At 43.6% G+C, this 72,089-nt stretch overlaps 1 long non-coding RNA gene across 1 annotated transcript; it reads left to right on the top strand.

Moving 5' to 3' along the window:
* The first annotated feature begins 29,882 nt into the window (after positions 1-29,882).
* On the top strand, positions 29,883-55,138 carry LOC120991717. The gene is made up of 4 exons (XR_005776778.1): positions 29,883-29,893; positions 31,865-31,869; positions 37,435-37,440; positions 54,924-55,138. It is a non-coding gene; the product is annotated as an uncharacterized LOC120991717 (long non-coding RNA).
* The last annotated feature ends 16,951 nt before the right edge of the window (positions 55,139-72,089 follow it).

The raw sequence follows: 72,089 nt of genomic DNA, 5'->3' as shown, positions 1-72,089 counted from the left end.
TGAAAGTGTTATGCTGACAGGCGGTAGAGGAGGAAGCAGAATATGAGGCAACAGTAGGCAACGAGAAATGTCCTGCAATCCCCGGTGGCAGTATTACATGCACCAAACTGCTATCCGCCTCAGTCCCAGCCGCCACTGCATTTACCCAGTGTGCTGTTTGGGAGATATAACGTCCCTGCCCGTGCTTTCTAGTCCGCGTATCGGTAGTTATGTGGACCTTGCCACAGATGGCGTTGTCAGTGCACACCTGATTTTGTCTGCTACTTCTTGGTTGTGCAGGGCAGGGATGGCTCGCCTGGAAAAGTAGTGGCAGCTGGGAACCACATACTGTGGGACAGCCACCACCATAAGGTTTTTAAATTTCTCTGTCTCCACCAGATGGAATTACAGCATTTCAAAAGCCAGGCATTCAGGGCCAGGGATCACAGGTGGGTAGGGGGGTACTTCCTCTTTCTCTCCAGTGTTTGGGAGATGGATAGCTGAACGCTTTCATTGGATAGTGTGGAGATTGTGGTGGAGGTGGTGGTGTCGCTGCCACATCCTCTGTTTGCGGGGTGGCAGGTGCCACTGTCACTCCAGAGGGAGAGGAAGAGGCTGAGACCGCAGCAGAAGAGTGAGCAAGAGGAGCCTGATATCTTTTGTGGTTTTTCAGGTGTGTACATTGCAGCTCGTGCTTTGCATTTGGTCATGCAGTTGGTCCTCAGGGTTAGAACATTTATGCCTCCCTTCAGGCTCTGATTGCACAGCGTGCAAACCACTCACGTCTTGTCGTCAGCAGATTCCCTTACGTCCTACCAGCAGCACAGATGGGGTTAACTGCCCCTGTGGACTGGTAGGACCGGCGGAATTTTAATGAGCCCAAAGAACCAATAAACGATCTTCAGCTCCCTGAAAGGGAGGAGATCATCCCCCAGCCCACCGTGTTTTTTTTCTGTCCTCTGGACAGGTGGACTGGCGGTGTCGCTCCCCCTCTGGGAGCTGAAGGTGCTAGGGGCTCTATTTTTTTTAGATCTAAAGTTTGCCCTCCATGGCCTCTCATTGCCTTTATTATAAGGCTGTCGGCGTTTCTATCTGGGGTTACCGTCGGGGGTGAGGGGGTGTCCCCTCCCCTCTTCTTTGAACCAGCTGTGGTATCCCGTCCTCCCTCGCCGCATGTGAGCGGCGCTATGGCCGTCGGGTGCCGCCTGGGGGTACTGTCGGGGAGGGGGGGTGTCCCTCCCCTCTTCTTCCACTCGAGTGCTGCGGTATCCGTCCTTCTCTCGCCGCATGTGGCGGCGCTATGGCGCCGCCATCTCCGGAAGTGACGTGCACTAGGTAGCGCTACGTCACTTCCGGTTTTTCCATAGCAATGCCGTGAGGGTTTAAACCTCACTACTTTTATTAAAACTTTCTCCATGTCACCCTGGGATCCAGGATTAGGTGGGGCAGACATTCAGGGCTTGCTGATCCTTGTTTAGGCTCTGTTATCCCTCTGGCTAGTTTACGATTGAGGCCCCGCCCAGGGGGCGGGGCTTCCTCCTCCTAAGCGCCCAGAGCCTGTCAGTCAGTGCTCTGGTTGCGTCGCTTTCACAAGCTAGCTCCAGAGTTCCCTGTGCCTTGAGATATTTAGTATTGCTTGGCTTGGGATTGTGGTTTCCTCTTTTACAGCTCTATTTTCTGCTAGTGCTGGTGGGCCCCCATAAGGTCTTGTTTCACCACTTCACCACCTCCAGGTAAAATTGTAGGTGTTATGACCTGTGTTCTTTCTAATTACAGACTATGGCTTCCCCTAAGGATCCGGATCAGCGTAAAGCTGGGGCCAAGAGGAAGCATCTGGCGTGTTACGAATGTAACACCCCCTTAGACGACAGCTGTCCGTACTCTAGATGTGAGAGTTGTCGCACGGCATCCACGGAACCCACGATGCAAGAAATGTTTCAGTGGACGAAGACATACGTGGATGACTCCATTAAGGGAGTGGTGCAGCTGCTGAATGAGAGGCTACCAGGACCCTCTCAGACTCCCATGGAGGTGGTCGCACCGGTCGAAAGACCTACCCCCTGTTCTCCGGGGTCTTCTTCTTCTGAGGAAGAAGAATCTACTTCTTGCTTTTTCCCTCCAGAAAAGACGCAGAAGTTACTCAAGTCCATCAGGTCGAGGGACCATGATGTTGACATGGGGGAGTCCTCCGATCCCGCCGGACGGACACAGCGTGTCTTTAGAGCGGATGAGACCCTTCTCTCCGTGATGCGCACGGAATGGAGAAAGCCTGAGAAAGGTCCAGTTCTCACTAGAAAATTCAAACTGATGTACCCGATGGCTAAACCCTTGGTGGAATCGTGGGGTTCCGTTCCCAAGGTGGACATGGCTATTGCCAAGTTGTCCCGGCGCACTCTAGTTCCTGCAGACGATGGGTCTAGTCTGCAGGACCCTCTAGACCGGAGGGCAGAGTGCACCCTTAGGAGGAGTTACGTGGCGGCTGCTGCCTCCGCATCAACTTCTATTGCGGCCACGGCGGTAGCCACCTATTTACGCTCTAAGCTTAACCGAATCCAGACGGACGTTGATCAGAGCGTATCAAGGGATGATATCCTGGCAGCCTTCAAGTCGGCCAGTCTGGCCATGGACTTTCTGGTCGATTCTACCCAGATGCAGCTGAAGCTGGCCGCCAAAACTATGGCCCTAGTTTCGGCTGCCTGCAGACCACTCTGGTTGAAACCTTGGATCGCTGATAACGCGTCCAAGTTCAATCTTTGTGGGCTCCCCTTCGAACCGGATAGGCTATTCGGGTCCGAATTGGACAAGATAATGGAGGGGCTCTCCGATAAAAAGGGGAAGAGCCTCCCCCAGCAGCCCTTTCGGGGACGCCCCAGGCAGGAGAAGAAAGGCGGAGGTCATCCAGGGCAGCAGTCTAGGCGCAGAGATTGGGGGGGACCATCTCGTAAATATTCGAGACTCTCCCGTAAACCCACCAGGGAGGCAAAACCCTCCTGACTATGGGCCTCTTAGAGGCTCGTGGATAAGCCCTACTGCCCCTGCAGTATCTCCCCTAGATTTTCCCGTACCCCTCCCCCAGATTCCCATGGGGGGTCGTCTTACCCATTTCAAAGACCTCTTGGAGCCGGTTGATTGCAGACCCCTGGGTCCAGGACATAGTTTCCCTCGCCACACGAAACTTGGGTCTGCCAAACAAGTGGTCCTAGAAGCTTACATTCAGGACTATATTTCCAAGGGAGCCCTAGAGGAGGTTGCCCGGCAGGGGAGAGGGCCTAGGGATTTATTCACCCAGTGTTCCTGGTTCCCAAAAAGACGGTGAGATCTCCGGATGATCATCGACTTGAGATTCTCAATCGATTTATAAGGAAAAACAAGGTTTCGCATGGAAACCATAAGGTCAGTCAGCCATATCCTCAACCCTGGGACGTTATGGCTACCTCTGGTCCTCAAGGATGCGTATCTTCCACATTCCGATCCATTCCGTGTCCCGGAAAACCTCCTCAGGATAGCGGTCCAGATTTCAGGGGTTCGCAGGCACTTTCAGTTCACCGTGCTTCCCTCGGAATCTCTTCTGCCCCCCTTATCTTCACCATGGTGGTGTGTCGGTGGTGGCAGCTTTGAGACCTTCAAGGACGGCTGACTATTATCCTTATCTGGACGATTGGCTTTTCAATAGCCTCTTCAGTTCCGATCCCTTAACCCCACCATCTTCAGGTCGCAATCTCTTTTCTCTTCCGCCTAGGCTGGACTATCAACTGTGAGCCCATTGACTTCAATCCATTACTTAGGATTCGTGGTCGACTCTGTGGAGATGTCCCTCCGGTTGACTCATGAAAGGAGAGCGTGGATTCAGGACCTAGCCAAAGGTCCTTTATGTCCCTCGTCGAGTCTCTATCCGGACTCTCATGAAGATGCTGGGGCTCATGTCAGCGGCTGCGGATGCAGTCCCTTGGGCGCTATGGCACCTCCGTCCTCTTCAGTCGGAGGTCTTACACCTATGGAACGGCAGCCCTGCGGGGCTAGATTCCCTGTGCTCCCTGTCCGGTCAAACCCGGAATTCCCTCAGATGGTGGTCTCAGCTACCACCAGGGAAGTCTATGACCCAACCAGCTTGGGTCTTATTGACTACAGACGCGTCCCTTGTTGGCTGGGGCGCTCCTACCTGGACTGGATCCCCAATACAGGGATCTTGGTCTCCTCTGGAGCGGCGTCTTTCTTCCAATCTTCGCGAGATGCGAGCTATCCGGCTAGCCCTCCTTCACTTTGCCCCTCAGGTCCGGGGCAAAGCAGTGAAAGTCCAGTCAGACAATATGACTGCAGTTCTCTATATAAACAAACAGGTTGGCACAAGATCATTGCCCCTTCTGTCAGAGATCGGGGGTGATTCTTCGGTGGGCAGAGACGAACCTTTCCCATCTATCTGCCGTCATATTCGAGGCTCCCTCAATATGATAGCGGACCGCTTAAGTCGAGGATTACCGGACCATGGAGTGGTCTCTGCATCCGGAGATCTTCAGGCAGCTTGTTCACAGATGGGGTATGCCAGAAGTGGATCTCATGGCAACCAGGTTCAACGCCAAGGTGCTGAGGTTCTGTTCCCTTACAGGGAGACAACCCCTGGCGATAGATGCTCTGTCAATACCGGTGGAGGTTCAGGCTGGCTTACACTTCCACTCCTTTTTTCCATGATACCGAGGGTATTGATGAAAATCCGTCAGGATCAGGCCTCGGTAAAAGCCATTTTAACGTTTTGGCCCATTAGATCCTGTTTACCCAGCTCATTCAGATGAGTCGGGGACAATACTGGAGACTCCCCCCGGAGCAGACCCTGGTGTCGTGGGTCACCCACCTCTGCCCAGATCTGCACAGGTTCAACCTGACAGCCTGGATGAGGTTGATCAGTCCCTTCCAACATAGAAGGGCTTTCCGAAGTCGGTCCCTGAGAACTTTGTCGCATTCCCGAGCAGAGTCTACAAAGAAGGCCTACTCCCAGGATCATGAGAATCTTCGTGGCATGGTGTGATTCCAGACAGGTGGCGTACGCAGATCCGCCCCTTCCTGCGATACTTCAATTTCTTCAAGATGGATTAGATAGAGGCCTATCTCCAGCTACCTTGAAGTACAGGTTTATGCCATCTCGGCCTGTCTCAACAGGCCAAATTCTCGGGACCCACCTCATTAAACGCTTCCTGAAGGGAGCTGAAAGACTAAAGCATACTATACTGAAACCTATCCCCAGTGGGATCTTTCAGTAGTGCTCAGGGGGCTAGCAATCTCCCCCCTTCGAGCCCTTGGAGGAGGTAAATTTCAATTTTTTTACTTTAAAGATGGTCTTTCTTCTGGCTATAGCTTCAGCCAAAAGAATTTCTGAATTGCAGGCTTTCTCTGCAATCCACCCGTACATTATTTTCCTACAGGATAGAGTACTCCTGAAGTTTTTACCCTACTTCAGGCCTAAGGTGCCTACTTTCCAGAACATCAATCAGGTAATCTCTTTACCAGTTTTGTTTACAGCCTCCTCCTCTGTACTCCAGCTAGAGACCCGCTGGATATTTCAAGATGCCTCCATATCTATGTGGATAGATCTGGAGAGTTCAGAAAAGATGAGAATCTTCTTATCCTGTTTTGCCGGTAAGTCTAAAGGCCATAAAGCGTCCTAAGCTACCATTAGTCGCTGGATTAAGGAGGCCATTATGGAAGCTTTCGTCTCCCAATCCTTAGATCCTCCTGAGATTTGTGAGAGCCCATTCTACTAGGGCGGTCTCCTACCTCGGTTGCGGAGAGAAGACTCCTCCCCTTAGAGTTGATCTGTAAGGCGGCCTCCTGGAGCTCTGAGTCAACCTTCATCTACCCATTATAGGATAGATGCTAGGATGGCAGAGTTTTCGGCTTTTGGGCAGAATGTTCTTAGTTTCTGCCAGGCATGAGGACCCTTCCTAGGGGATTCTTCTTGCTATCTCCCCATCTGTGCTGCTGGTAGGACGTAAGTGAATCGTTAATTTTCTACGTAATTTGTTTTCCCTTAGTCCTAACAGCAGCACACAAATATCCCACCCTAAATACATTATGCTTGTTAAAAACACGGTGGGTTGGGGAGGGTGATCTCCTCCCTTTCAAGGAGCTGAAGATCGTTTATTGGTTCTTTGGGCTCATTAAAATTCTGCCGTCCTACCAGTCCACAAGGGCAGGTTAACCCCATTCTGTGCTGCTGTTAGGATTAAGGAAAACAAATTTTCGTTAGAAATAAACGATTTCTCTGTGATAAATGCAGCAAAGGCCCCAGATTGTAGGGTATTGCAAAAAAATTGTGTTTTTTTAAACACAGAATATAACCGCAGTATTTAAAGTTTGTATTTGACTGTCACAAAATTCAGCAAAGGACCCAAAATGTATTATCTTGCAAAAAATGGGTGTTTTTTTAACCCAGTATATAATTGCAGTATTTAAAGCTTGTATTTCACTGTGAAAAATGCAGCAAAGGCCTCAGATGTAGGGTCTTGCAAAAATGGGTTGTTTTTTTTTAAACCCAGAATATAATTGCAGTATTTAAAGCTTGTATTTCTCTGTGACAAATGCAGCAAAGGCCCCAGATGTAGGGTATTGCAAAAATTGGTGTTTTTTTAAACCCAGAATATAACAGCAGTATCTAACACTTGTATTATACTGCCATAAATGCAGCAAAGGCCGCAAATTTATTATCTTGCCCAAAATGGATGTTTTTTCAACCTAGTAAATAATTGCAGTATTTTAAAGTTTGTATTTCACTGTCAGAAATGAAGCCAAAGGTCCCAGATGTAGGGTCTTGCAAAAAATGGGTGTTTTTTTAAGCCCAGAATATAATTGCAGTATTTAAATCTTGTATTTGACTGTCACAAATGCACATATGCTGTGCTGGTGCACTGAACTTGCACAAAATGGCCGCCAACGCCCACCTTACTAACAGACAGATGAAAGTTATTTTTCTGTGTCACTGGGCTCAGGGCAGGGTAAATAAATGGTGCACTGCACAACAAAACAAAGTCGCTGTAGATCGTTGAGTTAACAAGCACTTCTGATAACAGATTCTTTCCTATTCTCTCCCTCACAGCAGCATCTAATCCCTACACTATAAGAGCAAAATGATGTGTGGCGCTACGTGACTCCAGCTTATATAGAGGCTGGGTCACATGTTGCACTTGCCAATCACAGCTATGCATTAGTAGGCATGACTGTGATGGCTTCTAAGGGCACACGAGTTAAACGCTTTGCAGTCTTTCACAAAAGCGCCATTAATTCGCTGAACACCGAACTCGAACCCGAACTTTACAGTTCGGGTTCGCTCAACCCTATTAGGGAGCGCAATTTGCGGTCCCTAATGCACAGGCAACATCCGTGCAGCCGTCGGGACGGATCGAGACCCATTCAACTTGAACATGTTCTACGTCACCACAGGTCCTTTAGCCGGCAGCTCATGATTAAAGAAGTAAGGAGAGATCTGCAACTATGCGATCAAGAGGAGGAGATGAGTTTATTTTTTTTATTTTTTAACCCTCAATTGACCTTCTACTAAGCATTCTGTATGAACCACCTCAGCCCCCTTAGCTTAAACACCCTTAATGACCAGGCCACTTTTTACACTTCTGACCTACCCTACTTTCACCGTTTATTGCTCGGTCATGCAACTTACCACCCAAATGAATTTGACCTCCTTTTCTTCTCACTAATAGAGCTTTCATTTGGTGGTATTTAATTGCTGCTGACATTTTTACTTTTTTTGTTATTAATCGAAATTTAACGATTTTTTTTTTGCAAAAAAATTAAATTTTTCACTTTCAGTTGTAAAATTTTGCAAAAAAAAAACGACATCCAATATATAAATTTTCTCTAAATTTATTGTTCTACATGTCTTTGATAAAAAAAAATGTTTGGGTAAAAAAAAATGGTTTGGGTAAAAGTTATAGCGTTTACAAACTATGGTACAAAATGTGAATTTCCGCTTTTTGAAGCAGCTCTGACTTTCTGAGCACCTGTCATGTTTCCTGAGGTTCTACAATGCCCAGACAGTAGAAAACCCCCACAAATGACCCCCATTTTGGAAAGTAGATACCCTAAGGTATTCGCTGATGGCATAGTGAGTTCATAGAACTTTTTATTTTTTGTCACAAGTTAGCGGAAATGATGATTTATTTATTTTTTCTTACAAAGTCTCATATTCCACTAACTTGTGACAAAAATAAAAACTTCTATGAACTCACTATGCCCATCAGCGAATACCTTGGGGTGTCTTCTTTCCAAAATGGGGTCACTTGTGGGTAGTTATACTGCCCTGGCATTCTAGGGGCCCTAATGTGTGGTAAGTAGTTTGAAATGAAAGGTGCTCTTTGGAAAGGTGGGCCCCTTTGCCCACCTAGGCTGCAAAAAAGTGTCACACATGTGGTATCTCCGTACTCAGGAGAAGTTGGGCAATGTGTTTTGGGGTGTCATTTTACATATACCCATGCTGGGTGAGATAAATATCTTGGTCAAATGCCAACTTTGTATAAAAAAATGGGAAAAGTTAGCGGAAATTGATTTTTAATTTTTTTTCTCACAAAGTCTCCCTTTCCGCTAACTTGGGACACAAATTTCAATCTTTCATGGACTCAATATGCCCCTCAGCGAATACCTTGGGGTGTCTTCTTTCCGAAATGCGGTCACATGTGGGGTATTATACTACCCTGCATTCTAGGGGCCCTAAAGCGTGAGAAGAAGTCTGGAATATAAATGTTAAAAAATTTTACGCATTTGGATTCCATGAGGGGTATGGTGAGTTCATGTGAGATTTTATTTTTTGACACAAGTTAGTGGAATATGAGACTTTGTAAGAAAAAAAAAAAAATTCGGCTAACTTGGGCCAAAAAAATGTCTGAATGGAGCCTTACAGGGGGTGATCAATGACAGGGGGGTGATCAATGACAGGGGGGTGATCAGGGAGTCTATATGGGGTGATCACCCCCCTGTCATTGATCACCCCCCTATAGGCTCCATTCAGATGTCCGTATGTGTTTTGCGGATCCGATCCATGTATCCGTGGATCCGTAAAAAACATACGGACATCCGAATGCAGCCTTACAGGGGGGTGATCAATGACAGGGGGGTGATCAATGACAGGGGGGTGATCAGGGAGTCTATATGGGGTGATCACCCCCGTCATTGATCACTCCCCTGTAAGGCTCCATTCAGACGTCCGTATGTGTTTTTGCGGATCCGATCCATGTATCAGTGGATCCGTAAAAATCATACGGACGTCTGAATGGAGCCTTACAGGGGGATGATCAATGACAGGGGGGTGATCAATGACAGGGGGGTGATCAGGGAGTCTATATGGGGTGATCAGGGGTGATCAGGGGTGAATAAGGGGTTAATAAGTGACGGGGGGTGTAGTGTAGTGTGGTGCTTGGTGCTACCTATTACTGAGCTACCTGTGTCCTCTGGTGGTCGATCCAAACAAAAGGGACCACCAGAGGACCAGGTAGCAGGTATATTAGACGCTGTTATCAAAACAGCGTCTAATATACCTGTTAGGAGTTAAAAAAATCACATCTCCAGCCTGCCAGCGAACGATCGCCACTGGCAGGCTGGAGATCCACTCGCTTACCTTCCGATCCACACAGGCGCCCGCGTTCACAGGAAATCTCGCGTCTCGCGAGATGACGCATATATGCGTGACTCTGCGCAGGGCTGCCGCCTCCGGAACGCGATCCTGCGTTAGGTGGTCTGGAGGCGGTTAAAGAATGCTATTATTTTCCCTTATGGCCATGTTATAAGGGAAAATAATTCAGTGAATAGACTGTCATCTTAGCAACCATGCTTGCGGATGCTTGCGATTTTCACTCAGCCTCATTCACTTCTATGGGGCCTGCGTTGTGATAAACGCACAATATAGAGCATGATGCGATTTTCACGCAACACATAAGTTATGCGTGAAAATCACCGCTCATTTGCACAGCCCCATAGAAATGAATGGGTCCGGATTCAGTGTGGGTGCAATGCGTTCACCTCACGCATTGCACCCGCGCGGAAATCCCGCCTGTGTGAACTCAGCCTAACTGTTGCACCTGTGCTCCATGCCAGAGTTTACTTCCTGCTGGAGACCTGCACTGTTTGCATGGGTGTGTCTCTCCTCCCTTGTGAGACAGCACGTACACGCCCTCTATCTCACCAGCCTATGGCTGGATTGCTGGAAGTATTTAAAGGCGCTTCCTACCACAGGAAGATGCCTGAGCATCTCATGGTCCCTAGCTTGTCTAGTTCCAAGTGTGTTTTTTAAGTTCTGCTTTGCTGTGTACCGGACCCTACTTTTGGAATTAAACACGCTGAAAAAACAGTGATGATGAATAACGTATAAAATTGTCAAAATGTGAGACTTTTGCATTATTACTGAGCACCGTTTTTCTGGTATATTATATGGGACTGTGATAGATGCTGTCATTCTTCATCACTGATATCAAGTCGCCACCTCCTGATAGTATATAGAGAAGAGGAATCTGTGAGGGACCAATTCCCTAAAGATGGAAATTGTTGTTTCTTAAATGTGAAGGAAGTTTGGCTGCAGTGACGTCACTGTACTGGAGAACAAACCCTACTGAGATCTCCATCTGCTCTTAGATAATTGATATTGTACACTACAGTTTAAACCTTTCTTGACGCCTGCTGTAAATGTACGTCTAATGTCTGGTCTTTAAAGATGCTGCCCACATAGCTGTCAGGTGGCTGCTGTTTTGCACCGCATCTCAGATTTAGTGATTGCGATTCACCACGTGATCTGAGGGGTTAAAAGTCTGAGCTGTCTTTTCCCAAATGGACCAAGCGGCTCCCCCTCACCAAGAATGCGGAAGCCATTTGGTTTCTATGGCAGCCTTTGGCCTTCTGAAAGATCCGAGGCCTGTCAAAGTGCAGTTCCTATCAAACCCTGCCTGTATTTATACCATATGATGAACAGCATAACAGAAAAAAAAAATCTAAATAGCAGATTCACAATTTTTGGTTGCGTCACTTCCCCCCCCAAAAAAAAAAAAAAAAAAAAAAAAAAAAAGTGATCAAAATGTCATACTGTCCAAAATGATATCTATAAAAATGACATATCGCTTTGCAAAACAATAAGCCCTCACAAAGATAGACATAGATATTAAAAAGTTATGGGGGTCCGAATATGACGATGCAAGTTTTTATTTTTTTTAGTATTGCAACACAAGAAAAACTATAAAAATGTATCGCTGTGATCGTACTGACCCACAGAATGACGTTAATATGTCATTCTTATCACTTAGGGAATGCAATAAAAATGAAACCCATAAAACTCAGATTTGCGTTTTTTTTTTTCCAATTCCCCTTTTTGGATTTTTTTTTTTTCCAGCTTCCCACTACATTCTATGCAATATTAAATGGTGCCATTAGAAAATGCAGCTTTACCTGCATAAAACAAGCCCTCATAAGACTATGTGAAAAAGTCATAGGCTCTGAGAAAGCATGGAGTAAGAAAGGAAAGCGAAAAAATTTAAAAAATTGTCTGGTCAGGAAGAGGTTATGGCTAAGGATAAATTTGATTTGCCGCAAAGCCGAATTTCCTAGTGCTTTGCGGTAATGCATCGATTTGCGGTAACCTGAAATAGTGTAAAAAAACATAAACATAAAAATAATACTCACCTGCACTATTTGCTCACGACGGGCGGCCCCCCGCCATCTTGCTTGAAGATCTTGACCAAAATCCTGTGCGTAGTGACGTATGACGTTACCACTCCGGCCGGCGTGATGACGTCATCTCGGGCCACACAATATTTTAAGCCAGACCTTCAAGCAAAATGGCGGCTGCCGACGCATCATGAGCAAATTAATCAGATAAGTATATATATATATTTTTTGCACTCTTTTATGTATATCAGATGCAGCAATTATGTATGAACGCGGCATCTGAGCGGTACAATGACGGGGAGCAGTGAAATCGCAGCTCCATGTCATTGCACCCACTACTTACAAAGAAATGCGCTTCGTGATGAAGTAATTTGTCACAAAGGGGATTTTTTGGTAAAATTCGGTGAAGCAGTCAAAACAAATTTTACCAAACTTCGCTCATCTCTAGTTATGGATTTTTTTTTTAAGATTGGTTTTAGCATGTATTTCTGTTTGTAGTGTTAAAAATGTTGTGTATCCAGTGCTGCAGCAAGTATTAATCTTTTCTAAAGTCAGTCGAAGTACTGCATGTTGTGTTACTGCACGCTTACAGCAGCATGAATTGTACATTTGTTGAAGTGTGGGTTGCGGCACTGGTGTCTTATTGGATTACAATTATGCATTTTTATAACTTTAAAGAAAGAAATACATTAAACTGCAAAATTTCATCTGATTCAAGTAACGGTATGTTCAACCCTTCTGGAATTATGTTATTATAGTTCCAATAAGTCATAGGTTTAACACACTGGATGGAGAATTAACAGTGACACATATTGTGAAAGCATGTGTTTCTAAAAGCGTGAGGCATGTGCTGAACAGCAGGACAACTATGAGACCCAAAACATATGGTGAAAAATCTACTGTTGCCACATATGGGATTCTTAGAAACACTCATTACTGAATATTTGTGTATCTAATAGCTACTAGTTTCAAATATAGATGAACTGGCTGTTAGAGTAAAATAGGAAAAATAATGGAAATGGGCTAAAAGATGTTGTGGCTGTAAAAAAGAAGATATATTTCATATATGCAGTAGTAACAATAGTAATAATTTAAGACCGCTGTACGCAGATTCGCGTTCCGGAGGTGGCAGCGCTGCGCACAATCGCGCATATACGCGTCATCTCGCGAGACGCGAGATTTCGCTCAAAGCCGGCCCGCGCATGCGCATCGCGGGCCGGCAAAATTCAAAGAACAAGTTCGTCACCAGCCTGCCAGCAACGATCATTGGCTGGCAGGCTGGCGATTTTCAAAAAATCCAATCAAAAGTCATATAACAGATCATATTAGTAAATAAGGCTTGTCTGCTCCTGGCTTCTCTGCTCCTCTGCTGGTCCTTTTCGTCGGTTGGATCCAGCACAGGAGCAGACTGAACTGTGAGTACACCAAACACTACACCTTAGCCCCAGATCACCCCCCTGCACCCCAATTAACCCTTTGATCACCCCTTTGATCGTCCCTGTCAATCACTAGTGAAAGGAAAAAAAGTGATCAGTGTAAACTGTCACTTTTTTTTTTTCACTGGTATTGGCTGTTAGGTTTTAGGGATAGTTTAGGCCCCTTGGTTAGGTAGTTAGCGTCAGTTAGCGCCCACCCCACCGCACCGCAGTCACTTTTATTCGCTGAATAGCGTATCGCTAATCAGCATTTGTACTTTTATAGTATCTGTAAGTGATCAAAACTGATCACGGTCAGATCTATAATAGTATTAGTGTCACTTTAGTTCGCCCCTCCACCCAAAACGCAGCGTTTGCCCGATCAGGCCTGATCGGTCGCCCCACACGTGCGTTCACCCACGCCCGCCCCACCGCAGTGACAAAAAATATATATTTTTTGATCACTGCACATTCATTTTACACGCACTGCGGCGATAAAAAAATCAGTTTTGATATTTTTTATCAACCGCAGCGGCCTCCGGTACTTCGCTAGCCTCCCCTTTGTAAGACAGGCTTGCTTTTTTTCTTGGGTAGTCTCAGGGAATACCCCTAAATTTAGTAGTCCAAATGTCAAACAGGGGGTATTCTTCTGAAGAGGCCTACAGGATTCTGACCCAGTCGGATGAGGAGTGGGAACCCTCATCTGACGAATCTAGAGGGTCAGAATATGAACCTGTGGAAAGCAGTGGCTCTCTGACCCAAAGTTCGGACGAGGAGGTGGAGGTCCCTGGCAGCACCAGGCGTACCCGGCCCGTGTCGCTAGACCACAGGTTATGCAGGATCCGCTTCAAGAGCAGCAGAGTGGGGCTGTCGCTGCCGGATCACGTGGTGAGGCATACACCAGCAGCGCAGCCCTCCCTGGACCTAGTACCAGCACTGCCGTACAACATGGTGACGTGGCGAGCACCAGAAGGGCAGTTGAAGCTGGTACGGTGGCACGTGCACTAGTTACCCCGTCGCAGCCACCGCACAGACAGGCCCGTAGAGCCCCTAGAATCCCTGAGGTGCTGGCAAACCCTGATTGGCAGTCACCAACTTCAGCCGCACCTGTAGTTTCCCCTTTCACCGCCCAGTCTGGAGTTCGGGTTGAGACAGCTCAAATCGGTTCGGCCCTGGGATTTTTTGAGCTGTTCTTGACTGCGGAGCTCTTGGACTTAGTCGTGGCAGAGACAAACCGGTATGCCACACAATTTATATCCGCCAACCAGGGAAGCTTTTATGCCCAGCCTTTCCGGTGGAAACCAGTCCAAGTTTCCGAACTTAAAATTTTTTTGGGCCTTCTCCTCAACATGGGCCTGACAAAAAAGCATGAATTGCGGTCATATTGGTCCACGCACCCGATTCATCACATGCCCATGTTCTCTGCTGCTATGTCCAGGGCACGATTTGAGGCCATCCTCCGTTTCCTGCATTTTAGCGACAACACCACCTCCCGTCCCAGAGGCCACCCAGCTTTTGACCGGCTCCACAAAATTCGGCCCCTCATAGACCATTTCAACCAGAAATTTGCAGATTTGTATACCCCCGAGCAAAACATCTGCGTAGACGAGTCCCTAATACATTTTACCGGGCGCCTTGGCTTCAAACAGTACATCCCAAGCAAGCGTGCCCGGTATAGGGTCAAATTGTATAAGCTCTGTGAAAGGGCCACAGGCTATACCCACAAATTTCGGATCTATGAGGGAAAAGATCAGACCCTGGAGCCGGTCGGTTGCCCTGACTACCTGGGGAGCAGTGGGAAGACAGTCTGGGACTTGGTGTCACCCTTATTCGGCAAGGGGTACCATCTTTATGTGGACAATTTTTACACAAGTGTGGCCCTCTTTAGGCATTTGTTTCTAGAACGGATTTGCGCCTGTGGCACCGCGCGAACTAGTCGCGTGGGCTTCCCCCAACGGCTTGTAACCACCCGTCTTGCAAGGGGGGAGAGGGCTGCCTTGTGTAACGAAGAACTGCTCGCGGTGAAATGGAGAGACAAGCGTGACGTTTACATGCTCTCCTCCATTCACGCAGACACGACAATCCAAATTGAGCGAGCAACCTGTGTCATTGAAAAGCCCCTCTGTGTCCACGACTATAATGCGCTCATGGGAGGGGTGGACTTCAATGACCAGATGTTGTCTCCGTATTTAGTTTCCCGCAGAACCGGACGCTGGTATAAGAAGGTGTCTGTATATTTAATTCAATTGGTGCTGTACAATAGTTTTGTTCTCTACAGTAAGGCTGGGAGAACACGATCTTTCCTCAAATTCCAGGAAGAGATTATCGAGAACCTCCTTTACCCAGGAGGTTCCGTGGCCCCATCCACCAGTGTAGTTAATCGTCTACACGAGCGACATTTCCCCAGTGTCGTTCCTGGTACCTCAACCCAACCGTCACCCCGAAAAAGATGTCGTGTCTGTAGCAGGAGTGGAATAAGGCGTGACACCCGCTATTTCTGTCCTGACTGTCCTGACCACCCTGCCCTATGCTTTGGTGGTGTTTCCGGAAGTACCACACACAGGTACACCTAGCATAGGGATTGCATCTCACAGGACAGGCACACAGGGCTATTAGGGCCCTTTTACTCTCAGCTGCTGCAAACCTCTCCTTTCACCTGGGATAAAGTGCATAACGTACTTCGCCACATCTTTGGGCGATTTGCGCTTTGCACATTGTCCCATGGGGAAGGAGAGGTTTGTTCTATAAAGGTAAAAAAAACTAAACAAAAAAAAAATTACCGGTAAGTAAAAAAGTTAAAAAAGTTAAAAAAAGTTAATATGTTCTGTTCTAAAGTTAATAAAGTTATTGCTTTGCGGCCTGGTTTTTTCTTTTTTGTTTTGTTTTTTTACCTTCCAGGTAGACCAACCGATCGACCAGCTGCAGCACTGATGTGCATTCGGACAGAAGCATTGCGCTGCTGTCAGATTACACGCAAGTCGGTGTATGCGGCGCTGCAAGACGAGATTTCTCCTCTGCAGTAAAAGATATGTTTGCCGAGGCATATGAGCTGAGGAGGTGGCGGGGTTTCATATACTTTGGCAAACACTTTGTATATATAAAAAAAAAAATCCCGGCAATGATTTATTCATCCACATCGATTGATGTGAATGGAGAAATCTGGTTTGCCAGGGCATACGAGCTGAAGTGGGTATGGATGTTGGGCGGAGCTCCTATGTCCTGGCAGACGCCTTTCCCCTCCTTTTTCTTTTTTTGGCAGAGATTTTTTCATCCACATTGATCGATGCGAATGAAGAAATCTGTGCCGTTCATTTTTTTCTTTCAGCCCAGAGGCTGAACGGAAAAAAAAAATCTCATTACCCGTATGCTCAATATAAGGAGAATAGCAGAAACTCCTAATGCTGGGCATACATGTAATGATTGCGGAGACCCTCAAATGCCAGGGCAGTACAAACACCCCACAAATAACACCATTTTGGAAAGAAGACACCCCAAGGTATTTGCTGAGGGGCATATTGAGTCCATGAAAGATTGAAATTTTTGTCCCAAGTTAGCGGAAAGGGAGACTTTGTGAGAACAAAATCAAAAAAAATCAATTTCCGCTAACTTGTGCCAAATTTTTTTTTTTTCAATGAACTCGCCATGCCCCTCATTGAATACCTTGGGGTGTCTTCTTTCCAAAATGGGGTCACATGTGGGGTATTTATACTGCCCTGGCATTTTAGGGGCCCCAAAGCGTGAGAAGAAGTCTGGTATCCAAATGTCTAAAAATGCCCTCCTAAAAGGAATTTGGGCACCTTTGCCCACCTAGGCTGCAAAAAAGTGTCACACATCTGGTATCTCTGTATTCAGGAGAAGTTGAGGAATGTGTTTTGGGGTGTCTTTTTACATATACCCATGCTGGGTGAGATAAATATCTTGGTCAAATGCCAACTTTGTATAAAAAAAATGGGAAAAGTTGTATTTTGACAAGATATTTCTCTCACCCAGCATGGGTATATGTAAAATGACACCCCAAAACACATTCCCCACCTTCTCCTGAGTACGAAGATACCAGATGTGTGACACTTTTTTTGCAGCCTAGGTGGGCAAAGGGGCCAACATTCCAAAGAGCACCTTTCGGATTTCACAGGTCATTAACCTACTTACCACACATTAGGGCCCCTGGAAAATGCCAGGGCAGTATAACTACCCCACAAGTGACCCCATTTTGGAAAGAAGACACCCCAAGGTATTCCGTGAGGGGCATGGCGAGTTCCTAGAATTTTTTATTTTTTAGTTAGTGGAAAATGATGATTTTTTTTTTTTTTTTTTTTTTCATACAAAGTCTCATATTCCACTAACTTGTGACAAAAAATAAAAACTTCCATGAACTCACTATGCCCATCAGCGAATACCTTGGGGTCTCTTCTTTCCAAAATGGGGTTACTTGTGGGGTAGTTATACTGCCCTGGCATTCTAGGGGCCCAAATGTGTGGTAAGGAGTTTGAAATCAAATTCTGTAAAAAATGACCTGTGAAATCCGAAAGGTGCTCTTTAGAATATGGGCCCCTTTGCCCACCTAGGCTGCAAAAAAGTGTCACACATCTGGTATCTCCGTACTCAGGAGAAGGTGGGGAATGTGTTTTGGGGTGTCATTTTACATATACCCATGCTGGGTGAGAGAAATATCTTGGCAAAAGACAACTTTTCCCATTTTTTTATACAAAGTTGGCATTTGACCAAGATATTTATCTCACCCAGCATGGGTATATGTGAAAAGACACCCCAAAACACATTCCTCAACTTCTCCTGAATACAGAGATACCAGATGTGTGACACTTTTTTGCAGCCTAGGTGGGCAAAGGGGCCCATATTCCAAAGAGCACCTTTCGGATTTCACAGGTCATTTTTTACAGAATTTGATTTCAAACTCCTTACCACACATTTGGGCCCCTAGAATGCCAGGGCAGCATAACTACCCCACAAGTGACCCCATTTTAGAAAGAAGAGACCCCAAGGTATTCGCTGATGGGCATAGTGAGTTCATGGAAGTTTTTATTTTTTGTCACAAGTTAGTGGAATATGAGACTTTGTATGAAAAAAAAAAAAAAATCATAATTTTCCACTAACTTGTGACAAAAAATAAAAAATTTGAGGGACTCGCCATGCCCCTCACGAAATACCTTGGGGTGTCTTCTTTCCAAAATGGGGTCACTTGTGGGGTAGTTATACTGCCCTGGCATTCTAGGGGCCCAAATGTGTGGTAAGGAGTTTGAAATCAAATTCTGTAAAAAATGACCTGTGAAATCCGAAAGGTGCTCTTTGGAATATGGGCCCCTTTGCCCACCTAGGCTGCAAAAAAGTGTCACACATCTGGTATCTCCGTACTCAGGAGAAGGTGGGGAATGTGTTTTGGGGTGTCATTTTACATATACCCATGCTGGGTGAGAGAAATATCTTGGCAAAAGACAACTTTTCCCATTTTTTTATACAAAGTTGGCATTTGACCAAGATATTTATCTCACCCAGCATGGGTATATGTGAAAAGACACCCCAAAACACATTCCTCAACTTCTCCTGAATACAGAGATACCAGATGTGTGACACTTTTTTGCAGCCTAGGTGGGCAAAGGGGCCCATATTCCAAAGAGCACCTTTCGGATTTCACAGGTCATTTTTTACAGAATTTGATTTCAAACTCCTTACCACACATTTGGGCCCCTAGAATGCCAGGGCAGTATAACTACCCCACAAGTGACCCCATTTTAGAAAGAAGAGACCCCAAGGTATTCGCTGATGGGCATAGTGAGTTCATGGAAGTTTTTATTTTTTGTCACAAGTTAGTGGAATATGAGACTTTGTATGAAAAAAAAAAAAAAAAATCATAATTTTCCACTAACTTGTGACAAAAAATAAAAAATTTGAGGAACTCGCCATGCCCCTCACGAAATACCTTGGGGTGTCTTCTTTCCAAAATGGGGTCACTTGTGGGGTAGTTATACTGCCCTGGCATTCTAGGGGCCCAAATGTGTGGTAAGGAGTTTGAAATCAAATTCTGTAAAAAATGACCTGTGAAATCCGAAAGGTGCTCTTTGGAATATGGGCCCCTTTGCCCACCTAGGCTGCAAAAAAGTGTCACACATCTGGTATCTCCGTACTCAGGAGAAGGTGGGGAATGTGTTTTGGGGTGTCATTTTACATATACCCATGCTGGGTGAGAGAAATATCTTGGCAAAAGACAACTTTTCCCATTTTTTTATACAAAGTTGGCATTTGACCAAGATATTTATTTCACCCAGCATGGGTATATGTAAAAAGACACCCCAAAACACATTCCTCAACTTCTCCTGAATACAGAGATACCATATGTGTGACACTTTTTTGCAGCCTAGGTGGGCAAAGGGGCCCATATTCCAAAGAGCACCTTTCGGATTTCACTCGTCATTTTTTACAGAATTTGATTTCAAACTCCTTACCACACATTTGGGCCCCTAGAATGCCAGGGCAGTATAACTACCCCACAAGTGACCCCATTTTGGAAAGAAGAGACCCCAAGGTATTTCGTGATGGGCATAGTGAGTTCATAGAACTTTTTATTTTTTGTCACAAGTTAGTGGAATATGAGACTTTGTAAGAAAAAAAAAAAAAAATCTTCATTTTCCGCTAACTTGTAACAAAAAATAAAAAGTTCTATGAACTCACTATGCCCATCAGCGAATACCTTAGGGTGTGTACTTTGCGAAATGGGGTCATTTGTGGGGTGTTTGTACTGTCTGGGCATTGTAGAACCTCAGGAAACATGACAGGTGCTCAGAAAGTCAGAGCTGCTTCAAAAAGCGGAAATTCACATTTTTGTACCATAGTTTGTAAACGCTATAACTTTTACCCAAACCATTTTTTTTTTACCCAAACATTTTTTTTTTATCAAAGACATGTAGAACAATAAATTTAGAGCAAAATTTATATATGGATCTCGTTTTTTCTGCAAAATTTGACAAATGAAAGTGAAAAATGTCATTTTTTTGCAAAAAAAAAGTTAAATTTCGATTAATAACAAAAAAAGTAAAAATGTCAGCAGCAATGAAATACCACCAAATGAAAGCTCTATTAGTGAGAAGAAAAGGAGGTAAAATTCATTTGGGTGGTAAGTTGCATGACCGAGCAATAAACGGTGAAAGTAGTGTAGGTCAGAAGTGTAAAAAGTGGCCTGGTCTTTCAGGGTGTTTAAGCACTGGGGGCTGAGGTGGTTAATGTTGTATAGGGTTCTTTGAAAAAAGAGGAAGAGATGCAGCTTCCAAAAAAGATGACGTTCTTTATTCCACTACACACAAAGACATTAAAAGTCCAACATAGCAAACAGGTCTACGCGTTTCGGATACTCTGACACTGATCCTTACTCATGACAAAAATTTTTACAAGTGCAGGGAAAGATTATTCAAGTTGTAGGGAAAGAATGGGGAGGAATCAATTCACAGCATTTCTGTTGAATTGGGTTCAGTCGGGGAGGTGACAGCCTGGTTAATAGGAACAATCCGATTACAGCTTGCTGCACTGAATGAGGATCCAAATTGCCATTATACAGCTATGTAATTCCAGCAAACAGTTCTTATTAGGGTGCAAGTGCTGTTTGATACAGGCATTAACAGGGTTCATTACAAGGAAATATTTATATGTTTTATTTGCCCTAGTGTGGTGCAGTTATATGTTCTAAAGAATTTTTTGGCTTTTACTAGTGGGGAAAAAAGGGCTTATTAGCCACTGCGTGATGAAGTGCGAAAATTACAGCCCTTTTTGTCGTATATTAGTGTAAAAAATTAATTATATTTTCCGCTCAGCGGTGCACTTATCTGTTTAAAAGCCCATTTTTGTGTGTATTAGTGGAAAAAGGAAAAATATCTTTGCCGCCTAGCGGTGCTGTTATCTGTTTTAAAGCCCATTTTTGAGTGTATTAGTGGAAAAAGGAAAAATATCTTTGCCGCTCAGCGGTGCAGTGAGATATTTTACAACCCAGTTTACCGTGTATTAGTGGCTTAATACAAATATATTTGCCGTTCATAGTTATACTTATCTGTTGAAAAGCCTTTTGTGTAAAAATAGAAAAAAATTAGGGCCTTATTGCCGTTCAGCGGTGCAGTGAAATATTTTACAGCCTACTTTGCCGTGTATTACTGGTGAAATACAAATATATTTGCCGTTCATAGTTGTACTTATCTGTTGAAAAGCCTTTTGTGTAAAAATAGAAAAAAAACTTGGGCCTAATTGCCTAACAGTCATTTTAGAGTCTGCTATTTACCAGCGTACTTAGTGCAGGGAGAGACCTGTCTGCAGGCGCTAGGGACAGTGATATAAAAATTGTCATTGTGCTAAAAAAAAAAGGGCTTATTAGCCACTGTGTGGTGAAGTGCGAAAATTACAGCCCTTTTTGTCGCATATTAGTGGAAAAAATAAAATATATTTGCCGCTCAGTGGTGCACTTATCTGTTTAAAAGCCCATTTTTGTGTGTATTAGTGGAAAAAGGAAAAATATCTTTGCCACCTAGCGGTGCTGTTATCTGTTTTAAAGTCCTTTTTTGAGTGTATTAGTGGAAAAAGGAAAAATATCTTTGACGCCTAGCAGTGCTATCTGTTTTAAAGCCCTTTTCTGTGTGTATTAATGGAAAAAGGAAAAATATCTTTGCCACCTAGCGGTGCTGTTATCTGTTTTAGGCCTCTTTCACACGGGCGTTGCGGAAAAATGTGCGGGTGCGTTGCGGGAACACCCGCGATTTTTCCGCGCGAGTGCAAAACATTGTAATGCGTTTTGCACTCGCGTGAGAAAAATCGCGCGTGTTTGGTACCCAAACCTGAACTTCTTCACAGAAGTTCGGGCTTGGGATCGGTGTTCTGTAAATAGTATTATTTTCCCTTATAACATGGTTATAAGGGAAAATAATAGCATTCTGAATACAGAATGCTAAGTAAAACAGGGCTGGAGGGGTTAAAAAAAATAAAAATCATTTAACTCACCTTAATCCACTTGCTCACGATGCCCGGCATCTCCGTCTGACTCTTTTACTGTATAGGACCTGTGGAGAGCATTAACTATAGTTTAAGGACCTGGGATGACGTCACTCCCGTGAATCACCATGGTAAAAGATCATGTGACGTACCATGTGATGACCGGAGTGACGTCATCCCCGGTCCTTAAACTATAGTTAATGCTCTCCACAGGTCCTATACAGTAAAAGAGTCAGACGGAGATGCCGGGCATCGCGAGCAAGTGGATTAAGGTGAGTTAAATGATTTTTATTTTTTTTAACCCCTCCAGCCCTGTTTTACTTAGCATTCTGTATTCAGAATGCTATTATTTTCCCTTATAACCATGTTATAAGGGAAAATAATAAGGTTCGGGTCTCCATCCCGATCGTCTCCTAGCAACCGTGCGTGAAAATCGCACCGCATCCGCACTTGCTTGCGGATGCTTGCGATTTTCACGCAACCCCATTCATTTCTATGGGGCCTGCGTTACGTGAAAAACGCACAAAGAGGAGCATGCTGCGATTTTCACGCAACGCAAAAGTGATGCGTAAAAATCACCGCTCGTGTGCACAGCCCCATAGAAATGAATGGGTCAGTATTCAGTGCGGGTGCAATGCGTTCACCTCCCGCATCGCATCCGATGGAATACTCGCTCGTGTGAAAGGGGCCTTAAAGTCCTTTTTTGAGTGTATTAGTGAAAAAAGGAAAAATATCTTGACGCCTAGCAGTGCTATCTGTTTTAAAGCCCTTTTCTGTGTGTATTAATGGAAAAAGGAAAAATATCTTTGCTGCTCAGCGGTGCAGTGAGATATTTTACGACCCAGTTTGCCGTGTATTAGTGGCGTAATACAAATATATTCGCCGTTCATAGTTGTACTTATCTGTTGAAAAGCCATTTGTGTAAAAATTGAAAAAAATTTGAGCCTTATTGCCGTTCAGCGGTGCAGAGAAATATTTTACAGCCCACTTTGCCGTGTATTAGTGGCGTAATACAAATATATTCGCCGTTCATAGTTGTACTTATCTGTTGAAAAGCCATTTGTGTAAAAATTGAAAAAAATTTGAGCCTTATTGCCGTTCAGCGGTGCAGTGAAATATTTTACAGCCCACTTTGCCGTGTATTAGTGGCGAAATACAACTATATTTGCCGTTCATAGTTGTACTTATCTGTTGAAAAGCCTTTTGTGTAAAAATATAAAAAAAACTTGGGCCTAATTGCCATTCAGCGGTGCAGGGAGATATTTTACAGCCCAGTTTGTCGCGTATTACTTGTGAAATACAAATATATTTGCCTTTCATTGTTGCACTTATCTGTTGAAAAGCCTTTTGTGTAAAAATAGAAAAAAATGTTGGTCTAATTGCCACTCTGCGGTGCAGTGAGATATTTTACAGCCCAGTTTGCTGTATACAAATATATACGCCTTTCATTGTTGCACTTATTTGTTGAAGAGTCTTTTGTGTAAAAATAGAAAAAAATTAGGGCCTATTTGCCGTTTAGCGGTGCAGTGATATATTCTAAAGCCCTGTTTGCTGTGTATTAGTGGCGAAATAAAAAATATTTGATCTAACATTTGGTTATTTGATCTAACAGTATGTCAGGCAGAGAAGTGCCAGACCCTGCACAGGGGAGTTGCAGAGGCCTAAATGTTTCTGGCGCAGGCAGAGGTTGCTGCAGAGTAAGGGGCCATGGCAGCAGGGGTCACTTCGAGAGACCTGAACTCCCAGTGTCAGCTAGTGGTTGTTTCGTAACCAGCAACCCAGCGGTTCTTGAATGGTTGACTCGATCTTCAACTTCGTAGCATCTTACATCAGACACCCCCAGCCAAGAGTCTGTGGGTTTGTCAGACACAACCCTTAGTTGGCATGGCCCAGGAGCAGACCCTGCGCCCTCACCTGTCCTCAACCTACCTCTGTCCTTTCATCCAGCAAGTAGTGCTGAGGAGAGTGGCGTGGGAGCTGGTGTTGCAAGCGGTCATGCTCCTGACCCAGAGACGGTTGAGGAGAACATCAGTGATGTGCAGACAGTACTCGATGATGATGATGTAGCTGATCACACTTGGAAGGGGCTTCAGTTTTTGTTATTTTTTCTTTATATAATTATTAGAAATGAGCGAATCGAAGCTGAAAAAGTGGAATTTGTTTAGAATTTAGGAAAAATTTGATTCGCAACGAATGCAAATTTCCTCACGCTTCGTCCCAATTTTCCTAAAATGGCGGCTACATGTGTGAGGATTGAGGACATGAGGCATGGAACTCTGGGAAGGCCAGATCACCCAGATTAACTTGCCTGTATGCAGCCAATCAGCCCTGTGATGTCACAGCCCTATAAATACGGCAGTCATTTTAGATTCTGCCATTTTCCAGTGTTCAGAGTGCAGGGACAGATGTGCGAAGGCGCTAGGGACAGCTATTGGAAAAACCTCTCTGTTTAAAAAAAAATGAAATTAAATGAAAAAAGGATTTATAAGAGCAGGGAAAGGATAGGGAGGAATCATTTCACAGCATCTTATTGCAGGGAGAGACGTCAGAAGGCGCTAGGGACATTGATAGGAAAGTGATTTACAAGTGCAGGGAATGATTATGTGGGGATCCAAATAGTCATTAGACAGCTCCTTCATTCCAGCTTTTAATTTTTGGGCTGCAAGTGTTATGTTGGAAAGCCATTAGTGACTTATATCTTAGTATCTTATTCAGTACGACAAGAAAAATATATACGCATTTCACTTCTGCAGTTATTTCTGTTGAAAACGTATAGGGGCGTATTATAATAAAAAAATATAAATATATACGCACTGCACTGTTGCAGTTATTTCTGGCGAAAGAGTATAGGGACGTATTACAGTAAAAAAAGAAAAATATATTCTCAGGTCACTTCTGTAGTTATTTCTGTTGAAAGCGTATAGGGGCGTATTAAAGTAAAAAAAGAAAAATGTATTCTCAGTGCATTTCTGCAGAGTTAATTTTGGTGAAAGCGTATAGGGGCGTATTTAATAAAAAAAAAATATATATATACAGTTCAGACCAAAAGTTTGGACACACCTTCTCATTCAAAGAGTTTTCTTTATTTTCATGACTATGAAAATTGTAGATTCACACTGAAGGCATCAAAACTATGAATTAACACATGTGGAATTATATACATAACAAACAAGTGTGAAACAACTGAAAATATGTCATATTCTAGGTTCTTCAAAGTAGCCACCTTTTGCTTTGATTACTGCTTTGCACACTCTTGGCATTCTCTTGAAGCTCATCAAGAGAATGCCAAGAGTGTGCAAAGCAGTAATCAAAGCAAAAGGTGGCTACTTTGAAGAACCTAGAATATGACATATTTTCAGTTGTTTCACACTTGTTTGTTATGTATATAATTCCACATGTGTTAATTCATAGTTTTGATGCCTTCATTGTCATGAAAATAAAGAAAACTCTTTGAATGAGAAGGTGTGTCCAAACTTTTGGTCTGTACTGTATATACGCACTGCACTGTTGCAGTTATTTCTGGTGAAAGTGTATAGGGGTATATTACAGTAAAAAAAGAAAAATATATTCTCAGAGCATTTCTGCAGTTAATTCTGGTGAAAGCGTATAGTGGCCTATTTCAGTCCAACAAGAAAAATATATGCTCAGTTCTCAGGGGGAGAAAACAGAACTGGATCGCACATCCACAATGCTATGCTTTGATCTAAATCAACTCGCTTCTCAGTGCTATATTAAAGTGTACAGCCCCCCATACTTCATGCTGTACAAGAGGCATTAGTGTACATTTTGATCAAAAGGCATAAGCCCACTCACCACGCCAAGGTCGCCTCTTTGAGTGGGACCTACTCTGACAAAGAGGCGCAGCGACAATGCGGTGACAAAGCGGCACTCCCCTAGTAGGCGGCAGGACCCAGGAGTCAAACAGCACCGCTGCTGTCTGACAATGTCACCCCTGGCACTGGGTCCCACCAACCCACCAGCACAGCGCCACAAAAACCAAGGCCCCATGCAGTACTGCACCATGTGAACAGATGTCTAACACAACATGTCCATTGCTATCAGGAGCTACAGGTCAATGACCACTTATATGCTCAGTTCACTACTGCAGTTATTTCTGTTGAAAGTGTATAGGGGCGTATTACAGTAAAAAAAGAAAAATATATACACACTTCACTGTTGCATTTATTTCTGCTGAAAGCGTTTACTGACCTATTTCAGTACAAAAAGAACAATATATTCTTAGTTCACGTCGGCGGTTATATGTGTTGAAAGCATGGTTGTGAGTCAGCAGGGTGGCAGCAGTGGGAGGTCGGGAGCCAAATATGCCCGGGGTAGAGCACCTGCTTCGCAACACCCTACCTGCCCGGGAAGTAGTGGTGCAGGGTTTCACGGAAGTGGCGGCTGTAGCGGCGGTGGTTATCTGTGTGGAAAACGTTTAGTGGCCTATTTCAGTACAAACAGAAAAATGCATTCTCAGTTCACGTTGGCGGCGGTTAGATGTGTTTAAAACGTTTAGTGGACTATTTCAGTACAAACAGAAAAATACATTCTCAGTTCACGTTGGCGGCAGTTATATGTGTTGAAAGCGTTTATTGCCTATTTCAGTAAAAACTGAAAAATACATTCTCAGTTCACGTCGGCGGCGGTTAAGTGTTGAAAGCATTTAGTGGCCTATTTTAGCACAAACAGAAAAATGCATTCTCAGTTCACGTCAGCTGCAGTTAGTTGTGTTGAAAGCGTTTACTGGCCTATTTCAGTACAAACGGAAAAATGCATTCTCAGTTCACGTCGGCGGCGGCTGGATGTGTTGAAAGCGTTTAGTGGCCTAGTTCAGTACAATAGGAAAATAGCATTCTCAGTTCACGTCGGTGGCGGTTAGATGTGTTGAGAGGGGTAAGTGCCCTATTTCAGTGCAAACAGAAAAATACATTCTCAGTTCACATTGGCGGCGGTTATATGTGTTGAAAGTGTTTAGTGGCCTATTTCAGAACAAACAGAAAAATACATTCTCAGTTTACGTCCGCAGTGGTTAGATGTGTTGAAAGCGTTTACTGGCCTATTTCAGTACAAACAGAAAAATGCATTCTCAGTTTACGTCGGCAGTGGTGAGATGTGTTGAAAGCGTTTACTGGCCTATTTCAGTACAAACAGAAAAATGCATTCTCAGTTCACGTTGGCGGCGGTTAGATGTGTTGAAAGCGTTTACTGGCCTATTTCAGTACAAACAGAAAAATGCATTCTCAGTTTACGTCGGCGGCGGTGAGATGTGTTGAAAGCGTTTAGTTGCCTATTTCAGTACAAAGAGAAAAATACATTCTCAGTTCACGTCGGCGGCGGTTAAATGTGTTGAAAGTCTTTAGTAGCCTATTTCAGTACAAACAGAAAAATACATTCTCAGTTCACGTCAGCGGTGGTTAGATGTGATTAAAGGGTTAAGTGGCCTTTTTCAGTACAAACAGGAAAATACATTCTCAGTTCACGTCGGCGGCAGTTAGATGTGTTGAAACTGTCTAGTGGCCTATTTCAGTAAAACAGAAAAATGCATTCTCAGTTCACTTTGGCGGTCATATGTGTTGAAAGCATAGCTGGGATTCAGCAGGGTGGTAGCAGTAGGAGGTCAGGAGCCAAACGTGCCTGGGGTACGCAACAGCCTACCCGGGAAGTAGCAGGAGTTCATGGAAGTAGCGGCGGTAGCAGTCAGTCAATGCAGCAGTTTTATGTGGTAAAATCTTTATTGAAGTATAAAAACTAAATTTATTCAGTGGTCAGCGCTGCGATTATATGCGGTTAAATCTCCATGATGTCTCCATGGTAAATCTGCAGCGTGGGGGGCCCATGTGATTTCTACACACTTTCAAAATAATCTATTAGTGGAGCGAATAGATGCCGCATGACTGGGACACGCTTGACCTTCCCAGGAGCTGCTGTCGGGAGCAGTAATTCATTTCTGAGACGTCCCTATATTGTGGGGGGAATCCGAATACCCTTTCCATCTCCGTGCTCCGTTATATGTGGTAAAATGTTTATTTAAGTATTTTGGTGGAAAAATAAATTTTATTCAGCGTTCAGCGCTGCACTTATATGCGTTAAAATCTTTTGTGAATTAGTGTGGGGGGAATCCGAATACCCTTTCCATCTCCGTGCTCCGTTATATGCGTTAAAATCTTTTGTGAATTATTTTGGTGGACAAAAAAAATTGTATTCAGCATTAAGCGCTACACTTACAGTTGTGTTCAAAATAATAGCAGTGTGTTTAAAAAAATTAATAAAGCTCAAAATCCTTCTAATAGCTTTTATTTCCATACACACCAATGCATTGGGAACACTAAACATTCTATTCCAAATCAAAACATAAAGAAAAATATATCAAATTGGTGTTGTTCCTCTAAAAACATTTAAGAAAAGTGAATATTAGACTGTTCAAAAAAATAGCAGTGTTTGTATTCTTCTTTACAAACTCAAACAATCACTATATAAACTGAAAAATGTTTGAAGATTTTGCTTTCCTTTGAATCACTTAACTAATATTTAGTTGTATAACCACTGTTTCTGAGAACTGTTGTACATCTGTGTTGCATGGGGTCAACCAACTTCTGGCACCTTTGAACAGGTATTCCAGCCCAGAATGATTGGGCTACATTCCACATATCTTCACTATTTCTTGGTTTTGTCTCAGAAACTGAATTTTTTATGTCACCCCACAAGTTTTATATTGGCTTAAGATCGGGGGATTGGGCTGTACACTCCATAACGTCAATCTTGTTGGGCTGGAACCAAGATGTACTAGTGTGTGGTCGTTGTCTTGTTGGAACACCCATTTCAAGGGCATTTCCTCTTCAGTATAAGGCAGCATGACCTCTTCAAGTATTCTGATGTATTAAAACTGATCCATGATCCCTGGTATGCGATAAATAGGCCCAACACCTTAGTATGAGAAACATCCCCATATCATGATACTTGCACCACCATGCTTCACTGTCTTCACAGTGTACTGTGGCTTGAATTCAGTGTTTGGGGGTCATCTGACAAACTGTCTCCGGACACTAGACCCAAAAAGAACAATTGTAACCTCTTCAGCACATGTCTTTTTTTCAACAGTGGGACTTTGCGGGGGCTTCTTGCTGATAGCTTGGCTTCACATAGGCATCTTCTAATTGTAACAGTACTCACAGGATACTTTAGACTTTCTTTGATCTTCCTGGAGCTGGCTGAGTCCTTGCCATTTTGGCTATTCTTCTATCCATGCGAATGGTAGTTTTTCGCTTTCTTCCACGTCTTTCAGGTTTTGGTTGCCATTTTAAAGCATTTGAGATCATTTTAGCTGAGCAGCCTATCATTTTCTGCACTTCTTTATATGTTTTCCCCTCTACAATCAACTTTTTAATCAAGGCACGCTGTTCTTCTGGACAATGTCTGGAAAAAACTATTTTCCTCAGAATTTCAGAGAGAAATGCACTGTAACCAGCATGTGCAACATTTGCTGCCTTCCTTCCTTAAAGAGGATCTTTCACTACTGTACAAACTAAAAACTAACTATATCAGTGGGCAGAGCGGCGCCCAGGGGTCCCCCTGCACTTACTAGTATGTCTGGGCGCCGCTCTGTTCGCCCGGTACAGGCTCCGGTGTCTGCGCTCCCTCTGTTGTACTGGAGTGATTTTTTGTATGAGGCGTGTCCCTTGCTTCAGCGCTGGCCAATCGCAGCGAACAGCTCATAGCCAGGCTATAGCTGTGCGCTGCGATTGGCCAGCGCAGACACCGGAGCCTATACTGGGCGAACGGAGCGGCGCCCAGACATACTAGTAAGTGCAGGGGGACCCCTGGGCGCCGCTCTGCCCACTGATATAGTTAGTTTTTAGTTTGTACAGTAGTGAAAGGTCCTCTTTAAATAAGGGCAATAATTGCCACCTGTTTTCAAAGAATGAATGACCTCACTCATTGAACTCCACAATGCTATTATTTTGAACATGCCCCTTTCAATAAGTGATTGAATTACAGAGAATTAGCAGCATGCATGTCATGACTGTTGGGTCTGTTGAGTTTCTATTACTCTACTACACCTGCTAGTAAATTATTTGCCATGTAGAAATATCATTTCTACCAAAAACAGTGATTGATCAGGTTAGTGATGTCTGACTGCTATTATTTTGAACACAACCGTATATGTGGTAAAATCTTTTGTGACTTATTTCAGTGGGGAAAAAAAAATATTCAGCGCTAAGCGCTGCACTTATATGCGATAAAATCTTTTGTGAATTATTTCGGTGGGAAAACAAATTTTATGCAGCGTTCAGTGCTGCAATTATATGTGGTAAAATTCTGCGCCATCGTCCATTCTCTCGCAGGTCTGACCGGGGGGAAGGGGGGCCCTCTGCACTCACGTTCCACTGCCATGGCTGCTTTGGAGGGGTGGGGTGGCAGGAGCAGTACCAGCTCCATCAGCAGCAGCCTGAGTCTACAGTCGCTGATGAGTAGCTTTCTTCACCCGCATAGTGAAGAAACTACTCACCAGCAGCAAGTAGACCTGGAGCAGGACCTGAACCAGCAGGTGGTGGCATACTTGGACAGCACCCTGCCTCCCCACATTGAAGATCTGCTGGGCTACTGGGTAGCCAAACTGGATTTGTGGCCGCAATTAGCAGAGTTTGCCCTGGAAAAACCGTCCTGCACGGCCAGTAGTGTGGCATCAGAGCAGGTGTTTAGTGCCGCGGGGGCCATAATTACCCCAAGGAGAATTCGCCTGTCCACCCAAAATGTGGAGAGACTGACCTTTGTCAAGATGAATCAGGCGTGGATCAGCCAGGATTTCCAACCACTAATTCCTGATGCATCAGACTAGTTCATCCATGGTGCCACACCAACACTTTGATAAAAGAGACCAGTTTCTTCTGACTGCCTGCCTCAGCTACTACTCTGATGCTGAAACCTGCCTGATGCCACACATCTAAAGCCAAGTGCTCCTTCTTGCACCCACCTTTGTCAGCGGGTACTGGTATTGCCACCCACCGCCCCACTCTGTTACCGGGTCAATTTGTGGTCTCCTAATGCAGCTGCTGCTGCCATCTCCAAACTATGTCACCTTGCCATTCTGTGGCCACCTCATGCTGCTGCCATATCCACTATGTCACCTTGCCGCTCTGTGGTCTCCTGATGCTGCTGCTACTGTGATCTCCACATTATGTCGCCTTGCCACTCTGTGGTATCCTGCTGCTGCTGCTGCCATCTCCACATTATGTCACCTTGCCACTCTGTAGTCTCCTCATACTGCTGCAATCTACAGACTCTGTCATTGTGTCACTGTTTCAAAGAGGTTTTTTTCTGTAAAAATGATGGGTGACTGAAAAACTCCTTTTGCTGTATGGACCGAATGACGTTTTAAAGTGTGAGGAAAATATATATAGTGAAACAACAAAAATACAAAAAGTACATGAAAACAATGACAACCTCCTGATGCTGCCGCCACCTCCAGACTCTGTTATTTTGCCACTTTGTACCCTTCTCTTGATGCTGCTGCTGCTGCATCCGCCACCTCCAGTCTCTGTCATTGTGCCACTCGGTGGCTTTCTCCTGATGCCGCCACCTCCAGACTCCATCATTGTGCCACTCGGTGGCCTCATCATACTGCTGCCATCTGCAGACTATTTAATTGTGCCACTTAGTGGCCTTCTCATGATGCTGCTGCATCTGCCACCTTCAGACTCGGTCATTGTGCCACTCGGTGGCCTCCTCATACTGCTGCCAACTCCAGACTCTGTCATTGAGCCCCTCTGTGTTCTCGTCATACTGCTGCCAACTCCAGACTGTCATTGTGCTACTCGGTGGCCTCCTCATATTGCTGCCAAATCCAGACCCTGTCATTGGGCCACTCTGTGGTCTCCTCGTGCTGCTTCCACCTCACCACTATGTCATAGGTCCACTCTGTGGACTTCTCATGCTGTTCCCACCCATCGCACTTCTTGACTGGTCCACTATTTTGGCTTTCAGCCTGACTGACATCATCATTTATTTGATCTTTCTTCTGATCTGTCAGAAGGAAGGAAAAATTAGATGCACAACAGATCCTGTCTGTGTAGCAGCTGTAAGGCCTGTATGGTCCCATCAGAATTGGCTTAGAATTTGGTAGCCAAAAGCAGGAGTGGGTAGACAACACAGAAGACATGCAAATATTCCAGTCATGTGTCATCTCTGTTTTAGATCCACTCCTGTTTTTTTTTGGCATTAGCAATACTGATGGATTATTGAGCAAATGCTGGCGAGTGAAAGCGTATGCTCCACAGACAGGATCCGTTTTTTGTGGGTTATTATTCTGACGGATCAGAGGAAGGGCAAATGAATCAGTGACTCTTTCCTGGGGGCTCTATTTGTATATGCATTTAATAGAACAGGTTCTGATAACATCTATGTGTAATCAGCTGGCGACGGTGTAAAAGGAGTGCGCTTCTTCTTGACGCTAACATCGACAGTTCATACTTGAGTTATTTGGTCAGTTTTGGCCCCGTGACTGCACCTAATTTGTGAAGTGTGCAGTGATTATGAAAGCGACGCCTGTCATCTGCATGTCATACGGACTCACAGTATTATTTCATTATCAAAACAGACTCCCTATGCGTGTTACTACAGTGTTCTACACCACTATAAAGGCTCTCAGCAGCCAGAAAATAGAAGTTTTTTAACGCGATTCACCGCAAATAAATTTGGATCAAAGCAAATTTTTCCCAAAAATTCAGAGGACCAGCCGAATTGAAGTTTTTAAAAATTTGCTCATCTCTAATAATAATGTAATATTATAAAATCCGCTGTCTCCATGATAAATCTGCAGCATAGGGGCCCCATGTGGCTTCTACACACTTTCAAAATAATCCTTCAGTGGGGCGAATAGATGCCGGATGACCAGGACGCTCCATGACCTTCCCAGGAGCTTCTGTCTGGAGCATCGGTTAATTACTGATATGTCCGTATAGTGCGAGGGGAATCCGAAGACCCTCTCCATCTCCGTGCACCAAAGGATGTCAGCCTTACGATCCATGATAACTGGGAACTCGTGATGTTCAGGGGCTGGTAGTTATGGTTTGAATCTTGATGAACTTAGCAACTCTTCCGGGCTCCGAGCAATCTTACAGCTTTGTCTTCTCATTGTCTGTAGCTATTAGAGGCCTGTTCATGCCAGGCAGGTTTCCCCAGAAGTATCTGGCTCGATGAGAAGCTGATACCGCACTTGCATCAATCTTGACAGGATTAATTTCCGGGTGGAAAAAAATTGTTTTTTGGAATGCTTTCTCCATCGCAACAACGTCGTCGAATAACCAGAAGACTGTCTTAGGCAACACTTAATTTTTTTAATTAAATTTATTAATTAAATTGAACCAAAACTTGATTACAATTATAAGTAACTTAACTTAAATTTGCCAATATATTAACCCAATCTTCGATGGAAATTCCCGGAGAATCTATTTGCCAAGCCTTTTGTGCCGGAGAACATGTATTATTAAATTGTGCTGAGCCGAGGTGGCCTCCTTATGCTGCTGCCACCTCACACTTTGTTGTCGTGCCACTCTGTGGCCTCCTCATGCTGCTCACACCTCCACACTTTGTCGTCGTGCCACTCAGTGGCCGCCTCGTGCTGCTGACACCTCCACACTTTGTCGTCGTGCCACTCTGTGGCCTCTTCATGCTGCTGCCACCTCCACAATCTCTCGTTGTCGTCCTACTCTGAACTCCTCATGCTGCTGACACCTCCACAATCTCTCATCGTCATGCCACTCTGTGGCCTCTTCATGCTGCTGCCACCTCCACAATCTCTCGTTGTTGTGCTACTATGGCCTCCTCATGCTGCTGACACCTCCACAATCTCTCATCGTCATGCCACTCTGTGGTATCCTCATGCTGCTGACACTTTCACACTTGTCTTCGTGCCACTCTGTGGCCTCTTCATGCTGCTGCCACCTCCACAATCTCTCTTTGTCATGCAACTCTGTGGCCTCCTCATGCTGCTGACACCGCCACAATCTCTCATCGTCATGCCACTCTGTGGTATCCTCATGCTGCTGACACCTCCACAATCTCTCGTCATCGTGCCACTCTGTGGCCTCCTCATGCTGCTGCCACCTCCACAATCTCTCATCGTTGTGCAACTCTGTGACCTCCTGATGCTGCCTCCACCTCCAAACTATGCCACCTTGCCACTCTGTGGTCTCCTGATGCTGTTGCCACCTCCACACTCTGTAATTGTGCCACTCTGTTGCCTCCTGATGCTGATTAGAGATGTCGCAAACATAAAATTTTCTGTTCGCGAACGGCGAACGCGAGTTTCCGCAAGTGTTCGCGAACGGGCGAACCAGGCGATCCGCCATAGACTTCAATAGGCAGGCGAATTTTAAAACCCACAGGGACTCTTTCTGGCCACAATAGTGATGGAAAAGTTGTTTCAAGGGGACTAACACCTGGACTGTGGCATGCCGAAGAGGGATCCATGGCAAAACTCCCATGGAAAATTACGTAGTTGATGCAGAGTCGGGTTTTAATCCATAAAGGGCATAAATCACCTAACATTCCTAAATTGTTTGAAATAACGTGCTTTAAAACATCAGGTATGATGTTGTATCGATCAGGTAGTATAAGGGTTACGCCCGCTTCACAGTGACAGACCAAACTCTGACAGACTAAACTCCCGTTTAACGCACCGCAAACAACCGCAAACAGTCCATTTGCACAACCGCAAACTTCCCATTTGCACAAGGTTGGATACCAAGCTAGCCATGTCACGTTCCTTGTCCTGACTGATGTCATTGAAGGTCTCTTCCTCCACCCAGCCACGTACAACACCAAGGGTCCCCGAAAGGTGACAACAAGCCCCCTGGGACCCCTGCTGTGGTTGGTCTTCCACCTCCTCAAAGCCACCTTCCTCCTCTGACTCCTCTTCTTCAGTCTCCTCTCTCATGCGTTGCCGCAGGTCCAGCAATCGACGACGACAAGGCTGCTTCTGGTGGTGATGGTGACCACAACTCTTCCTCTTCATGCTCATCTACGGCCTGATCCAGCACTCTTCGCAGGGCACGCTCCAGAAAAAACGTATATGGGATGAGGTTGATGATGTTGCCTTGGGTTTGACTGACCAGGTTTGTCACCTCCGCAAAAGGACGCATGAGCCTACAGCCATTGTGCATGAACGTTCAGTAACACGGCCAAAAAATACCCAGCTCCGCAGAGGCTGTCCTCTTTTTCTTTTTATCAAAAAAATCTGTTCTTACCAGTTTAATCTCTGTTTTTTTCCCCTATCAGGGGCCGGTGTATGGAATAGATTTTAGGAACCGGGAGATGGAAAAAGATGCTTGGTCGGTCCTCTTACTTCCAATTTGGGGCACGGCGCGTGCGCCGTGCAATGTACTGTGCTGCCCAATATGAGTGGTATGTTAAGTAGTACTATTCCTATCAGTTTAATCCCTGTTACGTCCCCTATCAGCGGCCGGTGTATGGAATAGAGGTAGTCTGCTACCTGTCAGTCGAGTCGTTCTCTGAGGGTGGACCCCGAAGGGCTGTGGCGATGCGTAGGACTTAAAAAGCTCTGCATGTCCTCCATCAACAACACGTCTGTAAAGCGTCCTGTCCTTGCCGGCGTAGTCGTGGTAGGAGGAGGATTACTTTCACCTCTTCCCCTGTTAGATTCCCGTTGTGCTGTGACATCACCCTTAAACACTGTGTAAAGCATACTTTTTAACTTGTTTTGGAACTGCTGCATCCTTTCCAACTTCCGGTAATTCTGTAACATTTCAGGCACTTTCTCCTTATACCGGGGGTCTAGTAGCGTGGCCATCAAGTACAGGTAGTTCTCCTTCAGCCTTTTTATACTAGGGTCCCTTAACAGGCATGACAGCATGAAATACCCCATTTGCACAAGGTTGGATGCCGAGCTACTCATGTCCCGTTCCTAGTCCTCACTGATCTCATTGAAGGTCTGTTCTTCCCCCCAGCCACGTACAACACCACGGGTACCAGATAGGTGACAACGAGCACCCTGGGATGCCTGCTGTGGTTGGTCTTTAGCCTCCTCAAAGCCACATTCCTCCTCTGACTCCTCTTCTTTAGACTCCTCTTCCAGCGTTGCCACAGGTCCAGCAAGCGATGCTGATAAGGCTGTTTCTGGTGGTGATGGTGACCACAACTCTTCCTCTTCCTCTTCACGCTCATGTCACGGATGGTGTTGCAGAAAACTGGAAGTCACAAATAAACATCAGACTGACTTGATCCCAAACTAAGGAACAAATGGGTAAGCCCTATAAAAGCCCTAGAGCTCTCCCTTATAGCTCAGCCCATGCAAAGATCTCTATGATAGATTATTGCATGCCCTCGTGCCTCGACTATATGACACCTGAAAACCCTACAATAGTGAGGGGACCCGACCACCGGCTCCCTGCAATTAATACGGAGGGAGTCAGGGTCACCTAGAATCATGCCAGCAGAAAAACACAAATAAAGGAAGAGACTTATCTGAAGAACCAGCAGTTGCAGCTTCTAGCAGAGAGCACAATCCAGGAAGTAGTATAAACCACAAAGTGAGGCAGTATGGGAGGGGATATAAAGGGAGGCAATCAGTGTGAATAGATGACAGCTGGGAGAAGGAAAAGAGATGACAAAGTGAAAGCAAAACAAAAGAACATCATGCAGGAGGTACAGAAGAACGTATGTCAGAGCTTCTTAGAGATCTGCCCGTGACAGCTCATCTACGGCCTGATCCAGCACTCTTCGCAGGGCACGCTCCAGGAAGAAAACAAATGAGATGATGTCGCTGATGGTGCCTTCGGTGCGACTGACTAGGTTTGTCACCTCGTCAAAAGGACGCATGAGCCTACAGGCATTGCGCATGAGCGTCCAGGACCGTGGCAAAAAAATACCAAGCTCCGCAGAGGCTGTCCTAGCACCCCGGTCATACAAATACTCGTTGACGACTTTTCCTTGTTGGATCAGGCGGTCGAACATTAGGAGTGTTGAATTCCAACGTGTCGGGCTGTCGCAAATCAAGCGCCTCACTGGCATGTTGTTTCGCCGCTGAATATCGGAATGGTGCCATATCCGAGTAGGAACGCCTGAAATTGCCACACACCTTCCTGGCCTGCTTAAGGACGTCCTGTAAGCCTGGGTACTTATGCACAAAGCGTTGTACGATCAGATTCAACACATGTGCCATTCAACTTGCCCAAATTCCGCCGCCAACAAATTGCTTCCGTTGTCACACACCACTTTGCCGATCTCCAGTTAGTGCGGGGTTAGCCACTGATCCACCTGTGCGTTCAAGGCGGACAGGAGTGCTGGTCTAGTGTGACTCTCTGCTTTCAGGCATGTCAACCCCAAGACGGCGTGACACTGTCGTATCAGGGATGTGGAATAGCCCCTGGGGAGCTGGGGGGGTGCAGTTGATTTGGAGCAAGACGTAGCATCAGAAGAGGACTCAGCCGAGGAGGTTAGCGAAGAGAATGGAGTAGGAGGAGTAGAGGAGGTGGCAGCAGGCCTGCCTGCAAGTCGTGGCGGTGTCACCAACTCCTCTGCAGAGCCACGCATTCCATGCTTGGCAGCCGCCAACAGGTTTACCCAATGCGCAGTGTCCATGATATACCTGCCCTGACCATGCTTTGCAGACCAGGTATCAGTGGTCAGATGGACCCTTGCTTCAACACTGTGTGCCAGACATGCCATGACTTCCTTTTCCACAATAGAGTGCAGGTTGGAAATTGCCTTTTGTGAAAAAAAATTTTTGACCGGGTACCTTCCACTGCGGTGTCCCAATAGCAAATTTTTTTTTGAAGGCCTCAGACTCCACCAGCTTGTATTGTAAAAGCTGGCGGACTAAGAGTTCCGGCAAGCCAGCTGTCAGACGCCGGGCAAGGGGGTGGCTTCTTACACTCAAACATTTTCTTGACAGACACCTGACTGTGGGCAGATGAGCAGGAACTGCTGAAGGTGAGAGGCGGAGTGGCGGGTGGTTGAGAGGGGGCAAGGAGGACAGCAGTGGTTGACGTGGCTGAAGATGCTGGACCAGGAGGAGCATGGTGGCTTTGAGTTTGTGTGCTGCTTGTACTCTTCATGTGTTGATCCCATAGGCGTTTGTGATGTGAGATCATGTGCCTTTGCAAAACAGTTGTACCTAGGTGGGTGTTTGACTTCCCATGACTCAGTTTCTTTTGGCACAGGTTGTAAATGGCATCTCTGTTATCAGAGGCAGACACACAAAAAAAATGCCACACTGCTGAGCTTTGCAATGACGGCATTCTGGTGGTGGCAACAGCATGCGTTGATTGGCGTGCTGTCTGGCTGATCCCGGGTGCCGATACATGCTGTCTGACTGTGCCACTAGCTCCTTGCGACGACCTCCCCCTGCTTCCAACTCGTTTCCTCCTCCTCTCTGTCTCCCCATCTGAACTTTCCCCCTGTTCTTCTTCTCTTCGAGCGGGCACCCACGTGACATCCATGGACACATCGTCATCATCAACCGCTTCACTTGTATCTGACAACTCAGCAAAGGAAGCAGCAGTGGGTACAACATAATCATCATCATCACACCGTACGTCCATGTGTGTAATGCTGCCTGACTGAGACATATCCCTTCTATCTACTACACACTGGCTATAATGGTTGCGCATCACTCATTTCTTCCAACTGATGTGTAAATAACTCCTATGACAGATCAAGTGAAGCAGCTGTGGTGCTAGTGTTGGTGGTGGCGGCAGGCGGGCGAGTGGTAACTTGAGAGGTGCCCGAAGCTGAGCTGGAGGAGGATGGTGCGTCAAGGTTCCGAGCGGAAGCTGTAGAAGATTGGGTGTCCTGTGTAAGCCAGTCAACTATGTCCTCAGAACTTTTCGAGTTCAGGGTATGTGGACTCTGAACACTGGGCATTATTCTAGGGCCAAAGGGAATCACAGCACCACGACCACGACGGCCCCTGCGGGGTGGCCTGCCTCTGCCTGTCATTTTTTTTTAGATTAGTGGTACTATGCGTGCAAGGTACTGTGCCACCCGATATGAGTGGTGGGCAGTGGAAGTAGTGGGCACAGTACACTCTGTGGGCCTGACACGCGCTGGCAGGCAACTGCAATTATATTACAGAGAAAAAATTGTTTTACTGTTTTAAATGCAAGCTACTGTGACACCAGATATGAGTGGTGGGCACTGGCAGTAGTGTGCACAGTACACACTGTGGGCCTGACACACGCTGGCAGGCAACTGCAATTATATTACAGAGAAATAATTGTTTTACTGTTTTAAATGCAAGCTACTGTGACACCAGATATGAGTGGTGGGCACTGGCAGTAGTGGGCACAGTACACGCTGTGGGCCTGACACACGCTGGCAGGCAACTGCAATTATATTACAGAGAAATAATTGTTTTACTGTTTTAAATGCAAGCTACTGTGACACCAGATATGAGTGGTGGGCACTGGCAGTAGTGGGCACAGTACACGCTGTGGGCCTGACACACGCTGGCAGGCAACTGCAATTATATTACAGAGATTTTTTTTTTTACTGTTTTAAATGCAAGCTACTGTGACACCAGATATGAGTGGTGGGCACTGGTAGTAGTGGGCACAGTACACTCTGTGGGCCTGAAACACGCTGGCAGGCAACTGCAACTATATTACAGAGAAAAAATTGTTTTACTGTTTTAAATGCAAGCTACTGTGACACCAGATATGAGTGGTGGGCACTGGCAGTAGTGTGCACAGTACACACTGTGGGCCTGACACACGCTGGCAGGCAACTGCAATTATATTACAGAGAAATAATTGTTTTACTGTTTTAAATGCAAGCTACTGTGACACCAGATATGAGTGGTGGGCACTGGCAGTAGTGGGCACAGTACACGCTGTGGGCCTGACACACGCTGGCAGGCAACTGCAATTATATTACAGAGAAATAATTGTTTTACTGTTTTAAATGCAAGCTACTGTGACACCAGATATGAGTGGTGGGCACTGGCAGTAGTGGGCACAGTACACGCTGTGGGCCTGACACACGCTGGCAGGCAACTGCAATTATATTACAGAGATTTTTTTTTTTACTGTTTTAAATGCAAGCTACTGTGACACCAGATATGAGTGGTGGGCACTGGTAGTAGTGGGCACAGTACACTCTGTGGGCCTGAAACACGCTGGCAGGCAACTGCAATTATATTACAGAGAAAAAATTGTTTTACTGTTTTAAATGCAAGCTACTGTGACACCAGATATGAGTGGTGGGCACTGGCAGTAGTGGGCACAGTACACGCTGTGGGCCTGACACACGCTGGCAGGCAACTACAATTATATTACAGAGAAATAATTTTTTACTGTTTTAAATGCAAGCTACTGTGACACCAGATATGAGTGGTGGGCACTGGCAGTAGTGGGCACAGTACACGCTGTGGGCCTGACACATGCTGGCTGGCAACTGCAATTATATTACAGAGAAAAAAAAAAGAAAAGCAGACTGATGTACTAGCCCTAAAAAGGGCTTTTTGGAGTGCTGTCAGGACGCTGTCCTTACAGCAGATCAGATGAGTCTTTGAGGACTGAAGTGGACACAGAAAACTGGCCTAAGCTAACGATTTCCCTATTAAATCAGCAGCAGCTGCACTGTCCCTGCTCTCACTAACACTGCAGCTTCAGAATGAATCTAAGATGGATGCTGTCCTTGCTTTTTGATAGGAGGTGGGAGGGTCTGGGAGGGAGGGTATGCTGCTGATTGGCTGGAATGTGTCTGCTGACTGTGAGGTACAGGGTCAAAGTTTGCTCAATGATGACGTATAGGAGGGGAACCGAATATCGCATATGTTTGCCCGCCGCGGCAAACGCGAACAAGCGATGTTCACCGGGAACTGTTTGCCCGCGAATAGTTCGGGACATCTCTAGACATGAATTAGGAAGAGACCGAGCTATTGGAAATCTACACGACAGTTATCTTGCTCATATCTAGGAATAGACATTTGGATACCTCGGCTGGCCACATCTCTGTGACCCTTAGGTGAGGGCGATTATTTGGCCTGGAGGAAATAGGGTACCAACGGAGCCTAGGGTAAGTTAGGAACTAATTGTTCTTTTAGGTGAGGTTTCTGCGATTTATGCCTCAATTTAGGGATCAGGGTCTTAGTACTTTAAAGCTTTTAACAAAAGGGCTGGCTTGAATGGGAAGGCTTGGTTGGGGTGAGGGGATCAGCCCGGAAACGGGGGTTTCAACTACCCGACTAAGCCTGTCAGTTGTGGTTGGAAAAGAGGAGGGGCGTTCCCCCTATCAAATGGAGGATACGCCTACCTGGAACTGAAAGTTGGGTGTCCGTGGTGGTTACGTCTATCCCATACGTTTAATGTGGGAGGATGTGCCATCTATTAAGACACTAGAGCGGCTTTGTGAGGGAGAGGAGGGTGATGACCCACATTGGAACGGGGGGTGTATGATCTATACCCGAATAGGGTGGATGATATGGCCCCCTTTTTCCTTCCCAATATTAGATACATGAGCCCAATCACCATTAAGCTGAATTAGGCACTTTACCCTGAAATCGTGGCATTATAGTGGATCCCATATTTATGTTTGAAAAAAGACCTTATTTATAAAGATATATGAAGAAAATATTTATTATAATTATGCTACCCTTGGACCCTGTGAGCGATAGGCTAAGTCGCCCCCGCTGACATGGATGTCAGATTTAATTGATGTGACAAGTCGAGATATCTATAGAACATAAGAGAATGAATGAGTGATATCAGGGTTATTTTACTGTGTTGCCATGATGCCAATTGGGGACGCGCAGTGCGGGAGCCTGACATCAGATCCGGCCGCTGCATGTGTTAGGTGCGCAGGCGCACTATGCATGTGGTGATGCGGCGTTCTTTGGTGTCTGGTCTCCATGGTTCCCGCTGAGTGCGCTCCACGCAGGCGCAAGTAAACAACGTATCTCAGAGATGGTAGCGCTCATGCGCATTGGACATAGAGGAACGCCGGGCAGAGTATGTGATTTACCGCCTGACTTATGTTAAATAGACGGTCTACTAAGTGACATGTACCCCAGGTTCCCATCGAGCATTGCAGTAAGTAACTGTTTATGTTTTTTATATCATGAATCACATTTGGAGAGAGGAGTTTTATAAATCCTGATGGTTGGATGGCACAGAGGGGTGTGATACACACCTTTTGAATATGTAATTGCGGATTACCATGCTTAATTGAATCATGTGACCTATCTAGGAGGGTATATGTACTTGATTTTGTTCACATTGTTAGTTGCTTGAAAAAGACCACACAGGTCGAAACGTCACACTTTTGCTGGTGAATAAACCTTTGGAAATTCAAGTCTGGAGAGTGCTGCGGTTTTCTATACAAATGCATGCACTTAACTTTGGCGTTTCCTCAAGCAGTGCAAAGACACTTAAGACCGACATGTAAATTGCCAGTGTTAATTAATAAGCCCCAATGTTCATTTCTTTGTATGCTTTATGTTTGCATCTGTAAACATAGAGCTGATTTGACTTCCCAAAAAGCTTCAATTTTGTCCAAAGGACATTCTCCCAGAAGTTTTGTGGCTAGTCAATATTTGCATTTTGGCAAACTCCAGTCTCGCTTTTTTTTATTTTCTTTCAACAGTGGTTTCCTCCTCTGTCTTCTTCCATGAAGTCTACTTTGGCTAAAACAGCGACAGATATACATTTCCTATAAATAGGCAGTAATGTAATGTTGCCACATGGTCTAAACCAAGGATTTTCTCAGGACATGACAGTTAAAACAAAGAACAGATCATATTTCTATGGATGAGTTCTAAGCATAACTCATGTCTGAACTAATTACCGTAATCATGACTGACAATCTGGTTGCTAGGAATAGATTGTATAACAACAATCTTATCAATGGACATATCATTTCTAAGAAGATTTTTTTCATAATACTCATATATTTATCTACGGTAATGCAGTACCGTAAGGCAGTAATGCCACTGTATTGAGATTTGAGAAAAATAAAGGCTATGAAGGATATAAAGTAAACTATTCCCTTTTTATTTCTTGGCCTAGTTCTTATCAGCCAGTTGAGACCTTTTTTTTTCTCCTTTCCCTCTCTAGCCTCTCCTGAAAGAACTTTGAAGCTGTTTTATGCTCACATTAAATTTGTACTTTGATTTGGACATGAATCAGCTTAGACATTTGTTCTGGAGAGGTCAAAGAATGGAAGGAGAATGAGCCGTTGGACAAACTGATGGATTTATCACAAAACAGCTTTCTGCAGCTGCTATGTACTGTGAAACACGTAAACTGCAAAGGTGCAAACTTTTTATAGAATCCTGTTACAAAAAATGTTTTTGTCCAAAACACTTCTTAATTAATAATATTTTTTATTTTTTAAATTGCTCCAACTGTATGCATAGCCTGTAATTTATTACAACTGGCTTGAATGCCTGCATGTTCAGCCAATATAATATTTCTGGCTCCATCAAGTAATTCTGTAACTGCAGATCCAAGAACACTGAAAAAAATTAATAATAATAACAATGGCCCATATTTACTATTCCTGTGGATTGTAGACTCTATAGCAAGTATTGGCTAGCTTAAAATAGGATCCATTCACATGCAAAATGTGGATCCATAAATAAATAAAAATACGGATGATGTCCTATTTTTGTATGCAAAACGGACAAGAATAGGACACGTTCTATCTTTTTTGCAGGACTACGGAATGGACATAAGGGTGCGAACAGCATATGCATTTTTTACGGACCCATTGAAATGAAATCAGCAAAAAATGCAGATTGGATGTGGACCAATAATACAGTTGTGTGAATGGGGCCTTACTATGAGACAAAATGTGATACCAGAACTGTGGAGACATTTTGGCATAAAATAGCTCATCTTAGGTCATGTCCCGTTTCTTATAAAATCCCGCCCTTTCCACAATGTCTATCTCCCTTTGAGCAAATTAAGAAAAAATGTAGAAACCCAAAGTTGCACAAAAATTGCACTAATTTGCTACACGTTTTAAATAGATTTTGGGCTCAGACACATTAGTGAATCTGGGAATATATATATATATATATATATACAGCCAGGTCCATAAATATTGGGACATCGACACAATTATAACATTTTTGGCTCTATACACCACCACAATGGATTAAACGAACAATATGCTTTAACTGCAGACTGTCAGCTATAATTTGAGGGTATTTACATCCAAATCAGGTGAACGGTGTAGGAATTACAACAGTTTGCATATGTGCCTACTACTTGTTAAGGGGCCAAAAGTAATGGAACAGAATAATAATCATAAATCAAACTTTCACTTTTTAATACTTGGTTGCAAAACCTTTGCAGTCGATTACAGCCTAAAGTCTGGAATGCATAGACATCACCAGATGCTGGGTTTCATCCCTGGTGATGCTCTGCCAGGCCTCTACTGCAACTGTCTTCAGTTCCTGCTTGTTCTTGGGGCATTTTCCCCAGGTGATTGACTTGGCCATTGCATAACATTCCACTTCTTTCCGTTAAAAAAACTCTTTGGTTGCTTTTGCAGTATGCTTTGGGTCATTGTCCACCTGCACTGTAAAGCGCCGTCCAATGAGTTCTGAAGCATTTGGCTGAATATGAGCAGATAATATTGCCCGAAACACTTCAGAATTCATCCTGCTGCTTTTGTCAGCAGTCACATCATCAATAAATACAAGAGAACCAGTTCCGTTGGCAGCCATACATGCCCATGCCATGACACTACCACCACCATGCTTCACTGATGAGGTGGTATGCTTAGGATCATGAGCAGTTCCTTTCCTTCTCCATACTCTTCTCTTCCCATCACTCTGGTACAAGTTGATCTTGGTCTCATCTGTCCATAGGATGATGTTCCAGAACTGTGAAGGCATTTTTAGATGTCGTTTGGCAAACTCTAATCTGGCCTTCCTGTTTTTGAGGCTCATCAATGGTTTACATCTTGTGCTGAACCCTCTGTATTCACTCTGTTGAAGTCTTCTCTTGATTGTTGACTTTGACACACATACACCTACCTACTGGAGAGTGTTCTTGATCTGGCCAACTTTTGTGAAGGGTGTTTTCTTCACCAGGGAAAGAATTCTTCAGTCATCCACCACAGTTGTTTTCCGTGGTCTTCCGGGTATTTTGGTGATGCTGAGCTCACCGGTGCGTTCCTTCTTTTTAATAATGTTCCAAACAGTTGTTTTGGCCAAGCCTAATGTTTTTGCTATCTCTCTGATGGGTTTGTTGTGTTGTTTTCAGCCTATTGATGACTTTCTTCACTGATAGTGACAGCTCTTTGGATCTCATCTTGAAAGTTGACAGCAACAGATTCCAAATGCAAATAGCACACTTGAGATAAATTCTGGACCTTTTATCTGCTCATTGTAATTGGGATAATGAGGGAATAACACACACCCGACCATGGAACAGCTGAGAAGCCAATTGTCCCATTACTTTTGGTTCCTTAACAAGTGGGAGGCACATATGCAAACTGTTGTAATTCCTACACCGTTCACCTGATTTGGATGTAAATACCCTCAAATTAAAGCTGACAGTCTTCAGTTAAAGCACATCTTGTTCGTTTAATTTCAAATCCATTGTGGTGGTGTATAGAGCCAAAAATGTTACAATTGTGTTGATGTCCCAATATTTATGAACCTGACTGTGTATATATATATATATATATATATATATATACTTTAGAAAAAACAGCAGCAGAACAGTCAGATGGTGTGTACTGGGTGCAATTCCTCCAGGAAGACAGGCTTCTCCTCCACTGTATATAAATCCCAAAGAACGAGGCAGCACTCCAGATTAGCGTGAAAAGGTGAAGACCCCAGACTTTAATCTCCCAGCAACATTTCGGCCTACTCAATGAGGCCTTTGTCAAGCTTTGTCATGCCTCGTTCTTTGGGATTTATATATATATATACACTCACCTAAAGAATTATTAGGAACACCATACTAATACGGTGTTGGACCCCCTTTTGCCTTCAGAACTGCCTTAATTCTACGTGGCATTGATTCAACAAGGTGCTGATAGCATTCTTTAGAAATGTTGGCCCATATTGATAGGATAGCATCTTGCAGTTGATGGAGATTTGAGGGATGCACATCCAGGGCACGAAGCTCCCGTTCCACCACATCCCAAAGATGCTCTATTGGGTTGAGATCTGGTGACTGTGGGGGCCATTTTAGTACAGTGAACTCATTGTCATGTTCAAGAAACCAATTTGAAATGATTCGAGCTTTGTGACATGGTGCATTATCCTGCTGGAAGTAGCCATCAGAGGATGGATACATGTTCTCATTCTGTTTACGCCAAATTCGGACTCTACCATTTGAATGTCTCAACAGAAATCGAGACTCATCAGACCAGGCAACATTTTTCCAGTCTTCAACAGTCCAATTTTGGTGATCTCGTGCAAATTGTAGCCTCTTTTTCCTATTTGTAGTGGAGATGAGTGGTACCCGGTGGGGTCTTCTGCTGTTGTAGCCCATCCGCCTCAAGGTTGGGCGTGTTGTGGCTTCACAAATGCTTTGCTGCATACCTCGGTTGTAACGAGTGGTTATTTCAGTCAACGTTGCTCTTCTATCAGCTTGAATCCGTCGGCCCATTCTCCTCTGACCTCTAGCATCCACAAGGCATTTTTGTCCACAGGACTGCCGCATACTGGATGTTTTTCCCTTTTCACACCATTCTTTGTAAACCCTAGAAATGGTTGTGCGTGAAAATCCCAGTAACTGAGCAGATTGTGAAATACTCAGACCGGCCCGTCTGGCACCAACAACCATGCCACGCTCAAAATTGCTTAACTCACCTTTCTTTCCCATTCTGACATTCAGTTTGGAGTTCAGGAGATTGTCTTGACCAGGACCACACCCCTAAATGCATTAAAGCAACTGCCATGTGATTTGTTGACTAGATAATTGCATTAATGAGAAATAGAACAGGTGTTCCTAATAATTCTTTAGGTGAGTGTGTATATATATATATATATATATATATATATATATACATATATACATATATTTATTTATAAACTGAGTAATTATCATCTGTAGAAAAATAGAGGCAAGAACTGTAAACATGGTTTCTAATCAATATATAATGGACTTTTTTTATATATATATTCTAGGTAGAACAGCCTAGAATTTATTGTATTGTCATTTAATTCTACTTCCAGGTATGATGTATACGGCAACTTTATGTAAGGGATGACTTTATTGAGTGAAAAGGATAATGTTCTTTACATGTTCTCTTCCATGCATTTGTCTAAATTTCCTCTGGGATACGTTTAAAGTTTTGTAAAAGTACTAAAATCACAAACAGATGCAGTAGCTTCTGGTACACTTATACAGTAGTGTTAGGGTATATCTGTAGACTACTAGATTTTGCAGAAAATATATATTTTAAACTCAAAATACATTATATAAAATCCAGCCCTTTGGGAGAAGTGTTTTATGCTTTCACCTGCTTCACCTAAAAGAAGTCCTAAATAGTGATGAACGGCATAGGCAATATTCGTTTTCGCGATATTTTGATAATTGTTTGCATAATATTCACAATAAATTCGCGAATTCGCGAATTTTTAGAAAATGCAAAAAAACAGCAGAAAATGGCTGCTGGGGAGTTTCTTATACAGTAAGGGGTAGGCAACTTTCCTATTGGTTGCTAGGGATGTTGCTAAGCTCTGACAAAGATATTGCAGACTTCTCATTGGCCCACAAGCAAGAAGGGAGGTTACTGATGAAAAAAATCTAGAATATTTGCGATTACAAATATATATTCTACATCTTCGTAATTTCTCGAAGTGCTAATATTCGCAATAAAAATTCGCGATTAGAATATTCACGATCAACACTAGTCCTAAGGTGGGGTTGATATGAAGATGTATTCTAAGTTATAACATATCATCTACAAACTATGAAAATGCTATGCTTACATGACAAACTGAACTGCTCATACTAGTTGTATAACAGTAAAACCAGAACAGTAAAAAAGAGTGAAGTTAGTAACAATTAAGTATATTGCAAGCAACAAGTGAATAGCAGTTTATTGAAATTTTTATGTTGGACATGGGCAAGCGACTGTCAGGAGGGTCAAATTATGACGGCTAAATGACTGGGCTAGAGTGTCTATAAAGCCGAAGGTCTTGCGAGTTGCTTCTGGTTTAGGGCTCATGCACACGGCCATTTCCCAGCCATGCCCGTATTGTGTCCTGCAAACAGCAGGTCAACAATAAACGAGCACCAGCTGTGTGCACACCATATCACGGATGTGGACCCATTCACTTGAAAGGTTCTGCAATCCGGGAGATATGGAGCGGAACAGAGGCACGGATTGGAAGCCCAAGAAAAAACTAGGGAATGCTTTGGTGGGTTTTCTGTCCGTGCCTCCACACGTCAAAAAAGTAGTGCATGTACTACTTTTTTGTGGTGCGGATCGTCAGATGTGGATCACAGACCCCATAGATGGCAGCCACACAGTCGGTGCCTGTGCATTGCGGACCACAATTTGCAGCCGTGTGCATGAGCCCTTAATATAGTGAATAGTAATACTGACCAAAAATGGTTCAAGGAGGGGGAAACCATTGAAATAGTTGTAAGGTAGTGTTGAGAGAATTTTTGAAAAATCCGATTTGGCTGCTTTGCCAAATTTCACAAAGAAATTTGTTTTGTGACTAATTACTTTGCCACGAAGCCCATTTCTTTGTCAGTAGCAGTTGCAATGATGGGGAACGTCAATTGCGCCGCCTCCTTTCATTGAATCCCTCAGATGCCATGTTTATCGTTGATCGCGGCATCTGAGAATAATAGTGAGGGCTTTCAGGGGTTAATCCGCTAAAAAACTAATTATAATATTACTCACCTTATCCATTTGAGGGTGAAAAGGCTGCTGCGGCTATCTTTATTGAAGATCTCGCGTGGAATTTTGCACGGTGCATGATGACGTCATCACGCTGGCCGACGTGGTGATGTCCTACGTTACCGCACACGAGATTTAGTGCTAAATCTTCAATCAAGGTGGCAGCGGCAGCCTTTTTAACATTCAAATGGATAAGGTAAGTATGTTTTAATTTTTTTACCACAGTTTCAGGGAAAATTGATTTGTTACCACGCAGCACGAGCAAATTTGGCTTCACAGCGGATCAAATTTTGCCTGAAATTCAGATTGAAGTCCACTTCGGATACTTTGATTACCTCAACCCTAGTCAAAGGGCACCAATGACGGACTTTATCAAACCCCTTGTTTCCAAGCCCAAACAGTGCCTTGTTACATCACACTTCCAAGTTTGGCATCCCTCTGCACCCTGAAGTCGCAAATTTACATCACAACGTGTTACATCAACACAAAACAATAAACCCTTGCCCGGCTAGGCACTCACTATACAGAGGTTTTCCCTAACTCACCTCTAGTTCAGTGTTCACACTGCGGTACTCGGATTTGGTCAGGCAGGTGTGACCAGTGCTAGCTGTACCAGTCCTAGCTGTGACCAGTGCAACCCACCAGTCCTCCTGGTGGAAGCAGCAAAATATGGGGGATATGGTCCAGCAGTCCTCCTGACTCTGACCGTGCAACACCTCTCTTCTTCAGGCGTCGCTGGGTCCCGCCAAACTCAGGCGTCCTCAGCCTTGTGGCCGCCCAGAGCCTCTGTAGGCTTCCTTCTCAATTCCCTTCTCCCTCTCCCATTCTGAGGATTGCTTTATACCCAAGTGATTATCGAACCTGGCCTCACCTCAGGCTAGGTGATCGTGGGGAAAACACAGCAAATCATAACCTACAACTCCTCTAATATATATGAGGCCTGTCACTGCCTCACAGGGGATAACCACCCTACATAAAGATGTGGAATATAACAATTGACATCCTGAACATTTTAAAATCCGAACAGATTATTTTCTACGCATACAAATTACTCAATGTGTACATTATATTTGGCAAATCTCCTTCACTTTGCTAGTATTGTGTTATGCTGAGTTTTTATCTGCATGAAAATCCACATGAAAAATCTCCTATAGCCCAGATTGTATGCAGTTACCCATAGACACTCAGTGGAGTCAACAAATCTGAGCTTTTACGACTGCACAAGGGAAATATGGTGTGATAAACGTACCTGTCTGGGCACCAGTAGCGTGATCCTCAGCCTCAGTATGGCCGTGCCTGGAGAGATGTGCTGCTGAGCCAACGCATCCTTAGCAACAGGATATAATGCTCTGTTTCTCCCCACAGCGGGCATGTGCTGGGAGAGATTAGCAGTGGGCTGATTGCTCAGATTCTCTATTATTGTATACTAGTGTTTCAGATTAATAGAAAACTAAGTCATGAACCTATCAGGTTCTGACCCAGGGGCTTGATACTCTATTTAAATCCCTTCCTGGCCATACACTATTTGGAGTCATAGTCTTTGTTTGGCTCATTAGTAAGGTTCCTTGTTCCCTGTTCCTGCTTAGTGTTGGGCGCGAATATTCGAATCACGAATATCGGCACTTTGAGAGTTCCCGAATATTTTGAATATAGTGATATATTCGTAATTTCGAATATTCTAGATTTTTTTTTTCATCAGTAACCTCCCTTCTTGCTTGTGGGCCAATGAAAAGGCTGCAATGTCTTTGTCTGAGCTTAGCAACATCCCTAGCAACCAATAATAAAGTTGCCTACCCCTTACTATATAAGAACCTCCCCAGCATCCATTTTCTACAGTTTTTTAAAGTTATATAGATAGCTTATATACAGTTGCAAGAAAAAGTATGTGAACCCTTTGGAATGATATGGATTTCTGCACAAATTGGTCATAAAATGTGATCTGATCTTCATCTAAGTCACAACAATAGACAATCACAGTCTGCTTAAACTAATAACACACAAAGAATTAAATGCTACCATGTTTTTATTGAACACACCATGCAAACATTCACAGTGTAGGTGGAAAAAGTATGTGAACCCCTAGACCAGGGAACAGCAACCTTCGGCACTCCAGCTGCTGTGAAACTACAACTCCCAGCATGCAAACATGCTCGGCTGTTCTCACAACTCCCATGGAAGTGAATGGAGCATTCTGGAAGTTGTAGTTTCAGAACATCTGGAGTGCCGGAGGTTGCTGATCCCTGCCCTAGACTAATGATATCTCCAAGAGCTAATTGGAGTGAGGTGTCAGCCAACTGGAGTCCAATCGATGAGATGAGATTGGAGGTGTTGGTTACAGCTGCCCTGCCCTATAAAAAAAACACACACCAGTTCTGGGTTTGCTTTTCACAAGAAGCATTTCCTGATGCGAATGATGCCTCGCACCAAAGAGCTCTCAGAAGACCTACGATTAGTAACATAGTAACATAGCACATAAGGCCGAAAAAAGACATTTGTCCATCCAGTTCGGCCTGTTTTCCTGCAATTTTCCCCACATTAGGGGAATAAAAAATTCCTTCCCGACTCCAATCAGGCAATCAGACTAACTCCCTGGATCAACGACCCCTCTCTAGTAGCTATAGCCTGTAATATTATTACACTCCAGAAATACATCCAGGCCCCTCTTGAATTCCTTTATTGTACTCACCATCACCACCTCCTCAGGCAGAGAGTTCCATAGTCTCACTGCTCTTACCGTAAAGAATCCTTTTCTATGTTTGTGTACAAACCTTCTTTCCTCCAGACGCAGAGGATGTCCCCTCGTCACAGTCCCGGGGATAAATAGATGATGGGATAGATCTCTGTACTGACCCCTGATATATTTATATATATTAATCAGATCTCCCCTCAGTCGTCTTTTTTCTAAAGTGAATAACCCTAATTTTGATAATCTTTCAGGGTACCGTAGTTGCCCCATTCCAGTTATTACTTTAGTTGCCCTCCTCTGGACCCTCTCCAGCTCTGCTATGTCTGCCTTGTTTACAGGAGCCCAGAACTGTACACAGTACTCCATGTGTGGTCTGACTAGCGATTTGTAAAGTGGTAGGACTATGTTCTTATCACGGGCATCTATGCCCCTTTTGATGCAACCCATTATCTTATTGGCCTTGGCAGCAGCTGCCTGACACTGGTTTTTGCAGCTTAGTTTGCTGTTTATTAAAATTTCTAGATCCTTTTCCATGTCAGTGTTACCGAGTGTTTTACCATTTAGTATGTACGGGTGACTTGCATTATCCCTTCCCATGTGCATAACTTTACATTTGTCAGTGTTAAACCTCATCTGCCACTTATCTGCCCAAGCCTCCAATCTATCCAGATCCCTCTGTAGTAGTATACTGTCCTCTTGAGTGTTAATTACTTTACACAGTTTAGTGTCATCTGCGAAAATTGATACTTTACTATGCAAGCCTTCTACAAGATCATTAATAAATATATTGAAGAGAATAGGGCCCAATACTGACCCCTGAGGTACCCCACTAGTGACAGTGACCCAATATGAGTGTGTACCGTTAATAACCACCCTCTGTTTTCTATCATTGAGCCAGTTACTTACCCACATACAGACGTTTTCTCCCAGTCCGAGCAGTCTCATTTTATATACTAACCTTTTATGTGGTACAGTGTCAAATACTTTAGAGAAGTCCAGATATACGACATCCATTGATTCGCTGCTGTCAAGTTTAGAACTTACCTCCTCATAGAAACTGATTAAATTAGTTTGGCATGACCGATCCCTCACAAAGCCATGTTGACTTGCATAAAGCTGGAAAGGGTTATAAAAGTATCTCCAAAAGCCTTGCTGTTCATCAGTCCACGGTAAGACAAATTGTCTATAAATGGAGAAAACTCAGCACTGCTGCTACTCTCCCTAGAAGTGTCCGTCCTGTAAAGAAGACTGCAACAGCACAGCGCAGACTGCTCAATGAGATGAATAAGAATCCTAGAGTGTCAGCTAAACACTTACAAAAGTCTCTGGCATGTGCTAACATCCCTGTTAGCGAATCTACGATACGTAAAACACTAAACAAGAATGGATTTCATGGGAGATACCACAGGGGAAGCCACTGCTGTCCAAAAAAACATTGCTGCACATTTACAGTTTGCACAAGAGCCCCTGGATGTTCCACAGCAGTACTGGCAAAATATTCTGTGGACAGATGAAACCAAAGTTGAGTTGTTTGGAAAAAACACACAACACTAAGTGTGCAGAAAAAGAGGCACAGCACACCAACATCAAAACCTCATCCCAACTGTGAAGTATGGTGGTGGGGGCATCATGGTTTGGGGCTGCTTTGCTGCATCAGGGCCTGAACAGATTGCTATCATCGAAGGAAAAATGAATTCCCAAGTTTATCAAGACATTTTGCAGGAGAACTTAAGGCCATCTGTCCACCAGCTGAAGCTCAACAGAAGATGGGTGTTGCAACAGGACAACCACCCAAAGCATAGAAGTAAATCAACAACAGAATGGCTTAAACAGAAGAAAATACGCCTTCTGGATTGGCCCAGCCAGAGTCCTGACCTCAACCCGATTGAGATGCTGTGGCATTACCTCAAGAAAGCGATTCACACCAGACATCCCAAGAATATTGCTGAACTGAAACAGTTCTGTAAAGAGGAATAGTCAAGAATTACCCCTGACCGTTGTGCTCGTCTGATCTGCAACTACAGGAAACGTTTGGTTGAAGTTATTGCTGCCAAAGGAGGCTCAACCAGTTATTAAATCCAAGGGTTCACATACTTTTTCCACCTGCACTGTGAATGTTTACATGGTGTGTTCAATAAAAACATGGTAAAATGTAATTATTTGTGTTTTATTAGTTTCAGCAGACTGTGATTGTCTATTGTTGTGACTTAGATGAAGATCAGATCACATTTTATGACCAATTTGTGCAGAAATCCATATCATTACAAAGGGTTCACATACTTTTTCTTGCAACTGTATAATTCAGATAGTTAGTGGGAGATAGTCAGAGTAGGTTATATCCTGATATAGTGTAGCTGTTGCAGTGCAGTGTGTTAGGTAGTGTGATAGGTTCTGCTGTCCATACATATATGCAGACCTGCTAAAATGTGAAGTTTCACGTATTGCACCAAAATTACTAATCATTAGTGCCGATTGGCTCAATTGCGAATATATTGGAGCACCCTAACTGCATATAACACCATTTTTAATGTTCTGGCGTGTCAACCATTTTATTCAGTCTCAGGAAACTTCTAGCAGCTTGGAAAATGTAGTAAAAATGTGACCCACGCCTGTATTTCTCACGCATTACGTGAATATTACATTGCCGATTTTTCGCAATCAAGAAAATAATCTAGAATTCGCGAATATATGACGAATATTCGTCCAAATATTCATGAAGTATCGCAAATTCAAATATAGCCCCTGCCGCTGATCACTATCCTGTTTTGCTGATAGATTCTTCTGTTTCTCTAACCCCGGCATGTCTTTTGACCACTCTCTGTCTTATGTTTTGGTACTGAGTAGCCTGTTTGGTTCTGACTCATTTCTACCGACTGGTATTGTGTTTGTCTTTGTTTGTTAGGCCATCTCTGTACTTATTTAGTGTAGGGACCGTCAACCAGTTGTGGTCTAGGGTTTGCAGTACAAGCCCTAGCTATCTAGGGCTTGTACTGCAAGTAGGTAGGGGAAGCGGGCTGGGTACTAGCCGTAGGGCTCACTGTCCTTGTCTGCCCCTACTTGCAGTTGTTACATATGGTTTTAGTTTTATGGCTGATAAATGTATAGTTTATGGCATAATTACAGTGTTTGTAAACTGCATTTATTTTATATGATGGGCAAAAACCTATGGAACTTGGATAAAAAAAAAGTAAAATTTATACTCCGGTGTCTTTTGAACAAATACCATATTTTTCGCCCTATAAGACGCACTTTTTCCCTCCAAAAGTGGGGAGGAAATAGCAGTGCGTCTTATGGGGCGAATGCTGCTGATTTAGCCGAATTTTCTGTGATACACCTGCCGCGATGCCGCGCGGCGGGTGTATCAGCTGTGAGGGAAGAGGGGCTGGGGGCCGGCATCTGCTTTTATAATGACAGTGGGGCCCGTGCAGTGACTGTATTCTACTAAACAGGCCTCGCTCACTGTATAATTGTATCTCTAATAGTTAATTTTTATGTATATACCGTAATCGCATAATCAGCGCCTGTATACTTACAACTACAAGCGCTCGGTAGGTAGCAGAGAGGAGGGAGGAGGCAGGCCAGGAGGACAGGCGCTGGCAGCGTGAGTCACTACGTCACGCGCCTGCGCCGCCCAGTTTATGAATGAAGCAGGCGGCGCAGGCGCGTGACGTAGTGACTCACGCTGCCAGCATCCGTCCTCCCGGCCTGCCTCCTCCCTCCTCTCTGCTACCTACCGATCGCTTGTAGTTGTAAGTAATACAGGCGCTGATTATGCGATTATATACATATCAATTAACTACTAGAGATACGATTATACAGTGAGCGGGGCCCGTGTAGTAGAATACAGTCACTGCACGGGCCCCGCTGTCATTATAAAAGCAGATGCGACCCCCACCCCCTGTATTGAGGGTCATTCACTACAGGGACACTTATGGAGGGGATCTGTGGATGACACATAGCATAAGATGCTATATATGTGTCATCCACAGACCCCCCCCCCCCATAACTGTCATACACAGGTCCCCATAATAGTGCCATCCAGAGACCCCAATAAGAGCCACCCACAGATCCCTCATAAGTGTCACCCACAGATCCCCCATAAGTGTCACCCACAGATCCCTCATAAGTGTCACCCACAGATCCCCCATAAGTGTCACCCACAGATCCCCCATAAGTGCCACCCACAGATCCCCCATAACAGTACGTCACCCACAGATCCCCCATAACAGACCACAATTAGTTCAAAACCCACCAAAAGCACACCTTTTGGTTCAAAATATATATTTTTTTATTTTCCTCCTAGGTGCGTCTTATGGGCCGGTGCGTCTTATAGGGCGAAAAATACGGTATCTGTCAGATTATGTAACATCTTGGGGATATCATTTAGCTCACAGGATCACCATCTCTTGAGCCAGAATGGTGTGCACATGAACTAATTCTAGTCAAAAATAGTGGATTATGTTTAAAACTGTCTTCAACCAGCATTATTGTCTTTACACATGAATAAGCAGTTTGTAGAACATAACAAAAGCAAAACTAGGACATCTATCCTCTAATTAAATATTATAGCTCCACTAGCTATCAGTCATTTGTTTACTGCCCAGAACCTCAAAATAAACTCTGTTCATACTAGATTCCTTCATGTGGTGACTCCTAGTCGTTAAAGGTTCTTCCTGGGCCTGCCACTGTGCAGGAAACTGAAGCACAGTTCAATTAAAGCAAATGGGGCAATGCTGACGTTCAGCAGATGTCTACAAGTACAGTGATGCAGCACTAAATCAGTGGTGTCGCCTTTTCATTCTCAGGATCACGGGAGTGCCATAGGTCAGACCTTCACAAAACATTAAGTGATGGTATATCCTAGTAACAATATTCTAATACATTCTGTAGGCATGCCCACTCTTACCTTTAAAAAGTGGACATAGTCTATATTTTTCAAACCAGCACTTGGATCTGAATACTATTGTAATTGCATGTAATTAAAAATCTTTGACACGCTGCAAACGACTGGGTGTTTCACATAGACACATATAGGATAGCATTTCATGATACACTATTGTGAAATAATAGTTTTTTTTTATAAAGTTGGGATTCTCACTTCACACTTTTCAGTATATGTTCAGCCTAAAGGAAAAGTATGGAAGGGCACATCTGTAAGATGGAAGCAATGTTTTTACTGCGGTTATATTATGATTCCATCAAATTAAACTGCAAAATAGTGATAAATTAAGTAAAATAAATCACTTTGGATTTAAAGACATCATGGCATAGCATTTTTCGGTATGATAATCTGATATGACTGCGATATATGAATAAACCCTGTGAAGAAACAGTTATTTGTCTCAAAGTACTCTATCATAGGAAAGTGATAAATGGGTTTATAATTTCCATTAATCGGTTACTTACAGTATACTCATTATAAATTTCAATATTTACATTGAATTCTATAGCACAGAAATATATAGTGGTCTACCTGGCTTTACGATTCATCTGAATTTTTCCCAAAATACATACTGTAAGTCGCAAGAGTTAAATGTCCTGGACACATAAGAAAAGAGTTCATGATGCCAGCTCCCCAGGCCTGGGAACAAAGAGCCTGCTATGGGGGAGTATACCAAGGAGGTCCGTACCAGCCATCTTGCTATAGAATGCTTGAGTTATCAAATTTTGCAATATGTGCCAGATGTGCAGTATCCACATGAAACATGTTGCCTTGAACTTTTTTGGGGGTGGCAAAGCTGAAACATTCAACCTAAATGAACTCTTTGATGTTACAAATTGTTTTCTAAACCATTACGATCCACATGAACCTTTTAAAGTCTTTGAATAGTTACTTTGATATAAAACCATTGTACAGAGAATCTGCTTACAAAGTGAGGGAGTAGGATATTTTAATACAAATGAGTCAACACAAAATGCTTGGTTTATGATAAATTCTACTTTATTGAAGTCAGCAAATTATTGCTGTAACAACTTGCTGGATCTTGTGTCTGCTCACTGTACTGTATGTTAAGTTACTTGTATATTAAATATTAGGATATAGTAAACATACAGCATACATGTATACATTACTGTATATATATATAGTCATTATATGTAAACTAGGAAGATACTGTATATTATACAAGAAACATCTATTTGACTACTTAAATATTGTGTTAATTTCCCTCTTTATTATTTTCTTGCATTATGAAGTAGTGCATAAAGCAAAGTAAACAATGGTTCTCATATTTTTATAATCTGGATTTTAATAGTAGAATTCTGCACTATAATACAGAAATTAAATGGCTTTTCCTTTCATGTACAGTCAAGTTGACATACAGAATGATGCATACAGTTTGTTGTCTTTGGGCAAGGCTAGCTCTGTGCTCTGGGCTCATATAGATATTAGACAGCACTCCAATGGTAATGATGATAATCAGTGAATATTTATTTCATATCATTTCAGCCAGGCACAGTGGTACACAAGTTGCAACGTTTCGGGCCAACATTAGCCCTTCATCAGGCTGAAAATGACAAAAAACTTATCTGTAAGGTGTGCACTAGTATTGCATACACAACAAAATAGCAACTATACATGATTTGTGTCTAAGGATACTATATGGACATGATTAATACAAACATGAAAATTAACCATACACGATTAGTTTGAGTAAACATGATTTTTGTAGAAAACATAATGATATGATTAATAACATATAGGCAGTTCATTAGACATGGGACTGGAGTTGATAGCAAGTCAATGTTAATATCCAACAAACAGTCCATACAAGTAGTGAGGTAGGTAGATGCTGTATCTTGGTCAGATCAGATACGTGATGGCATAACAATCATCAGGGATTTGATCCGAATACAATACTAAGCACTGGGTGACTAAAAGCAGGCTGAAATCATTTAACCTGAGCAGGTAACAACATAGGACAATAGCGAGAATGTAGAGGTAAACCATATCCCATATTAGAACAATGTTAGGTATAGTGGAGCCCTAAGTTCAAAACTTACCAATGACGAGACCACATGTCAAACGCTGCCGGCGCTAGCCTGTAATGCGGAGCGCCATGATAAATACCGGCAAGGGGTCCCTGATTGGTGGCCAGGAGTCACGTGTCAGCCCCAGTGGGCGGAAGAGCCAAGAGTGAGGCTTGGAACACACACACATTTCTTACTTGTGACCAGACTGGACATGAGCAGATTAACGGAAGAGCGCCAGCAAAATGTAAATACAAATCTAGTCTGTGACGTGAGCGTCACATGGATGCACATGCGCCGAGCGTCACATGGATGTGCATGCGCCGAGTGAAGGACATCTTCCGGCGGCCATCTTAGAAGGGGGCAAAAAGTGTGGGTGCCGGACAATGCCTTCTACAACTAGGTAGTCTTAAGGCCAGATAACCTAGGGTTACAAGCAAAGAGTAAGAATCGGTAGCCATGTATAAAAAAATGGGCTGAACTATGCCTAAATTGAAGGGGAGCCATATATCCATCTTCATAGAAAGGGCAGGGACGACGATAAACACTAGAACATATATGTATGGATTATAATATGAATCAGTAGAAGACAAGAAATCCCCCATATTGCTATGGGACACATCAATTATAGGGTGCTGGAAATCATGGACCGTGGAACGTGCTTGGCGGATGTCTCCACCCGCTACTGGACGACTCCGGTCCTACAAGGTGAAAGAAAAAACAAACATTAGAATAACTCATAAAAGGAATTTTATAGCATTATTCATCCAAAAGATAATCCCTATTGAGTCCAATAGGTTGCAGGGTACTTAGGCGTCGAATTCACATCATCTCTCTCTCCCGTAACACCATTTGATGATCATCTCCTCTCCTACGGGGAGGAATCCAATCTATCCCTTTTTTTATTTTCTATTTGAATTATGCTGACAAATGCGCTCCTTGATTTTTTGAATGGTCTGGCCCACATAACCAAGGCCACAAGGGCATTTGATCAGATAGATCGCATAATTAGTCTGGCATGAAAAGAGACCCTGGATATTGTATGTTTTACCTGTAGTGGGATGGGTGAAAGTCGGGCCCTTGGTGACATTGCTACATTGAGCGCATGAGAGGCATGGGTACGTGCCTCTATTAGGAGAGCCTGTGATGGTAGTCTGTATACTATTGCCCTTGCTAGTTCCGAGGTCTGATTTTACAAGTATATCCTTAATATTCCTAGCCCTCTTTATAGGACATCAATGGCGTTTCAGGAAAAAATTACTTGTCAATATGTGCCAATGTCTATACACCATTTTTTTAATATCCGTACTCTGATGCGAAAATGTTGTGACACGCGGGATACGTTTCTGAAGGGATTTATTGGTTGATGGTTTCGGCATCAACAGATTTGTTCTAGGCATGTCTGCTACTTTATGAGTATGGTTATGAAGAATATGGGTGGGGAAACCCCTAGCAATGAACTTCTGTGACATTTCATTAAGTCTAACCTCAACAATAGATGGGTCTGAAACAATGCGCTTGACTCTCATCAATTGGGATCGTGGGAGGGACCGGATAAGGCCCGGGGGATGGAAACTATTGAACCTGAGTAAACAATTTTTATCCGGCAGTTTTGTATATAAATCTGTTGTAATAGTGTTGTCTCTTACCTTGAGGCAGACATCCAGGAAGGAGATTTCCGGCCGACTGAAGTTTAGAGAGAGAGAGATAGAGGAGACGCTGGAGCAGTGATGGCTAGTTCCGAGAATAGCCTTCATTGGGCTGTTCTCGGAACTGCCTGCTCCCGGTGACTGCATGTGTTTCAGAGCGGCTCGCGGCGCAGGCACAGGTAAGGACTTACCTCTGCATCGCCGAACTTGGGAATAAAGATGGCAGATCGCATGTGTTCGTCGGTGAACACTGCGAACTGGCCATCACTACGCTGGAGTTAATGGCCTGGTGAAAGGCAAATAGGTCTTCCTTAGTACCCTGCTAAATACAAAACACATTGTCAATGTATCTAACCCAACAAAGAGCATATTCATTGAACATTGCATGTGGATAGACCACTTTTTGCTCAAAAAAGTTCATATAGATAACAGCAAATGTTGGCGCTACATTACAGCCCATTGCTGTCCCAGCTATCTGTAGATAGAATTGATCCTCAAACAGGAAGTAATTCTGTTTAAGGACAAAGGATAATAGAGACAGAATAAATTCTTGTTCAGTCATGGTGAATTCCGCCTGCTGTTGTAAGGACATTTTCACACACTGTATACCTGCATCTGTGGGAATATTAGTATATAGACTAGTTACATCCATAGTGACTAGAAAGGGATCACTTTCTCCTAAATTGACCTCTTGGATTTTCTTGAGAAAATCTGTTGTGTCCTGGATGAAAGATCTTCCATTTTGGGTTTAGGGTCTGAGGAGATTATCAAGCATTTTAGCTGCTGATTGAAACACTGAATAGCATTCCATTTTTATGGGCATTATCTACAATCTCAGATAACTCATTGAGAAACTCCCTAGTGGGGTCGTGGTCTAGAGGTAGATAAGTCCCATGGTCCTAGAGATGTCCCATAATTTCATTTTTGTAGTTAATGCGGTACATTATTACAACTCCAGAGACTTTATCGGCCGGCTTAATAACTATGTTTCTGTCAGCGGATAAGTTCTTAAGGGCACTTAGTTGCCCCTTAGACATATTGTATCTCACCTTTTTAGGAGAGATGTTCAGATCATATTGGACCTTCGAGATGTACTTCTCTACCATATCATATTTCTTAGGTGGCACATATTTGCTTGGTGGTCTGCATCCCTTGGTCCGTTCTTGAAATTGTGAGGGGGGTTGATTCTTGATGATTCATCCAGGGAGGTTTCTCGATGTCAAGATTTGCTGGTAATCTGATGGAGCGAAAGAATCATGACATTTCTTTATCCAGCAGGTAAGGGTTGGTGCGATTGGTCGGGACGAAGCCTAGTCCCAAATTCAGGGCAGATACGTCATCAGTGGTGAGGGATTTGTTTGAAAAATTGATGGCTAAATTCTCAGAGTGTGTAAGATCCATGTCTAATTCCTGTATGTTGATCTAGTCTGGATCGGTTCTCGTGACTGTGAACGGTAGTTCTGTCCCCCTCTTCCTGTGCTTCTTCCCCGCCCTCCTTGGCGGCCTCTGCCTCTGGTTCTGACAGTACTTCTGTCTAAAAAATCCACGGCACGGGCACTGGATGAGCCTAAGGTCTGTGCAGTGGCAGAGCCTGTGGTAGGATAATTCCGGGGAACCACACAGTAGACCTGATTTGTGGTATAATCTTGGATATCTCTTTGAAATTTTGATCTTTTACGTTCTTCTAGGTTCCGTCTAAAGTGATTATTCTTTTGGGTGAAGTTACTTTGGATGGATGTAGCTTCCTCTGTAGATACTTCCTGGAACAAGTTTTGATCTAGGACAGTAATTTCCTCCTTGGTCTTCCTGATCTCCTTACTGGCCCTCTCCAAGGTTAGGAGAATAATGTTAAGTGATGCTTTGTTAAGTATTCTCTCGCATACGCAACAAAATAGCAACTATACATGATTCGTGTATAAGGATACTATATGGACATGATTAATGCAAACTGAATAGAATGGAAAGGTATTAAACAAGCAGGACGTTCTCAAACCCACATGCAGTTGTGCATATATATATAGGGGAGCATATCCTGCACTTGTGGCCCGTTGCTAATGACGATATATATAGATTCCTGGATGTATATAAACTCCAATTTAAATGTGCCTGCTTTCCATCTACAGGCTACATTTAGGTGCGCCTGTGAGGCCTGGGCCTTATCAGCCAGTCTTGAGTGGGACTCGCAGACTCCTCCCTCCTCCCATTGCTAGCATGGTTACATGCTGGAGGTAACTGGTGAGTTGTTTGTGAGTCGGCCTCATGCTCCTGTAATTTGCCCACTTGCTCCTGGTATAGCCCATATGGCCCAGGTAGGTGAATGTTAGGTCCCCGATCTACTTGAGAAACCTTGGCGCGGTGCTCAGGCTCAGACATGTCCTACACCGTAGGATATGTTGGCTAATCTCTCAATTTTAAAATCAGCTTGAGGGTTTAGTAAGACCGCAGAGTGCACCTGTCTTTGTTATTATTTTGTTATATTGTTATATTGACTATCACATCCACATAATTGCTATCTTGTGTAGGATGTCTATTGTGGTACTTGTGGTTCGCTGCGGTCATCCTCCACAGTATGCATTTTTGCGGGGGATCGTCATTAGCAATGGGCCACAAGTGCAGGATCTGCTCCCCTATATATATATATGCACAACTGCATGTGGGTTTGAGTACGTCCTGCTTGTTTAATACCACACCATTCTTTTCAGTTTGTATATATAGAGATTCCTGGAGATGTATAACCTCCAATTTAAATGTCCCTGCTTTCCATCTACAGGCTACATTTAGGTGCACCTGTGAGGCCTGGGCCTTATCAGCCAGTCTTGAGTGGGACTCGCAGACTCCTCCCTCCTCCCATTGCTAGCATGGTTACATGCTGGAGGTAACTGGTGAGTTGTTTGTGAGTCGGCCTCATGCTCCTGTAATTTTCCCACTGGCTCCTGGTATAGCCCATATGGCCCAGGTAGGTGAGTGTTAGGTCCCAGAGCTACTTGAGAAACCTTGGCGCGGTGCTCGGGCTCAGACATGTCCTACACTTACTTGTGACCAGGCTGGGCATGCGCAGATTGACGGAAGAGCGCTAGCAAGACATAAATACAAATCTAGTCTGTGACATGAGCGTCACATGGATGCACATGCGCCGAGCGTCACATGGATGTGCATGCGCCGAGCGAAGGCCATCTGCCGGCGGCCATCTTAGAAGGGGTCAAAAAGTGTGGTTGTCGGACAATGCCTCCTACAACTAGGTGGTCTTAAGGCCAGATAACCTAGGGTTACAAGTAAAGAGACTAGATTTGTATTTACGTCTTGCTAGCGCTCTTCCGTCAATCTGCGCATGCCCAGCCTGGTCACAAGTAAGAAATGCTGTGTGTGTGTTCCAAGCCTCACTCTCGGGCTCTTCCGCCCACTGGGGCTGACATGTGACTCCTGGCCACCAATCAGGGACCCCTTGCCGGTATTTATCATGGCGTTCCGCATTACAGCAGCATTTGACATGGGTAAGTTTTGAACTTAGGGCTTCACTATACCTAACATTGTTCTAATATAGGATATGGTTTGCATTGTCTGCTGCCTTTCAGGGCTTTACCTCTACATTTTTTCCTCTACATTCTCACTATTGTCCTATGTTGTTACCTGCTCAGGTTAAATGATTTCAGCCTGCTTTTAGTCACCCAGTGCTTAGTATTGTATTCGGATCAAATCCCTGATGATTGTTATGCCATCACATATCTGATCTGACCAGTATACAGCATCTACCTACCTCACTACTTGTATGGACTGTTTGTTGGATATTAACATTGACTTGCTATCAACTCCAGTCCCATGTCTAATGTACTGCCTATATGTTATTAATCATATCATTATGTTTTCTACAAAAATCATGTTTACTCAAACTAATCGTGTATGGTTAATTTTCATGTTTGTATTAATTATGTCCATATAGTATCCTTATACACAAATCATGTATAGTTGTTATTTTGTTGTGTATGCAATACTAGTGCACACCTTACAAATATGTGTTTTTTTTTTCATTTTATTTTTCTGTCAGCCTTATGAAGGGCTAATGTTAGCCCGAAATGTTTCGACTTGTGTACCACTGTGCCAGGCTGAAATGATATGAAATAAATATTCACTGATTATCATCACTACCATTGGAGTGCTGTCTAATATCTATATGATACATACAGTTCTTGAGGTGGAGCTAAAGAACAAAACCCAGACGTGCACCCACTTTTGCCAGATTTAGAAAGAGTGCTGTGGTCCAACAGATTTGAAATTTCTGTGCTCTGGGCTGGCAGTGGCATTGTTTATTTTAACTTTTTTAATCTAATTATTATTGAAGTTTATGTCCACCATTGCAAACATTTTTTGTGCCAATGCATCTACAATAAAAAAAAAAATTAACCAACTTCATAAACATTTTTGATCTGTGTGTCTCCATGGTCACAAATTACAATCATCTGTGTAATTAGATTTTGTGAGAAAGTAAAACTTGGCAGTTAAACATTGATTATGTACATTTATTCCTCTCCTCTAGTTTCATTTTGTAGTCATACTCCCTTCCATCTGTCCACCACTTAATAACCTGCTGAATGTACAGGGTGGGCCATTTATATGGATACACCTTAATAAAATGGGAATGGTTGGTGATATTAACTTCCTGTTTGTTGCACATTAGTATATGTGAGGGGGGAAACTTTTCAAGATGGGTGGTGACCATGACGGTCATTTTGAAGTCGGACATTTTGAATCCAACTTTTGTTTTTTGAATAGGAAGAGGGTCATGTGACACATCAAACTTATTGGGAATTTCTCAAGAAAAACAATGGTGTGCTTGGTTTTAACGTAACTTTATTCTTTCATGAGTTATTTACAAGTTTCTGACTACTTATAAAATGCGTTCAATGTGCTGCCCATTGTGTTGGATTGTCAATGCAACCCTCTTCTCCCACTCTTCACACACTGATAGCAACATCGCAGGAGAAATGCTAGCACAGGCTTCCAGTATCTGTAGTTTCAGGTGCTGCACATCTCGTATCTTCACAGCATAGACAATTGCCTTCAGATGACCCCAAAGATAAAAGTCTAAGGGGGTCGGATCGGGAGACCTTGGGGGCCATTCAACTGGTTTACGACGACCAATCCACTTTCCAGGAAACTGTTCATCTAGGAATGCTCAGACCTGACACCCATAATGTGGTGGTGCACCATCTTGCTGGAAAAACTCAGGGAACGTGCCAGCTTCAATGCATAAAGAGGGAAACACATCATCATGTAGCAATTTTGCATATCCAGTGGCCTTGAGGTTTCCATTGATGACGAATGGCCCCACTATCTTTGTACCCCATATACCACACCATACCATCAATTTTTTTGTTCCAACAGTCTTGGAGGGATCTATCCAATGTGGGTTAGTGTCAGACCAATAGCGGTGGTTTTGTTTGTTAACTTCACCATTCACATAAAAGTTTGCCTCATCACTGAACAAAATCTTCTGCGTAAACTGAGGGTCCTGTTCCAATTTTTGTTTTGCCCATTCTGCAAATTCAGTGCGCCGATCTGGGTCATCCTCGTTGAGATGCTGCAGTTTGTAAGGGTGCCATTTGTGAGTAGCTAATATCCGCCGAAGGGATGTTCGACTAATGCCACTCTCCAGTGACATGCGGCGAGTGCTACGCTATGGGCTCTTGCTGAATGAAGCTAGTACAGCCACTGATATTTCTTCATTAGTGACAGATTTCATGCGTCGATTTTGGCAAATCCAACACTGAACCAGTTTCACGAAACTTAGCAAGCAGTTTGCTAACTGTAGTATGGGAGATGGGTGGTCTCGTAGGGTGTCTTGCATTGAAATCTGCTGCAATGACCCAGTTACTGTGTTCACCAGACATCAACACAATTTCTATCCGCTCCTCACGTGTTAACCTCGGCGACATGTCAATGACTGTAAACAAAGAAAAACTTGTAAATAACTCATGAAAGAATAAAGTTACGTTAAAACCAAGCACACCATTGTTTTTCGTGCGAAATTCCCAATAAGTTTGATGTGTCACATGACCCTCTTCCTATTGAAAAAACTAAAGTTGGATTCAACTAAAGTTCCTGTTTGTGGCACATTAGTATATGTGAGGGGGGAACTTTTCAAGATGGGTGGTGACCATGGCGGCCATTTTGAAGAGCGCAAAATGGCCACCATGGTCACCACCCATCTTGAAAAGTTTCCCCCCTCAAATATACTAATGTGCCACAAACAGGAAGTTAATATCACCAACCATTCCCATTTTATTAAGGTGTATCCATATAAATGGCCCACCCTGTATATTAACATGAAGTAGGGAATGGATGGAAGCAGATATAACTGTAGGATCAGAATACACAGGGAATGTTTGTAATCTGTTACCATGGAAACACACACAGTATGTCTATATAGGAGATGCTTAAAAAAAACTATTCTTTTTCATTCTGGTTATATAAATTAATCCTTTAGGAGACGTTACCATTTACCAATGACCATTACCAATGAGTTGCCATATTAGGAAAGTAGCCTTTTTTTCAGCTAAAATGGGTTTACTAAAATCAGTAGCTCTAGCCCACACAGACCATTCTGTTTTGTATTGTTTCGTCAAATGATGGTTGGCATTAATACAGCACGCAGCACTGCCATCCATACAGCTATTTTTCTAACATAAACTGTGGCTTGTCTTGGCTGCATGTTTCTATAGGAAGAGAGGAGCCAATTCCAGACCATTCTAACGGTAGCATGCTAAAATCTACAATGGTTGATCTCATTTTTCTTCTGGTATCAGTCAACCAGGGACAATTTGCCAGCCCCTATAAACATAAGGTCATTGGCCAGTCTTATCCGTGGTGGTGGTGGTGGTGGGTGGGGGGGAGTTTCTGCTAACTTTTCACAGATGTGTATGACCAGCTTTACTTAATGGTATAGACTACAATTAGCTTCAAGGAAATGAGTACAATTATTCATTATACAACTATAGGATAATATGTATATTAATGTTATACATGGAAAATAATAATCAGGAATTGTGAGGTGGTGTTTTGGCCATTGTATGATGTCAATATTTATTCACTGTGTATATTGGTATTATGTTCTTTTTAACTATTTATTTTTACTGTTTCACAATATTATTTGAGCACTGAATGGTGCTACCTTTTGAACTATTACATTTCTAAAAATGAAATGTATCTTAGGTAAGAGATGAGACAAAGAACAAAAATATCAGTCAAGGATTTTCTATCAAATAATAATTATAGTTTTAACAAGTGTTTAACATTATTGTTAAAACATAAAAGTGCAGTATATGTCTAAAGTATTTCAATGGAAGAGAAAGATGCTAAATTGTAAGCTTTAGTTCTATTTTTTATTTTTTTCTGAAAGGGAGTTTTAATGTATTGCCTGAGACACTATAAAATACAGGGTTTTATTCACCCAACATTTGATCAGAAGTTCAAAATCAAAGCCAAGCTTGGCACTCAACTGTTTCTGGCTTTTGTACAAAAGTCAATAGTTTTGGTTCATTTTAAGCAGGAATATCACTGTATATATTTCAGTACAAGACCAAACTGCAGACCTATGTTTATTCTATTCAGCTATAAAATGAATATAAGGTCTCATCAGATCATATTGCATTCTTGTACATGTAATGTCTATAAAAAAAAAGAAAGGTATGAAGGGATTTGAAATAATTCTGGTCTATTCAGAATTTTTTTCACCCAATGCTAAGATTTCAGTGGCCACCTACAGAGCTCCAAAGCTCATGCAGTCATTCATTGTCTTTCTAAATAACCGGAGCTTTCTGCTAAAAAGATTTATCTGCATAAAGTTTTAGACCTGCCAGATATAACAAGGAATGTAAAACTACAACATAGTATTAAAGTCACTGAAATTGTAGATAATTTTGAATTTCCTTTAAAGGGGTTTTTTAGGTAACTTTTTTTAGGTAATGACGTGTTTTTTTTTTTAGGAAAGACTCGTGGTAAAAAAAAAAACATGCTAACCTTATCATTTCTTTTATACAAAAATTTGTTCGCAAACAGTCGGTTGCTGCTGTACAGTCGTGGCCAAAAGTTTTGAGAATTACACAAATATTCGTTTTCACAAAGTTTGCTGCTAAACTGCTTTTAGATCTTTGTTTCAGTTGTTTCTGTGATGTAGTGAAATATAGAATTACACGCACTTCATACGTTTCAAAGGCTTTTATCGACAATTACATGACATTTATGCAAAAAGTTAGTATTTGCAGTGTTGGCCCTTCTTTTTCAGGACCTCTGCAATTCGACTGGGCATGCTCTCAATCAACTTCTGGGCCAATTCCTGACTGATAGCAACCCATTCTTTCATAATCACTTCTTGGAGTTTGTCAGAATTAGTGGGTTTTTGTTTGTCCACCCGCCTCTTGAGGATTGACCACAAGTTCTCAATGGGATTAAGATCTGGGGAGTTTCCAGGCCATGGACCCAAAATGTCAAAGTTTTGGTCCCCGATCCACTTAGTTATCACTTTTGCCTTATGGCACGGTGCTCCATCGTGCTGGAAAATGCATTGTTCTTCACCAAACTGTTGTTGGATTGTTGGAAGAAGTTGCTGTTGGAGGGTGTTTTGGTACCATTCTTTATTCATGGCTGTGTTTTTGGGCAAAATTGTGAGTGAGCCCACTCCCTTAGATGAGAAGCAACCCCACACATGAATGGTCTCAGGATGCTTTACTGTTGGCATGACACAGGACTGATGGTAGCGCTCACCTTTTCTTCTCCGGACAAGCCTTTTTCCAGATGCCCCAAACAATCGGAAAGAGGCTTCATCGGAGAATTTGACTTTGCCCCAGTCCTCAGCAGTCCATTCACCATACTTTCTGCAGAAGATCAATCTGTCCCTGATGTTTTTTTTGGAGAGAAGTGGCTTCTTTGTTGCCCTTCTTGACACCAGGCCATCTTCCAAAAGTCATCGCCTCACTGTGTGTGCACATGCGCTCACACCTGTCTGCTGCCATTCCTGAGCAAGCTCTGCACTGGTGGCACTCCGATCCCGCAGCTGAATCCTCTTTAGGAGACGATCCTGGCGCTTGCTGGACTTTCTTGGATGCCCTGAAGCCTTCTTAACAAGAATTGAACCTCTTTCCTTGAAGTTCTTGATGATCCTATAAATTGTTGATTGAGGTGCAATCTTAGTAGCCACAATATCCTTGCCTGTGAAGCCATTTTTATGCAACGCAATGATGGCTGCACACGTTTCTTTGCAGGTCACCATGGTTAACAATGGAAGAACAATGATTTCAAGCATCACCCTCCTTTTAACATGTCAAGTCTGCCATTTTAACCCAATCAGCCTGACATAATGATCTCCAGCCTTGTGTTCGTCAACATTCTCACCTGAGTTAACAAGACGATTACTGAAATGATCACAACAGGTCCTTTAATGACAGCAATGAAATGCAGTGGAAAGTTTTTTTGGGGATTAAGCTAATTTTCATGGCAAAGAAGAACTATGCAATCCATCTGATCACTCTTCATAACATTCTGGAGTATATGCAAATTGCTATTATAAAAACTTGAGCAGCAACTTTTCCAATTTCCAATAGTCATGTAATTCTCAAAACTTTTGGCCACGACTGTATATAGGGTTTCCACCCCAGGCAATATTTTTACAAAGATTACAGCAGATAAAAAGGTTTTCTCTGTTTTTCTCTTTTATTTTGTTTTCAACAGAAGCAAAGTAACATACGGCAGTGCGTGTGAATGTTTTCAGCTATGCAAAGCCTTCTTCAGACATTGAGAGATGACAAAAAATAATAATAATAAAGCCATATGTAAATACTATATTCAAATAACAACATATTGTTGATGACAGGATGACGTAGGACGTCGCGCTCTCTCTCCTCCCGCTGCTCGGCTGCCTCGCTGACCGTCGCGTCCTGTTTGTGGCGCGTCTGCTCTCCTCTCCTGCCTGGATTGCCTGGATCGCAGCTTAGCCGCTTGGTGTCTCCGCTCCTCCTTCCTTCGCGTGGGACTGTATCTCCCCCTCTTCTCCGCTCCCGACTCCTGCCTCCCCGTTCTTGACTGCAGCTGACGGCATCTGGGACTCCATTGGGCTCCGATTGTTTGGCGATTCTGCTTATCTCTTTTGCCTCTTTGTTTGGACTGGGACTGGAACCGCCTGCTGATCGCTTGTCTCTCCTGGCTCTCCTGTGGCTTGCCGGTGGCTTGGGGTGGTGTTTCCTCTCCTCTGGACAGTTCCTGTTATCGCGTCCTGTGTGCTTCGTTTTGACACAGCAGCCTGGACAATTTTTTCCCTGGTGACCCCTCCGCAGTCTCCTCAGACCTTTGCTCTCTTCCTCCGGTTCCCTGTGGCCTGCTGGTCTCCCTGGCTGTGCTCCGCGTGTCTCCCAGCCGGGTCGGTTGATGGCCTGAAAATCGAAGATGGGTGAGATTGCTCCTTTACTGCTTTTTTTGATGACTAACTGACTAACTAACTAATTAGTTAACTATTCAACTAACCAATAAAAGGTTACCATTGTACTCCTGGTTTATATTCAATATGTGACACCGTAGGTAAAGAATTGAGAACTGTATATAAAAGAGGGGAAGGGGGGAAAAAAAAGTAAAAAGGAGAAAAAGAAAAAAAGTAAAAAAAAAAAAAAAAAGGAAGAAAGGAAAAGGGGAAAAAAAAGAAAAAGAGAGAAGGGAAAAAAAAAAGGGGAAAAAAAGAGGAAAAAAAAAGAGAAAAAAAGGGGAAGGAAGAAAAAAGAGAAAAAAAGAAAAAAAAAAGGGGAGAGGGAACGGAAAAAGAGAGGGGAAAAAGGAGGAGAAATAAAAGGAAATAAGGCGAATACTAAGGGAAAAGAGAAAGAAAAAGAAAGAGAAAAGAAGGGAAAAAGGGGAAAAGATAAAAAAGAAAAAAAGAAATGGCTCCAAAGGCTAGTAGGCGTTCTGCGGTTCTCTCTGATCAGAAATTGGCCACTAAACCCTTTAAAGGAGCAAAAATAGATCAATTCCTGAGGTCCCCAAGGATTAATACGAGAGGCGGGCAAAAGGATTCTAGTACAAAAAGGACTGATAACCCTGAAGTGAACCCTGAATTTGAAGTACAAAAAGCTTCTGGGTACCCTCAAAGGGAGGAGGGAATAGAGGGAGAAGATGCGATCAATACCAACCCCTCCCCGCTAAAAGAAATAAAAGAAATATTACTGGCGGTTAAACAGAAAGGGGATCTAATTCAGGTCATCACAGCCCAGCTTTGGGTGATTCAAGTCGATGTGGGGTTGATTAGGGATGATCTGTCCAAAATCCGAGAGAGAGTTGATAAAGTGGAGAGCTCGATGGTTACTATACAGAATGAATCTAAAAAAGTAAATATAGAGATGTCCACCTTGAAGACAGATCTTAATCTTCTTAAAAGCAAGGTGGTGGATTTGGAAGATAGATCACGAAGATATAATGTAAGAATCCTGGGGATCCCAGAGGGTGCGGAAGATAAGAACCCTACCCAATTCATACAGACGATGATTCTTTAAAATTTTGGGAGGGAATACTTCTCGCCCTTGTTTCTAGTAGAAAGAGCCCATCGGGTCCCAGGCGGCAAATTAATTCCTGGGAGACAACCACGGACACTCCTCGCCAAAATGTTGGTTTCAAGGGACAGAGATATAGTACTAAGAAGGACGAGGGAATGTCCCCCTGTTTTATTTGACGGAAATAGATTGGCTTTTTTTCCCAGACTTTTCAAAAGATGTCCAAGAAAAGAGACGCTCCTTTATTACTGCACTAATGACCTGCATTCCCTGGATTTTGTGTGGCTGTCATGGCCCATGAACAGGTAGGAACTAGAGTTAGGGACCACTCAAATAGAGGCGACCTTGACGTGGTGAGTGGCTTACTACGCTTTGGCCAAAATGTACACCAATGCCTCATCCA

This window comes from Bufo bufo, chromosome 2 (assembly GCF_905171765.1).
Source record: "Bufo bufo chromosome 2, aBufBuf1.1, whole genome shotgun sequence".
In the NCBI taxonomy this organism is placed as follows: domain Eukaryota; kingdom Metazoa; phylum Chordata; class Amphibia; order Anura; family Bufonidae; genus Bufo; species Bufo bufo.
This window is presented reverse-complemented; position numbering and strand designations above follow the sequence as displayed.